Genomic DNA, 72089 nt, shown 5'->3' on the forward strand with positions numbered 1-72089 from the left:
GGATATTAGCTATGCACGAAGAGCTGAACCAATTTGAGAGAAAAAAAGTTTGGAAGCTGGTACCCAAGCCAAAGAACAAGAGTTCCATTGACACAAAATGGGTATTCAGAAACAAGATGGATGAAAATGGCATTGTCATAAGGAATAAAGCCAGATTGGTTGCTAAAGGCTATTCTCAACAAGAGGGAATAGATTTTGATGAAACATTTGCTCCAGTTGTAAGACTTGAAGCCATCAGAATCTTTCTAGCCTATGCAGCTAATGCCAATTTCAAAGTCTATCAGATGGATGTCAAGAGTGCATTTCTAAATGGGGAATTGGAGGAAGAAGTTTATGTAAGCCAACCTCCAGGTTTTGAAGATCAAAATTTTCCAGACCATGTGTATTATCTGTTGAAAGCACTCTATGGACTAAAGCAAGCACCTAGAGCCTGGTATGAGACTTTGTCAAAGTTCCTTCTAGATAATCATTTCACAAGAGGTACTGTTGACAAAACTCTCTTCTTTAGAAATGTTAATGGCTCTAAGATACTTGTACAAATTTATGTAGATGATATTATATTTGGATCTACAAATGATAAGCTTTGTAAAAAGTTTGCTAAATTAAGGCAAAGTAAATATGAAATGAGCATGATGGGAGAGCTAACTTACTTTCTTGGGTTACAAGTAAAACAAGTTAGTAGTGGAATTTTCATTAGTCAAACTAAATATATTTATGATCTTTTAAAGAAGTTTGACTTAATGGATTGTTCACCTACAAAAACTCCCATGGCCACTGCCACTAAGCTTGAATTAAACAAGGCTGAAAAGTCTGTGGATATTACAAGTTATAGAGGCATGGTTGGCTCACTTTTATATTTAACTGCTAGTAGACCTGATATAATGTTTTCTACATGTCTCTGTGCTAGATTTCAAGCTGACCCTAAAGAATCTCACTTAGTGGCCATTAAAAGAATTTTCAGATATCTCAAGGGGACTCCAAATCTAGGAATTTGGTACCCTAGAGAGTCTGGTTTTGATCTAATTGGCTACTCAGATGCAGATTATGCAGGTTGCAAAATAGACAGGAAAAGCACAACAGGCACCTGTCAATTTCTAGGGAACAAGCTTGTATCATGGTTCAGCAAGAAGCAGAATTCTGTTTCCACATCAACAGCTGAAGCTGAGTACTTGCAGCTGGTAGTTGCTGTGCACAAATACTATGGATGAGGAACCAGTTATTTGACTATGGTATGACTGTTGACAAACTTCCAATATTTTGTGACAACACAAGTGCCATTGCCATTACTGAAAATCCAGTGCAGCACTCAAGAACCAAGCACATTGATATCAAGTACCACTTCATTAGGGAACATGTGATGAAAGGTACAGTGGAACTTCATTTTGTTCCAAGTGAACAACAAATTGCAGACATATTTACCAAGCCACTTGATGAATCAACATTCACAAGATTGGTAAGTGAGCTAGGTATGCTTAATTACTCTTAAAATTCATGTCCTTATTGCAATTTGAATTGAAGCCTGAAATGTATTAGCTGCAAGAACAAATTTGATTTTTAACACAGATTATTCCATCAACGGATATTCCCTATCCGTTGAAAGTCAAAATTGTTCTGTCAACGGATGTTCATTATCCGTTGAAAGTCATATACATTTCTGGAATTTTTATCCGTCAACGGATAAAACTGAAGTGCTCTTCAACGGATGACAGTTTACCTTATCCGTTGAAATATCACATCAGTCGATTCAGGTGTTTCACAGCCGTTGATTCTATTGTCCTAACCGTTGATACTCATACGTACAGCTGTATGTATTTGTTTTAAAGGTAGTTTTTAGAATACTTACAGTTTATTCTTAAACGGCTGAAATTCACTTACATATATTTATTGTTTAATCTCTTATTTATGGTTTTTAATTTGAGAAAGTATATAAGCCCTTCTGATTTTTCATTTTTTACTTTACGCTTTCTTGAAATTTCAAAGCTTTTACCATTTTCTCTCTGCAAAACCTTCAAGTTATTCTCTGCAAATTCTACTCACAACAATGGCACCAATAGTAAAGATTATGTCTCAATCCGGATTCATCTATGAGAAGAACAATTTCATAGCTTTGGTAGAAAAGAATGAAGCCCACTCCGATTATCACAAAATGATGGACTTCATCAAAAACTGTAAACTTAGCTATGTAATGCTGGAAGCCCCAACGATTTACTGTGAAGTAGTTGAGGAGATTTGGACAACTGCTGAGTTCAACTCAATAGATATGACTATCTCCTTCACTCTCAAAGGTAAAAATCACTGTGTTAACTGTGATGATTTACTAGCATGTTTTAAATTACCTGAGAACAATGCCATGACACCACACACTGATAATGATGTATCCAGCATGTTAGATTCCATAGGTTATTCTCTTAACTCTGCTAGTTTAGGGAGTATTAAAAGAAAAGGCCTTAGGAAAGAATGGAGTTTTCTTGGGGATGCCTTTATCAAGGTTTTCTCTGGGAAAATTAGCAATTTTGATGCCATAACTTCATCTCTTGTTAATATGCTCTATATGCTTGTTTCTGATAGGTATTTTAATTTTAGCAACTATGTTATGCTAGAATTGGGTACTAGATTAGGTAACAAAGCTAATAGATCTAATAACATCTATTATGCTAGATTCTTTATATTATTGGCTAACCATGTTGCTGAAGATTTGGTCATAACCAATGAGAATAATAAACTCAAGTGCTGGGCACAAGAGAAAAGAGTTCTTGCAGATTTATTGAGAATGGATCTCAACAGCAGTGTGCCATTGGTATATTTACCAATCATGAATGCACCTCAGGTAAGTGAGGTAATTGCTTCTACAACTCCTACTTCTTCCAACCCCTCCATTTCTTTATCTTCTAGTGTGGCCATGGAATCTGTGACAATGCCCCAACAGATTCCTACCAAGGTCACCAAAACTAAACTTTCAAAATCAAAGACAAAGAAAACTACCTCTGTTGCTTCTCAAAAGACAACAGTTGTAACATCTACCATTAACCTTGAAGGGAGTGAACAGGGTGTGAGTGGTGAGGGGAGGGGTGAACATCAAAGAAACCCCCAGGATAAGGAAGGAGAGTTAAGTGCTTCCCAAGCTAGCCAAGCCACAGTTTCTCAAAAAGCTGTGGTGGTTGAAAGGGTTACTAGCATATCCCTAGCTGCATCCTCCCAAAAGGATGTAACTATTGAAAATAGTTCCCAACCAGGAACACGGAAAAAACGAGGGAGGGACACTAAATCCAAACACTCACCAACAAAAGCCTTTATTAGAAGAAAGAGAGCAAGAACCCAATCTTCTACACAGGGTGCACACACTGCACAGATACATCCATCTGTATCTATGCCTTCTCAAACTCAGTTTGATGTGGCTCCAACAAATATGGAGTCACAGCCCCATTCTCTCACAATTAACACACATCAATCACCACACACTTCTTCACCATCTCTAGATGTGGATATGTTATTCCCATCAATTCCTGATTCTCCCTCTTTACAACTCAGGGAGGAGCCCCACTCAAATACAGGTGATCATCATCTTTTAGATGATTTGTTGGATCACCCGCAAATTCTTTCAGATGTAATTGAAGGATCTGTGTCACCAAAACTCATATCAATCTACACAGATTCAACAGTTATATCACCTTCAATTTCTACTTCTTTTCCTTCTTCAACGGATATCACTCATCCGTTGACAAGTGGTTGTTCTTCAACGGATAAGCTTAACAGCAGTTATCCGTTGATACCATCAGTTTTACCTTCAACGGCTATTTCTCATCCGTTGATAGTCTCTACACACACAACTGAAACAATTCCAAGTATATAAGACTTGATTACTGTACAATCACTTCTAGGACTGAGGGAAGGGAGTGACAATTTGAGTGAGAGGCTGGGTTGCTCCCAGGAAAAAGGAGAGATTGAGAGCTCAAACATGCATGCTATTTTTTCCAGCATGGCAAAAGTAAGTGAGAGGAGTACCACCTTAGTAGGTGAAGGTGAGGGAGTGAGTTGTGTGAGCCAGGGGGAGCCCCTGATGCAAGAACATAGAGAAAATGAGAGAAAGGCAGGTACAACAGAAATAAGGATGGATCCAGCCATTGCTAGTGAGTCAATGATTGTGAATGATGCTGAAAAGGAAAGACAATTTCAGCAACATTACAAAGCTGTTATTGATAACATTTCCTTGGATGCTGACACTTTTACTCATCCTGTTTCAGCCTATCAATTATTGGCTGCACAGGGAAATGTGGAGGCAGAAAAGACACTACATCTAGTACATACAACAGCATCTCTTCAAAGGGACAAAGCTGCTATTAACAATATGCCTTCAACAGCTGGTGAGTCATTTGAAGAATTTGGAGTAAATTCTGATGATGATGACTTTGTTTCTTCTGATGGAAGCATGAACTTAGGGGGAGATGAAGGCCCTAGTTCTATTCCAAATCTACCTGAATGGGCCTTCACAAAAGAGTCTACAACAGGGCAATTCAATGTCTCCTTAGTCAAACAAATCAGTACTATCAAATAGGCCATTCAGAAAACTTCTCATGCTGGTACAAAGGCTATCCTTACAGCTCACTTGGACTCACTGCATCTCATGAAGTTGCAGCAAGTAAGACAGAATCTGAGTGTGGATGAACTTAGAAAGGATATTGCTGACTCGAAATCCTACAATTCTGAAAAATTGGATTCAGTCATGCCCTATGGTACAATGCAGGACATTTTGTTGAGATTGAAAAAGGAATCTCATACTGAAAAGAGGATGGCCAAATTGGAAGACAGAGTTCAAGTTATTGAAGATTCTGTGGCCACCATTCTTCACAACCAACAATCTCAAACAAATCTACTTATGCAGCTGGCAAAAGCACAGGGCTTGACCCCTCTCCTTGATGATAACAAAAAGGGGGAGAGTAAAAGGGAAGGGGAAGGAGAGCCATCTACAAAAATCCAAATATCTAAAGTGCTAGTTCCTGCCATCACTACTTCTCCAATCATTCAAATCAAAGGAAAGCCTGATGGAATTGATTTAATCCAGCTAGCAGCAGCTGAAATTCAAGTGAAAGAGCAAAGGAGGAGGATTGATGAAAGGATGCAACAATTGTTTGGCTCTACACAAGATAAATCAATATCTGTGAAACATAGCACAAAGGTTGAACCAATCAATATGGAGCACAAGCCAGAAAGGAGAAATAAGGTTGGAGAGACTTCTTTCAAGAATCTAAAACCTATGGTTCTCAAGCCCAACACTAGATCCAGCAAGGACTCCACAAAGAACCCTCTAGACTTTGCTCAGATGAAAGAAGTGGACTTTCCTCTTCCAAAGCCTGATGAAGACAAAGTTTTGGGTACTAGCATCATAAAACACAAGGAGACCATGGATGAGGCAGTAAGGAGAAACATGGCTATTATCTTTAGAGAGGGAAAGAGCATATGTGTGATGCAAGGACATCCTAAATTCTCAATAGCCAAGAGGGAAGAAACCAAAAGGTTAAAGAAAGAAGCTGAAAAACTCAAGGCTGACAAAAGAGCACAAGCAAAGCTTGAACAAAAGCTAAAGTCAAGTCTAGTTGAAAATGAGAAAGGAATTGAAGTCAGGGGTGAAGACAAGATTGCAAACTTAGATGAGGTTTTTGGGAGTATATTTGGTGAAAGTATGGAGGAAAAAGAGGAATGGCAGAAGGGAAACAGAAGAAAGGCCAAGGCACATAGAAGGAGTGAAGGCAACACTGAAGAAACTAAATCTCTACCTTCCATACCTGAACCCTTTGTTTCTGATCCCACTATAAACATCCATGGTGAACCAATCATCCCAAAAGAGGAACCTATTGATTGGGACACCATCAATTTGCCTACCTTTTTAACCACTCTTCCACTACCAAAGAAACAGAAAAGAAAATCCAAATCTACACCTCCCCTAAACTCTAAGAAATTCACTCAAAAACATAAACCTAACCCTAAGCCACCCATTTCTAAAGATGATTATGTTCACATCTATGACATAAAAGAAATTTCAAACATTGAACTCTATCTGGATGAGCTGGAGGATGTAAGGGGAATTGCTGCTTACAGACAGCTACCAGAGAGATTGGTGTTCAGATACAAAGGAGCTGGGGAAAGAACATGGCCTCTCTACAGGATTCTGAATGAAGGCTACTCTACCTTGATCAGAGTCTTTTCAGCCATACAAAAGGATTCTGGCTTTACCAGGACTGCCAAGACTGAAATTCTCAACAAGATTGCCAACATAAGGAAAACTTGGAGGGAGCTCAATGCCTTGCCCAGAACCTTACTCATTCAAGAAAGGGGAACTACAATTCACAAATCACCTCATTGGTTGATGGAATTCAGAGATGATAAAGGAGTCAGAAGATTTTTCAGACTTGAAGACCAACTCAAGATTGCCAGCAATGAAACTCTCAAAGAAATGCAATCTAAGTTGGATATCAGTGATGAAGATGAAGCTGAATTCTTCAGACAACTCCAACTCCAAATTGAGGAAAATGACAAAGGGCTAGGAAAGAAAACCAGGGATCAACGAAGAAAAAGATGATTTGCTCAGGCTAGAGGAGCATCCTTGGAAATACTGTAAATCTTCAATTACCTTCTAGTACATACACTTTTGCAGCACTTTTGAATTTCTACTTAGTTTCAGTTCATATATTTGTTAAGTGTTTTGTTATCATCAAGTTAACCTTGAATTTATGTCTACAATTCTTATAGACATAAATAGGGGGAGATTGTTAGGAATATATGTGCATTAGTTTGATGATATGTTTAACAAAACACTTAAGTAGAAATCTAGTGTTTGTAGCCTCAACGGATAAGACCATTTTGGCTATCCGTTGATGGTGTAGCTTTACTTAGAAATAAGTCTAGTGTTGTAGCACATTTCAGTCTCTGAATTTGAGATATAAATTCTTAAATGTTGAGGGAAATTATAAGTCATGTTGACTACTAGAGGATATGCAGATAGGAAGGCCAATTGTAAGTATTTCATGCCTTGTAATTTTGTATAAATGAAATGGTGTCAACGGATAACTTAAAGACCTTCAACGGATGAGAAACAAAGCTTCAACGGATGTCTCTAAAGCTTCAATGGATAACATCCTTCAACGGATGAGTGCATCAACGGATAGAGCTTCAACTGCTAACACATCAACGGATAAAGCCATCAACGGATGAAGGCTTCAACGGATGTTCTGTTAAATAGCAGTTGACAAGTGGTAGTTCTACCTACAAACAGAGGCACATGGGTTGACAGAGACAACTGAGATGTGGTAGCCTATTTCAGGAACATCAGAAAAAGCAGCCGTTCTACTCTAGTATAAAGAGGCAATAGTCAACAATGCACTGGAGTAAAATGGAGAAGAAACAAGTGGAGAACTTATTTTATTATTGTACTTTTTATCTTTGTCTTCACTTGTAAACTTGGTGTTATATAAACCAAGTAGCAGCTAGTAATTAGAAGAGAATTTTTCCAGAGCTGTTTAGAAAAATCTTGAGAGAAAAATTATCTAGTTTGTACTAGGACGCAGCTGTGATCAACTTCTTGAATCACAGATTTTCTGAAATACCATCTCTGGTGGAACAACAATCCACCAGAAAAGTTTTTAAGGTCTGTTGTGTTCTTTATATTAGTGTTTGAATATATATCTGTCAGTATTAGCTTAAAGCAATTCATACACTTGTTTATCTTAAACACATAGCCTTTGAAACTGCTCAAAACTTGAAAAAGTTTTGAGATTTACATACAACCCCCCTTCTGTAAATCTCATTGTTAGTTCATTAGGAATAATAGCCCAGTGTGTCGCCATGGGGAGCGTCAATAATATTCGTAAAGAAAAAGGACGGCAGCATGAGGTTATGTATAGACTATCGAGAGCTGAATAAACTGATTATTAAGAATAGGTACCCTCTTCCCAGAATTGATGACCTATTCGACCAACTCAAAGGAGCTGTACATTTTTCCAAAATAGATTTAAGAACAAGATATCACCAGTTGAAAATCAAACCAGAAGATATACCGAAGACTGTTTTCGCACTAGGTATGGACACTATGAGTTCTTAGTTATGTCGTTTGGGTTAACCAATGCACCCGCATCCTTTATAGATTTGATGAACAGAGTGTTCAAAAAGTACCTGGATATATGTGTGATAGTTTTTATAGATGATATTCTGATCTACTCAAATACATAGCAAGAACACGCAGAACATTTGAGAATAGTCTTAGAAATCTTGAGGAATGAGAAATTGTATGCCAAGTTCTCGAAGTGCGAATTTTGGTTGAGAGAAGTTAATTTTTAGGACATGTTATGAGTAGCAAAGGAGTTTTAGCTAACCCTGCCAAGATAGAGGCGGTATCCAATTGGGAAAGACCAACTACCCCAACAGAGGTTAGGAGTTTTGTGGGTTTAGCAGAATATTATCGAAGATTCATGCAAGACTTTGCTAAGATAGATGGTCCACTGACTAGACTCACCCGGAAGGCAGAAAAGTTTGTATGGAAAGAGAAATGTGAGGAGAGTTTTCAAGAACTGAAAGGAGGCTGGTGTCAGCACCAGTGCTCGCTCTTCCCGATGGAAAGGGATAGTTTGTGATATACAGCGACACATCGCTTAAAGGATTAGGATGTGTACTAATGCAGCACGACAAAGTTATAGCGTATGCCTCTCGGCAATTGAAGGAATATGAGAGCAGATACCCTACGCATGATCTAGAATTAGCAGCCATAGTATTTGCCCTAAAAATTTGGAGACACTACCTATACGGTGAGAAATGCGAGATCTACACTGACCATAAAAGTCTCAAATATATTTTTACTCAGAAGGAACTGAACATGAGACAGAGGAGATGGTTAGAGTTGATAAAACACTACGATTGTGAAATTTTGTATCACCCGGGTAAAGCCAATGTGGTGGCTGACGCCCTTAGTAGGAAGGAAAGACTCAAGATGATAATGACATCGGAGGAGTTGATTAAGGAATTTGAGAAGATGGAAATTGACGTGAGAGTGACCGGTAAGGGAACAGAAGGATTATTTGAGATTAAACTAGTACCATAACTGACTAAAAAGATACGAGTATGTCAGGAAAAGAAGATGAGCGAGGAAAAAGGGACATTGACCGGTGAAGAAGTGAGATGCGAGAAGGATGAGAAAGGGATCATGAGGTATGCGTCCCGGATTTGGATTCCGAATGTGCAAGAATTAAAGGACGAGCTGTTGCATGAAGGGCACAGCTCTAGATATTCAATCCACCTAGGAAGTACGAAAATGTACCGTGAACTTAAGGAATATTATTGGTGGCCTAACATGAAGAGAGAAGTAGCAGAGTGGGTCAGCAAGTGCTTGACATGCCAGAGAGTGAAGGCGGAACATCAGCGACCTAGTGGACTATTACGACCCCTAGAAATTCCGGAATGGAAATGGGAGCACATAGCCATGGATTTTGTGACAGGTTTACCAAGGACAAAGACTAATCACGATGCCATATGGGTTATTATTGATAGACTGACCAAGTCCGCACACTTCCTACCAATCAATGAAAGGTACACCGTAGACAAGTTGGTAGATATTTACTTGAAAGAAATTGTAGTAAGACACGGCGTTCCTGTAGCCATAGTGTCAGATAGAGACCCGAGGTTTAATTCCCGATTCTGGAGAAGCTTCCAGGAATGTGTAGGCACCAAACTAAACATGAGTACCGCTTACCACCCCCAGACTGATGGACAAAGCGAAAGGACTATACAGACTCTAGAAGATATGTTGCGAGTGTGTGCCATCGATTTCAAAGGAAATTGGGATGATCACTTACCCCTGATCAAATTTTCTTACAACAATAGCTATCACGCTAGCATAGGAATGCCCCCGTATGAAGCTCTCTACGGGAGAAGATGTCACTCTCCCCTGTATTGGGAGGAAGTCGGAGAACACAAGATATTAGGACCAGAGTTAGTCCAGCAGACCAGAGAAATGGTAGTACTCATCAGAAAAAGACTGGTAGCAGCCCAGGACAGACAAAAGAAGTACGCCGATCAGACCAGGAAGGATAAGGAATATGAAGTAGGAGATTCTGTGCTATTGAAGGTATCTCCGTGGAAAGGAGTGATGAGATTTGGAAAGAAAGGGAAGCTGAGTCCCAGATTCATAGGACCCTTGGAAATTTTGAGGAGAATAGGACCTCTAGCTTACGAGCTCGCCTTGCCTCCTAATTTGCAACAAGTACACAACGTGTTCCACGTGTCCATGTTGAGAAAGTACCATGCCGATGCACGACATATAATAGAATACGTGCAGGTAGATTTACAACCAGACCTGACCTACATCGAGCAGCCAGTAAGGGTAATGGACCAGAAAGAACAAGTGCTGAGGAACAAAACGGTGAAGCTAGTTAGGATCTTGTGGAGAAATCAAAATATTCAGGAATCAACTTGGGAACTTGAAGACGCAATGAGGAATAGATATCCCCGCTTATTTTCTAATTGATTCCGGGACGGAATCCTTGTTAGAGGGGAAGACTATAATAACTCGAATTTTTGAGACCTTGTAAAACGTTTAATGAATAGTAACCCTGACAGACGGGGAAAAACTTTTGAGCCCACACTATGTAGTGCATGGGAAAATGAGTTTCGGAATTGATATTACGACTATACGTACCAAATGAGTGTATGTAAACGTTATAAGTTTTCGAAGAAAACGAACTTTGAAAAACGACCGTATTTACGACTTATCAAGGATTACGGGAATCACAATATAATTGTGAGATTAAAATCCTATGAATTTATATTCTAGTAGGATAAATAAAATATAAGGAATAAATACGAAAGGAATTACATTGCGAACCATTTACGAGTTAGTATTACGGAGAACGTTAAGTAACCGAGCGAACGCGTAAGCGATTAATTAAACGTAATGCACTAACTAAACCATGGTAAGGAAGTAACCATGGTTAATTTATCAAATAGTGAGCTAACCATAGGATGACCAAGCTAGCTAACAAATAGTGAGCTAAGGAAGCTAACCTTGTAGTTTAGCTTGTAAGCTAGCAAGCTACAAAGATATGTCCATGGATTTGGCAACAAAGAATAAACCTAGAATGTTATCCTAGGAAGAATAAAATCAAGTTGCAAAGATATCAAGTCACCTTCCAAGAAGCAACCAAGTAGTATAAATACCCCCCCCCCCCCAATCCCCATTTTGTTCCATTCGGCCCCAAGGAAGAAAAAGGAGAAATTGGAATTCAAAACTCCAAGTTCAAGCTCTTGTAAAATCACCCGATTAATTCCCAAGCCTCCTAGAAACTAAACTAAGGTAAGAAAAATCTTTCATCTCTTTTTATCAAGGTTTGATGGGTGGAATAAATTCAAGAAACTCACTAGTGAATAGTGTGAATAGTAACCTCTCTTTGGTTTCTTGATTTCAATAGTGGTTTTAGGTTCTAAACATCATACCAAGCACTTCCAAGCCTCCACCATCCTCAAGAACACATCTCAAGCTTTCAAGAAAGGTAAAAATCTTTGGCCCAACTTTATTTAAGGTTCATTTTTAAGATCCATTTAGTATGTGGTAGTAAACCTAGCTTACTAAGTGTTATTGATGAAATCTTGATGATTAAGTTAGGTAGATTTAAGGTTGGTTGTTGTTGCCACAAGAACATGATGTTCTTGAGAGGAGTTTTGTGTGTTGATGATGATATGATGATTTTTGGTGGTTGTGTTGATAGTTAAGGCGTAAATGAAACCCCGATCGTAAACGTAACTTCGTTAAAACCAACAAACCGTAACTTTAAGTTTCTGCTGAAATTCCCGAAGTTGTAAACTGTAGATTCTTTAAAAAGAACCTTTGTTTAGGATACACAATGTTATAAGGATCATTTAGGCACTTGAATCTCTTGATTCCGATTTACGGATCAAAAGTTATGGTCGTTTTAGTAAAAGTGATTTACGCGACAAAAACTGCTACGAATCACGAACTTTGAAAATATAAAGGATAGACTTAAAAGTATTCATAAATCATGAAATTTTACAGAGAGTAACATATTGAGTTTCCTAACTGTCATAAAAATTTCAAGTGAAAATAATGATTTCTCAATTTTATAAAAATATCGGAGCCGAGACCGCGCGAATAGAATCCGAGAGAATCCTTAAGCGGAGCCGACGATGAGAATGAACTCAAGATACTTAGGAAAATGAATTGACCATAATGTGAATATGACTTAAAAGAAATATTAAGGGTAGTATGATTTGAGAGGGTGTATAATGAGTAGCGCATGAGTGCGAGTTACCGTAAATTAGAACGGAACCTAACAAAATGAAATGTGTTTATGGTTATAGATTTCCGAGCGGAACCTAGAGCATCCTCCACCTCGAGATACCCAGGAAAGTTTACAAACCTAACTCCATTTTTACTGTTGTGTTGTGAAAGGATTGTTTTACTATCATCGCTTAAATACCATGTTTTCCATGATACGTAATTGTTGAATTTTCGCATTACGTAGCGATGTTGTACGATAAGTATATATCATGAAATGTTATTTCAATTTAAGCGTGACATAATATATAAGACCGAGGATCGGTCGGGATTTAAGATAAAACCCGAGAGTCATTCTGGAGATATTATAGGACGGGTATAAGTCCATAATAGTACGTTTTAAAGGGACTCATCGTCCACTTATGAAACATTAAAACACCTCGGACTTTTATTAAAACGATTTCCCAACGATCATATTCCCTCAACTATATTTTATTGTTCGGATAACTCCAACATTTATTTATTTATTCCAACATTTATTAAATACTATATACTTATTCCTTTATTATGGGAGTAGTATACTCCAACATTTATTTATTTCAAACCCGTTTAATCATTATAGATTATTAATTACGTAGACACAAACTAGTTGGGGAATGTTATTTTAAATAAACCTTCTAAAGAGTAAACTCATTCGAGGTTTAATTATTTATTGACTATTATTTAATGAATTATTATTCTTAAAAAGGGTTTATTATTGATTTAAAAATCATAGATCCTAATTTAAAATATATTTCTGATTTCAGATTATCATTCGAATAATTTTAGATCGTCGGTGAATATTATCCCGACTTATTAATATATCGAATATAGTTTCGAGAAGAAACTTTTTCCCCCTTATTAATTATCTGTTGACAACGGTCAACTCACATCCGTAGTACTTCCTCTGAAATTCTCGGAAGTACGTATATACATATATAGACCCTTATATCTTAAAGAGATAAGCTATTTCTGTCAACAAGCAAAACGCTTGGGGAACTTTGATGTGGTTCGAGTTCTCGAGATTGATAGAATTCTTTTAAAAAGGACAAGGGAGGGGTAGACTCTGGTTCTATGTGTGCTAGATGGGCTACCAAAGGTACCGCAGGCAAAGGTACTCTGTGTACTCAGGAACTTGTGAAGTATGTGTATACCCGAAAATGGGACACGTAGCCTAAATATGGCAAGGGTGAAACCCGAGGGATGACGGTTTCGTCCTTCTACTAGTAGAAAAGGTTACTATTTCTGTAGTACGACTGATCATCGTATGTGGTGGCTCCAGTGCATGTCCAAACTCTTCCAATTAGAATTGAGATGCAATACCGTAACCCAAGCCTAGGTGCTGGGATTACTATTAAGGTATTCGCAGGTTATTAAAACTCCCTTAAAGAATTGTTTTCGTAATGTGACACCAAGGAAAACTATTTTTGAATAAAACACATATATAATAAATGATGTTATTATAAAGTCATTTCCATACTGTACATTATTATGTTGAGCATTATAGCTCACACTTGCTTTCTTAAATTGACACAACACAACAGTGAATCAACATGCCTGCCATGAGAACCACAGCCAGGAAACGGGTAGTAAATGGCCAGCTGTTCCATAGATTGTTTGGTGCTGTACCTCAGGTAGTCAGGATAAGCTGGATTAGTTTTCAGTTATTTATAGTTCGGCTTATTTATAAGTATGGTTTATGTAAAATAAGAAACAAGAAACGTATATTTGGTCGGCGGACTGACCTTACCTAAAGGTCACTCCCCGGTAAGACTAATTATATTTGGGTTGTAATAAAAATTACTCTAGTGATGATGGTTCGTTTCCAAGAAAATAACCTGTAAGTGTCTGTGTGATAAGTGTGGGGTCGTGTAGCATGAGTATTTACATATTGTAGTATGAGTTGTGTGAATTTAGATGGCGTGGCTTCCGAGACTCCTGACCCCGGGTTTTGGGGCGCCACACTTGGAGTTGAATAAATCTGTTTGGAGAAAAATACTCTAAGTCAAGATATCTATAAGTCACATATTTAATGTTATAGAGAAGTCATTCGATAACTCCAGAATGGCTGATCGAGAAGTCATTCAAGTTGCAGAGAGTATCGACGGATGAGGAACATCCATCGAGATAGTATTTTGGCTAGCCGACGGATGACTGTTGTTAGGCACATCCATCGGGATACAATCACTACTCGCGGATGAGCAATATCCACCGGGTTAGAAGAAATGAATGAATTCAGAGTGGAGAAGTCAGGAAAGCTACTAGAGAACTCAGGAAGATATCGATAAGAAAAATTGAAGAACTGAATATTGGAGATATCGACAAGTCATTCCATCACTAGAGAACTTAGAGTTATCGACAAGTCTACATTCAGTAGAGAACTATGAGTTATCGATAAGTCAAAGTGAAGATGTGAAGACTAGAGATTTCGACAAGCTGAAGACCTCTATAAGCCAAACTCAATATAGAGTGCTAGAGATCTTGATAAGCCTATGTACTTATCGAGATGTCAAGTGTTCTATTAATTCAAATTGGAGATCTCGAGGTACAGTCTCAAAGTACAGAATTGCAGATCACTTCAATATCCAAGATAAACAAATAACAAACAATCCAACAGTTGGATTGACAAGTCTACAAAAAGCAGCTTGATGAGTGTGCAAGATCAATGGCAAAGATTAACTGACAGAGGAAGATTAAAGTGAACACGGGATGCTAAAGATACGCTAAGCAAAAAATGGAAGATTTACTTTTCAATAAATAGAAATGACAAGTGACAGTTTAGAAAAGCTAATAGCATGTTTATTATCCAGTGTGTAAACCATCAATTAACTAAGTTATAAAGTTAACACTGGTCCTTTAGTCAGGAGTAACAATTTAGATCAAATATTTTGTATCACTCTCAAGAAGAAGATGAGCTCTTTAACATCGAAGAGCTTAGAAATTTTGTAGCAAAACTGTCTTAATTTTTAATATAAAATTAAGTGAGTTTTGAAGATCTGTGTTCTTTATATTCTGCAAGTCTATATTATGCATGAACATTTTTCTATACAAGATTTAATTTACTTTGTTCAACCATTAACTTTCAAGAAAAGCCTAAAATCAGAAAAACACATTCACCCCCCCCCTCTGTGTGATTCATTACCTAACAAGTGGTATCAGAGCAAAATCTGAAAATAAACAGATTCAAGATCTTGAAAGAAAGAATACACATAAAATTAGTAGCATCAAAATTCCTACCTCTGACAAAGCTAACTACACTCCTTGGAAAAAGAAAATGATGTTGTTTATCAAGATGACCAATCCACTCTATATTCAGATCCTCAAGAATGGACCCTTCATTCCTATGGTAAGAGTTAATGAATCTACAGATGGAGACATGGTCATACCAGCTCATTATGCTCCAAAAGACCCAGCTGAGTATTCTGACCCTGAAAAGGAGAAAGTCTCCCTGGATAGTAGCTTGCAATTGATATTGATTGAGTCACTTGACAATGTGATGTACAACAATATTGTCAACTGTGACACTGCCAAGCAAATATGGGAGAAGATTGAAATACTCTGTGAAGGAACTGAGGAGGTTAGATCTAATCAAAGAAGGATACTGATTTCACAGTATGAGGGTTTCATAGCTAAGCCTAAGGAAAGCATTACTGATGTGTTTGAAAGATTCAATAAGCTGATAACTGACTTGCAGCTTCATAACAAATACTATGAAGCTGAAGAGGTGAATCTAAAGTTCTTGCTTACTCTTCCTGATCATTTGGAACAGAAAATCTCAGCAATCAGGGAAGGGAGAGACTTGAGCAGAATAACTCTGGAAGTTCTATATGGAATTCTCAAAACATATGAACTAGATATGATTCAAAGGAAATCATTGAGATATGGCCAAGGACATGTTGTAGATGGCTCAAGTGCTTTAATAGTAAATGAAGGTCAAACATCTAATGATGAACCAAGGTCTCATTTCCAGTTGCCTCAACAAGTGAACAAAGAACAAATGATTCACAGGAGCAAGTCATACTAGAGTTGGAAAAGGATGAGTTCTACACTCTTAAAGAACTGGATGAGCTAGATCAGTCAATGGCCTATTTAGCTAGAAAATTCTCTAACATTGGAGTAAAGAAGCCAAGGTACCTCAGGAGTAAAGGACAATTCTTTAACAAAGACAACAGCTGGAAAGAGAAAAGGAAGTACACTTCTGATAGCAAGAGTGGTTACAAAACTGGATCTGTTGACAGATCTAATATAAGGTGCTTCAATTGTGATGAACTAGGTCACTTTGCTACAGAATGCAGGAAACCCAAGAAGGCAAAGAAAGACAAAGCTTATCTTGAACTGGAAGCAAAGTATGAAGCTCTTCTGAAAACGCAATAGAGCAAAGCTTACATTGCTGAGGGAAATAGTCGGGATGATTCAGATAATGATAAAGATGAGGAATTTGGAAACTATGCTCTAATGGCTTTGGAGCAAGGTGAATCATCCTCATAAAAAACACAGACACCAACTCTTACCACTATTGATTTAAACGTGAATCAATACAAGGAAAATGTTGAAAAGATGAGCACAGAAACGTTTCACATTCACACAGGCATGGTTGTTGTTAATAAAGAAGTTAGCAGATTAACAAAGATAAATAAGAAGCTCGAGAGTGAGAAGCAAGAAACTGAATTATTGTTGGTTGATCTTGAAGCTTTAAAACAAGAAAATGCTTATCTCAAGAACAAGCTCAAGTGTGCAAATGAAATTGAAGCAGTGTTAAGGGAGAATCTAGAAAAGAATGAAGTAAATATGAAATCTTTCAAAAATGCATCTAAACAGGTCGGACAGTATCATGAGAAGAATAAGCCATGTATAAACATTGCTATTGGCCTTGACTATGACGACATGAGTGACAAAAAGAAAACTGTAGGTGACAAAGGGAAAGCAAAGAAGACTGAGAGAATGCTCCAACCTTTTTGAAAGAGGTTAATGCACCTATATTCAAAGCATGTGTAGTCAACTTCAGTGAAGAAGAATTGATTATCAAGCAAGAAATTGCTGATGAAGATAAAAAGAAGAAAACTGAAGAATCAGTTCAGTCTTCCAATACTAAAGAGAAGCTCATGAACAAACAAAGTCCCAAGACTCCTGTTCAAGAAACCAAAACTGTAAATACAAGAAAGAGAAAGAAAAATAGAAATGGGAAAATAGGGATAAACAAAAGCAATAATTTTGTTTATGTTGCAAATGCTCCTCGAAAGAAGTGTGAAATATGTGGCTCTTCAAATCATCTAACTCACCTTTGTAAAAAGGTTGTTAGCAAGCCAGCTGAAGGAACTTGCAAATAAAATGAAGCAAATTCAAATGATCCCTATTCATTCTGTGACAAGTTTGACTGCATTCCTTACAACATGAAGGTAATAAAAAGTTGCCATAAACTGATAGTAGACCTTAAAAAATAAGAAATGAGTCCACATCAGAAGGAAAACATGCACAACAGTCACTGAATTCTATTTCTTCTAAAACAACTCATTCTACTTCTACTGAACAAGTTACCAAGAAGAAACTACCCAATACTGCTTGGGTTTCCAAACACACTTAAGACTCATTGTGTGCAGGGCAAGTGAAGAAAGTCATCTGGATCATAGACAGTGGATGTTCCAGGCATATGATTGGTGGTAAAGCCCTGTTATCATATTTTGAAAAGAAAGTTGTCCCATTGGTGACCTTTGGAGACAACAGCAAAGGATTCAAAATGGGATATGGCAAGATTGTTCTCAAAATGTTATCTTTAAATGATGTAGCACTGGTAGCTGATCTTGAAGTGAATCTTTTCGGAATTAGCATATTGTAGACAATGCTCTCAAGTCTTATTCAACAAGAAGAATGCACTGTTATCAGCAAGAAAACTGACGAAGTTGCTCTGAAAGGAGCAAGGAAAGGAAGCTTATTTATTGAAGATTTTGACTCAACAAAGAAGGATGGTATTTGTTGCTTCTACACCAAGGTATCAGGAGAAATAAACAAGCTCTGGCTTAAAAATTTGTTTCACTTGATTTTCAAGAAAATTAACACCTTGTCAAAAATGAGTTGGTAAGAGACATGCCTAAGATGGAGCTTGCTTAAGTTGAAGTTTGTGAAGTCTGTCAGACTAAGGAAATAAAAAAACTACTCAACAAGAGAACCATAGAAATGGAAGCTCATCACATATACCTGAGTTTGATTGCACAACCTCAGGGGGAGAAAGAGGATCTTCAGATAGTGGAAGGAAGCTCAACTTGGGATTATGGTATCCCAAGGGAATTGGTTTTGGAGCTGTTTGTCTCACATATACAGATTTTGCTGAATGGAAGGTTGATAAAAAGAGTTCTAGTGGAAGATGTCAATTTTGTCTTTCAAAAACCTGTATCCTGATATGGCATTAAACTCATTTTTGTACCAATAGAAGAACAACTAGCTGACATTTTTACTAAACCTTTGGATGAAGCAACTTTCACTAGATTTGTAAGTGAAATTGGATAGCTTAATTCTTCATCCTAGGGCAAGAACTCAGCTAATGTTTTGCAGCAGATTAATCTCCAGTAAATCAAAATTAATTTGATTAAATTGGAAACTAACTGAAATATGAATTATAAATATTCCAGAAATCTCTGTATATTTGTTTTTCAAATTCAATTAACTTGGAACTTTTGAAATATGAGGTAAACTTGACTTCTCGACAAGTCATTTTAGGACTTCTCGAGTGAGTCCTCAATAAGTCAACTCACTGACTTCTCGAGCGACTTCTCGATAGGCTTAAAATGACTTATCGATAAGTCCTTGTAGAGTTCTCTAGTAGTGTTCATTCACGGAACTGGGATAATTTAAATTGATAAATTATTTTGGTAAAATACTTTTAAAATTTTATTCTAATTTTATTTTGAATTTATTCAAATAAAAGTTAGATTCAATTCAGTCCACTTTTTGGACAAACTGGGTATTTATTTGACATTTCGATTAAGTCAAGTTTGAGTTCTCCATAAGAGTAATTTAAAATGACTTCTCGATAGACAAACTCCAAATGTCTATTTTAATTTCTTGACAAGTCATCTAATTTTACTATAAATACCCAGACTTCTCGATACGTACTCTTACTTACAACTTTCGAGATCTAAAGTGACCTAGCTTTCAATCCGAAACCATTTTTTCTCTCATTTTTCATCCTTTCTCAGAAATTTTTCTTACCCATTCATTCTCATCAATCAACAATGGCCCAAAATGTTGCTAGGTCATCTATCCCAGAGAAAGGAACCAATTATCTAGCTTTCACTTATGCAAACCAAGCTCCTGATTGTTTCAAGGGGTTTGTGAAGCTGATGTCTAAATCCTATCTTGCAGGTGCTTTGACTGCAAATCCAGTACTGTATCTAGATGTACTGCATGAATTCTGGACTACAGCTGTAGTGAGGACTGATGTTAACAACAACTCTCCTTCTATGGTGGTGCCATGCACAATTGGAGGCCAACGAATAGAATTCAATGACCAAGATGTGAATAGAGCTTTGGGGCTGCCAACTGAGAATCTGGTCGAGGTACCAACTCCTGATGAGCTGACTGAGTTCATGGACTTCATCAATTATGGTGGGAGAATCAACCTGTCAAGCTTAAACAGAACCAATCTAAGGAAGGAGTGATCATTCATCTTTGACTCTGTAGTAAGGGCCTTTACTTGCAGAAAAACAGGATATGACAATATCTCAAGTGTTGTGCAAAAGCTGGTGTATTCAATTTCCCACAACAGACACCTGAATGTTGGTCTGCTGATCTTGAAAGAACTTGCAACCAGGCTGATTATGCCTCTGATAGCTAGAGGTAAAGAAATTTTCTTTCCTAGATTTATTATGTCCACTTTAAATAATATAGTAGCTGACGTACACCTACTGAATGGTATAGATGGTACTAAAATAGGCAACTGTAAGCAAGTGTCCAAAATAATTTTTGGCTCACTTACTACAAAGAATAAGTTGAATGTAAGTCTAAAAATCACTCCATTTATGTTGGAGAGATTTAGGACTTATCCTTATCCTACGCCTGACATGAGATCTAATGCACAATCTAGTACATCTATGATTTCTGAACCTGTGGAAGTACAAACACAGGATCACCAATAGAGATCTTCCCAAGCTGTAACCATTCGTTCACAACCTTTAGAAGCTAGGAAACCAACTATCTCATCTTCTCAAAAAGGTGAGGTCAGTAAAAAGAAGAGAAAGAGGATAAACCTAGCTGTGATAACTGAGAGTGGTGAGGAGAGAGCTGAAAGAGAACCACCTCTAGTCAAAAGATCCAAAAGAAGTAAACAAACTGAGCTAACCACTCTATCCTCCTCTACATCCTCCCAACAGGATGCAGTTGTAAAAACAACCAGGAGTGAGTCTGCACAGCCTGCACAAGAAGCAATTCAATTGTATGGTAGAAGAAATAAGGAAGGCACACATCGTGAGAGCACATCCCTTGAAGCTCCCTCATCTATTCAGGGGGAGCTGCCAACACTCACAACTGAGTAACAATCTCTTCTATCTAATATTTCTTCTATTCCAATTCCACTTGAATCTATTTCTCAAGTGCACCAAAAATCAAGTGACTTAGCTCAAGAAGCTTTGCTCACCACCCAGACACCTCATTTAGATGGTGAGAGGCTACATGCTGGGGTAGACCTTGATGACACCATCACAAACATGGGGGGTTCATCAGTCTTTACTAAAGACCCCATGGATACCTCTTATGCACCTTCATGTGCAAAATAGTCTTCACAGACTAAAAGGTTTGAGGGTAGTACTCCTGAGGAGGAGCTATCTAAATCCTCTCCAATTCAATTGGAGGTTCCTTATGAAGGAACAACTCCCCTCACAACCCAAGCAGAAATTGCCTCTGCAGTTGAAGTTTGGAATACATTTGCCCATGATCCTGTCATAGGGGAGACAAGCATAGCACATTCAAGTGCCAGTGTGTTGGAAGACACACAAGGGTTTCAGGCTGGTGTACATGACAGTAACCCAGTCAAATCCCCTCCAATTCAATTGGAGGTTCCCACTACAAGTGGAGGACAACACACTATCAAAATCTCAGAGCAATCTATGAGTCAAACTGTGATCTCAGTCATAGGAGTTTCTGATGAACCATCCACCTCTCAACCTCAACAACATCACATACTCTCTCAATGGCTACAAGAATCTGCCTCTCAACCAACTTCTGTAGATGATCTACTAGTAGAGCAGATCTTTGGACTGGCCAACATCTCACAGCATCTTCTGACTTCATACATGAGCAACCAAGATTATCAAGCCATCATGCTTTCTTACAATGAAGAGGTTGAGGAGCAAAAGGAGAAAATTGTCAGTGATGCTGAGCCAGATAGAAATATGGATGCATGGTTGTCTGAGGACTTTGCCTTAGAGATGAATCAGGTTCTGGCCAGATTCAGAGAAGAGTATGTTACTATTCTGGGAAGCAATGCAAAAGACTTGTGTCCAGAAGCTGTCTATGTTGCCATTACAGATGTTTACAAAGCTCAGCTCAAAGCATTTCATCTGTTTGGTAAGGCTCTTGAAATCAAACTCAATGGCCATGAAGACGAAATCAGGAAACTGATGAATGAGAAAATGGACATGATCATACCATCTCAAGAGAAGATCTCTTCTAAATTTAACCATTTTTCTGAGCAAATGGATATGATGGATCTTGGCTCTATTGAGAAGGAAGTCAAAAACCTCAAACTATCCTTCACCAATCTCCATGAAGTGATCCAGAAACAAATTACTCACTCAAATGAGACCAAGATCCAGCTGGATCAACTTTACCAGAGCAGATATAAGCCCTCAGCTTTGCTAATGAAAGGGATCAAAGAGGCTATAAAAGAATACTTTGGCACATCTAGCAGCTCTTATCAGCCTGGATCCACTTTAACAAATCTGTAAATTCAGTCTCTACAGGGTCAAGTCACAATATTGCAAGACTCCAACTCCTCTCTCACTGCACAAGTTGAGGCTTTAACATCTCTTGTCAAGAGCCAACAAACAGATATCAAAACTCTAATGGATTCCTATAAGCATCTTCAAATGTAGAATTATATAGCTTTAGGAGCTATCATGGGTAAACTCAACATACCACTACCTTCTTTGCCTGAACAAGTAAGGCCTGAAATCCATACTCCCCTTCACATGCCTGCCAACAAGACTAGGGGGGAGATAGAGGCTAGGTTGGCACAATCAAGGTCATCTCAATATCAAGTTCAGGGTGCTGGAAAGAAAGCTAAAAAATTTGATCTTGACAAGGAGAGACTCATTAGGTCTGCTGAAGGACCTAGTTTGAGCAGAGAGTTTGAAGAACTACTTAATGCCTCAATAAAAGCTTCTCTCAACAACAATCACTTCACATATAAAAAGGCCCTGGATAAGACAATCAACTTCATAAGAGTGATCAAGGTCAACAAAGACAACTTTCTGGAAGATAGGATAATGGTTAATGCAAATGACTTAGGGACAGACAGATGTATGCAGGTGTCCCTCAATTGCCTTGTCTCAAGGAGGGCATCTGAGTTAGATATCTTTATCAACAAAGTTAGAGCTATAACTCATGAAGATACCAACCTATTAACTGCACTGAAAGATGCTCATATAGCTGCCTTTCCTGAAGCATATCTATAGCCAAGCAAGGGTATAGCATACATTTGTTCAACCACCAAACAATTCAGATTTTTCAATATCCCTAAACAATGTGTCAGGAGCAATGAGAAGCTTATCATGATCCTAGGAACTAGCTTAAAAGCTAAGAAAAATAAGAACCATGATTATATGGAAATGATAAAACAACTAAGGAGATATCTGGATAATGCATAAGTCAACTTTCCCAAAACTCAGTTTAACAATGATGACTTGGATGATGATGAGCACAAGAAGAGTGATCAAAATCCTTCAGGCTCAAATCCGAGTCAGTCTAGTAAGCCATCTGGTAGCAAGGGTGGAGAGAAGAAGAAGGAGGATGACAAGAATGATGAAGAAAAGAAGAGAAGAGGGGAGAGGAAGAGCAGAAAATCTCATGATGATTTAGGAACTCAAACAACCCTAAAAATCCAAATACAACCATCTCAAACTTTAGCTCAACTCACAACATCAACTATCTCTAACATCAAACCTTACCAAACATCTAAGCCAAAATTTCTTTACAGACAAACTGCCAACTCTTTCCTAAAAATTCCAATCACCTCAAGCTACATAAATCTCAAGAAAATGACAATCCTACCTTTAGCCAAACCTTCACTAAAATTCAAGATCAAATCTGTTGGGAGAAAGCCTAAGAAAGTCAAGCCTGCAAAGGAAGTGGAAGTAACTGAAAGGGCCATCTGTAATTGCTTTAAGGAATTTGAGTTTTTACCTCTAAATTGGTGCACCTTAGATGAAGACCATTTCCAACATCCAGCTGAGAAAATTGTTAAAATATGGATTGTATCTTTGAGAGATTTTAGAGTTTATTTTAAGGATGGTACATTCACTCTTCTAGACTAAAAGTTAATGGATTCTTTGACTCCTGCAGAAATTTAGAGAGTGTTAAGTTTGTTAAAAGGCAAGCACACTGTTACAAGGACTTGGAGATCATCTTTGGCTGAATGGTTGATTGAAAGGGAGGAAACAAAGAAAAGAGATAAGGCTGAAGTTGAAGAAAGAAGAAGGAGACATGATGAAGAAATAGATATGTTTATAAAAAGATTAGAATAGTTGAAAGCAAAAGGAATAAGCAGAATTTCTAAAGATGGTAGATTTCTAAACATCAAAGTTGGTGGATTCTCAAGATTCAGCTTAGAGTATATGGACCAGGGTTACCCTAAAGCAGCAAGGCAAAAACTTGTGGAAGCTCTAAGTGAAACACTCATCATTAAAGAACTTGAAATTCTTGATCACTTGAAGGATAAACTTAGAGAAGAAGCAGATGTAAAAACTGTCTTTACCTGATTCTTGTAATCATTGAACCTGGTGAATCTTATGTTGTACAAGCTGTAATTCTATCAAGCTTTATGTTTTAATTTTATCTTCCATCAGGTTTTAAACTTGGGTTTAGTCTTGTTAACAGGCATAAATTTATGTTAAGCAATCTTCTCATAAATTGGGGGAGATTGTTGTAAAAGACATGCATGTACTTTAACAAAACTAAGACAATCTGTCAACCCTAAATAAGTTGTATTGTTATCTTAATTTGTATTTTGTACTTGTAACACTTAAAGTCTGTAGGAATGCAAAGGAACATATTGGAGTCTTTTTCCTAAAACAGTATCAAGCCTAAGGATTCTATCTGGAAGAAGATCAAGAAGATCATGCCTCAGAAGAAGTTTGAAGAAGCTTGGAGTTGAATAAATCTGTTTGGAGAAAAATACTCTAAGTCAAGATCTCTACAAGTCACAGATTTAATGTTATAGAGAAGTCATTCGAGAACTCCAGAATGGCTTATCGAGAAGTCATTCAAGTTACAGAGAGTACCGACGGATAAGGAATATTTATCGAGATAGTAGTTTGGCTAGCCGACGGATGACAGTTGTTAGGCACATCCATCGGGATACAATCACTACTCGACGGATGAGCAATATCCACCGGGTTAGAAGAAATGAATGAATTTAGAGTGGAGAAGTTAGGAAAGCTACTAGAGAACTCAGGAAGATATCAAAAAGTAAAATTGAAGAACTGAAGATTGGAGATATCGACAAGTCATTCCTTCACTAGAGAACTTAGAGTTATCGACAAGTCTACATTTAGTAGAGAACTCTGAGTTATCGATAAGTCAAAGTGAAGATGTGAAGACTAGAGATTTTGACAAGCTGAAGACCTCTACAAGCCAAACTTAATAAGGAGTGCTAGAGATCTTGATAAGCCTATGTACTTATCGAGATGTCAAGTGTTCTATTAATTTAAACTGGAGATCTCGAGGTATAGTCTCAAAGTACAGAATTGCAGATCACTTCAATATCCAAGATAAACAATCAACAAACAATCCAACAGTTGGATTAACAAGTCTACAAAAAGCAGCTTGAAGAGTGTGCAAGATCAATGGCAAAGATTAACTGACAGAGGAAGATTAAAGTGAACACTGGATGCTAAAGATATGCTAATCCAGAAATGGAAGATTTCCTTTTTTACAAATAGAAATGACAAGTGACAGTTTAGAAAAGCTAATAGCATGTTTATTATCCACTGTGTAAACCAGCAGTTAACTAAGTTATAAAGTTAACACTGGTCTCTTAGTCAGGAGTAACAATTTGGATCAAATCTTTTGTATCACTCTCAAGAAGAAGCTGAGCTCTTTAACATCAAAGAGCTTAGAAATTTTGTAGCAAAATAGTCTTAATTTTTAATATAAAATTAAGTGAGTTTTGAAGATCTGTGTTTCATTATTTTCTGCAAGTTTAGATTCTGCATGAACACTTTTCTATACAAGATTTAATTTACTTTGTTCAACCATTTACTTTCAAGAAAAGCCTAAAATCAGAAAAAACACATTCACCCCCCTATGTGTGATTCATTACCTAACAATGTTAAAAACATATTATTGTAGATGGAAACCATTGATCGAAGTTGGATTGGTAATTAATTGCAAAGTGATAAAATTTTATTGACTCCAGAATATAAAATTGGTGTAGAATTTTTTTAAAATTTGCTCACGAAAATGGAATGGAAGAAGATGGTACAATGAAGTATCCTTGTAAATGTTGTAATATTTTGAATTGGTTAAATATTGATGATGTTAGATTTCATTTGCTTGCTAAAGGGATGCTTGAGGGTTATACTATTAGAAAATGGAAAGTTTGAGGCATATTTTATATATGTTCTTGATATGATTTTCGGAAGCTAACACTTGGAGGTTGTTCCTTGACATCAGGACTTAAACTTTCATATTTGGATCTAAGATATTTTCTTAGTGGAATCCATGAATATATTGAGACAGAGTTGCTTGTTTGAAATGGGTTATGGGGATTTTTTTCCCACATTGATATTGTAAAAGAAAGATATTGAGTTTATATAGCATCCTGTGTTAGTGTTGTAAAAAGTGGAATGCTTGTGTGGCCTAGTGCTAGTGGGAACTCTTATATTTTTCTTTTTTATTACAAGTTTTATTATTTATATTGATTATTTAATTATTAATATTAAATATATATTGAGTAAGGATTATTTTAATCATACTCTGAATATATTTTTTAATATTAATATTAATTAATTAGGATATAATATAAATAATAAGGAAAACCCATTTTGTTTACTTTTTCTGTTTTGTTACTTGAGATACCACATTGAGTAAAATAGAAGAAGAACAACTTGAGATGCCTATATATTGAGAGGTATACTTGAGGTAAATATAACACAAGTCTCGGTGCCTATCTCGCAAACATATATGAGTTGCATAGGTTTTTTATGGGCAAACCGAGGTGCGATCGCCGTTGATCATTGCTGGTTCTGTGGCCAGATTGATCTGTTGTTGTTTTATCCTGAAAGCAATATTGCTGCATTCCATCACAGCTTAAGTGGGGGGGCAATAATCTCTTCAAGAACAGTCAAGTCCTCTTGAAGGGTTTGGCGACTCAGCTGTTGTGTTCTTCTTCTTATCAGAGGGTTTGGAAATCGATAAGAGATAAGTTTTCTTTACTTTCTTTGTCAATTACAGTCTTTATAGTTTGTTATTGCCTTCGTATTTTGTTTCGTTAGTTGGTTATTTGGTTATTTGTCTTATTCTTGTTATTATATATATAACTGCCCATTGTTGCTGTGTAGTTAGAATTATATCCAACAATCTTAGAGAGATTATAATTATATATATAGTGAATTATCAAGATGTTAACGAAACTAGTGATGTTCCTAATACTGTTGAGGCTGGTCTTGGAAGTACTGCATCCATTGACTCGACCATGTATCATTTTCCCTAGCCAATTGATTTATCGGGTATGCCTGATAAATTCAGTGGTAGGGCTTCTTTTTCTCGTTGGCAGAAAAAGATGAAGCTCTGGTTAACGGATTAAGGGTCTTTGGCCAGTGGTGCAGTATGATCCTCCTGTGTTGGATCAAGTGAAAGCTAAGTCTGTTAAGGCTTATGCTTTATGGGCTGAGAAGGATGGGGTGGCTAGGGCATTATTTTTGGAAGCCTTGGAGAATATCTTGTTCGATGTTTATTCATCAGATGTCTATACTGCTAAAGTCTTTTGGGATAAGCTGGACCAAACCTATAATACTGATTCTCAAGGTCTTGAGAAGTATTCTGTGGCTAGGTTTCTTGATTTTAAGTTGGTTGATGGGAAATCCATGACTGAACAGGTTCATGAGTTTGAGATGTTGGTTCATGCTTTGGGTGAGTCCGATATGGTCTTGCCTGAGAAGTTTCGAGTGATGGATGTGATTGAAATGCTCCCTAAGTCTTAGGAAGAGTTTCCCTCACCCTGAAAAGAAAAATAAGGAGAGATCACATGGACTAACTTGATGTTGGACATCTCTGTACAGGAGCAACACAAGTCCAAACAGGGATATGTGTTGCCTGTGGAACATGGGAGCTCGAAGGTGAATGTAGTGACTGTAGGTCAGAAAAGAAAGGTAATCACTAAGAAGGCTAACACTAAACCTGACAAGAACAAGGCTAAGAAATCAAAGGCGAACAAATCATGTTGGTCGTATGGACAGGATGGTCACTGAAGCAAGAACTGCCCAAGTAAGAAAGTTAAGAAAGCTGGAGTGGTAGCTCAAGCAAATACTGTGCTTGGACTTGGAACCATAAGTGGGCCAGTAGCTAACATGGTCATTGGTGAGGTTGTTTCCTCTGGAACCGATGATGGGTATGTTACTTACAACCCTGTACTACTTTCCACTTATCTTTCTCATGAGTGGTTGATTGATACTTGAGCTAATGTACATATTTGTGCTGATATTAGCTTGTTTGTATCTTATCAACAGAGTCATAGAGTGACAGTGACGATGGGGAATGCTAGTGCTGCACAAGTGGTTGGAATAGGAAATGTGGTCCTGAAGTTTGCTTCTGGGTGGATTATATCTATCACTAGAGTGTATCATGTTCCCACTATTCGTAGAAATATTATAAGTGGAAGTTGTTTAGTTAAAAAACGGCTTTGAACTTTCTTTGAAGTGTAAAAAAGTAGTTATTACTCATACCGGTACACTCTTTGGCAAGGGTTACTTGTCTAATGGTTTGTTTTTTTAAAATGTTGAACCCATTTTGGGTGGTTTTATTAATGATAGTGTTGCACCTTCAATTAATTGTGTGGAATCATCTGATTTGTGGCACTTACGACTTGGTCATTTAAATTTTGGTGCTCTAAAGAATATGATAAATTTAGAGTTGATTCCAAAGTACGCCATTGTGAAAGGATATCTTTGATATATTATTTATTTTGGTATTTGTACGATTAAACATAAAATTAAGAACACGTAGATCCTCTCCATTAGGACATGAATTTAATTGATCCAAATCAAAGTCACAAAGTCAAACTAGCAAAATCATGTCTTTTAAACAGATAAAAGAGATATTCCATTTTTGCAAAATATCAAAACTATATCTTTATGGAATGTATTTCTAAAGGAAATATGATCAAAGAAAACATATCAAGATATGATATTTCTTAGATCTGTGTTGCAACAGGAATATGGTAGCAAGCTCGAATAAGGAATATATCGGAAATATTCTTTAGAGGTCTCGTGCTATATCAAAAATATTTAACTCTTCACTCCAAAATATATCTCTAAATATATCAAAAGAGTTTTTATTCAAATATTATTAATATTCATGATTGGAATATTAATATCCAGTTCTGCAACTCAAACCTGTATACTTACAGTAATTTTCTCTCATTTCGTAAAATCAGCATTTCTTGGAGAAAATTATTCAAATATACTCAAACACATTTGCTATCATCCAAATATATTTTATATATTAGGAAATATATTTTAAATATTTATACAAGTCAAAACTTTGGTCAAAAGATCCATCTCCTTCATTTCAAGACCAAAGATATTTTTATTCGGAAGAAAGGCTGACTGAACAGTTTCATTTTTAGATAAAATACTTCCACATGCTAGAATGACTTGAAATTTATTATGTATCATTTAAATGGTATTTTCTAAGCATGGTAAAAATTTCGTAGCATTCAGAGAATTTTTGTCCGGGCACAAAAACCAAGGCAGTTGGTCCCACAGTTAACCACGTTTGACCTAGTTACCATTGACTAAAGTTGACCAAAACTTTCAGGACATCATATAATAATATTTAGGTAATTATCATATTTTTTATGATATTTATTTAAGAGTTTTTGGGGTGGTCATAATTAATGGTGCTAAATCCTTAATTAAAGTAATTAAAGAATGATTAAAAGAAAAGGAAAATATATATCAGCTGATATTTGAATGGATACTAGCTTGTGCTTCCTTCCCACTTGCAAAGAAACACAACCTACTTGTTATGTCATAAATCCATGTGATACACTCCATCCACCATTCATCCTTCTCAAATCTCAACCATTTATTCCACCCAACTCCTCCTATAAATAAACCCCACCCCAACCCAATTTCTTCAAGCTAAAGAGCCACAAAGTTGCTGGGATTTTTTCAAGAAGTGCTTGTCTTCATCTCTTTCAAATTCTATACACACACTTCTTCTCAGAAACCTTCTCTCTCTTCTATATACTTACATATATACAAGGTTTTTGAAACCCAAGCTTAGCTTCACCCAACCAAGCTTTATCCCACCAAGTGAGCTCATCCACTACCACTTCTTGGACTCCCGAAGGGCTGCCCAAGTTCGACCAAAATGCCAAAATCCGGCCGAACCTCCGGCGAATTTTTTCGGCGAACTTTTCCGACCGTTTTCCAAAAGTGGTTAGTTTTAGCTTCTTATTTGAGTTCTTTGTATTTAAGCTTTGTACTTAACTTCTATACTTCATCTTAAGCTCTAATACAAGCTCTCTTATAAAGGAAGTTCTCGGGGAGAACTTAGATTCGAACTCGAAATTCGAATAAGTACTTGATCTTCACATAAATCATTCCAACGAGAAGATCTAAAAAAAAAGTACTTTATCTCCAAGGGGAGATTATATTTGACAGAAGTACGAGTTAGCCAATTATTTCTTGCACTTTAATTGGATCTTGGCTAACATTCTTTCGTACTCATAAAATAATTACGAAGTTTAAGTGTAATCCTTTCTAGCATCTTTAGTGCTCTCCTGGGATTTATTACTTGACTCATATAAACACTTCATAATTTGTCAAATCTTAAAACGGATCATACGAGTTAGACAATTACTTAACGCTCTTTAATTGGATCTTGTCTAACTAATAATGTACATATAAAATATTACGAAGTAAAAGTGTAATCCCTTCTAACATCTTTAGAGTTCCGGGGGATTATAGCTTGTTCCATATAAACTACTTCGTAATCATCCGTTAAAATTAAGGACGAATCAAATCCACGAGTTAGCCAATTAATTTACGCTATTTAATTGGATCTTCGATAACACATATCGTGTATATAAACAATTACGAGTCATATCGTATAAGCCCCTTCTAACATCTTTCAGTGTTCCGTGGGGTTATACTACAATATCTATAAAATACTCGTAATTATTCGTCCAAACTTCGAAAGCACAATCTTAAGCCAATTACTTGCACTTATTTAATTGGATCTTGGCTAAGACTCATAAATCTTATAAACGTGCTTGAAGTTAAGTGAGTATACTTTGACCTTATAATCGTCAATATACAAGTATACCTTAAAACCTTAAGTTGATATACTTAAAGGTAAAATTACAACTCCGAGGTTGTAATTAAAGTATTCTTCGATCTATAAATAATTATTCGAAAGAAGAAGAATACTAAAGAAGTCATAAGCCATAAGTGCTTAATATAAAAAGACTTCTTATATTACTCCACCTATCTATTTAATTTATAAAGGATTAATCATAAAAATACTTGGACTACTATTTATTATCTTAAGTCAAGTATTCTTATTTTGTTTAATATTCTTATTTGAATATTATACTATTTGTGGGCTAGTACAGTAACATACTAGTTCAAAACAAATCTTTTCCTACTTGTTCTGTTTCGTGGATTGTCTTATTAGTTTTGTAGTGAGGTGAAGTGAGGTGAGGTGATTCTCGTTCTAAGACCCAAGTCCTAGAAGTATTAACGGGGAGTTAGTAGTCTTCGCACCGTGAAGAAGAGAAGAGACCCAAGACCGGATCACTAAGATCCAAGACCGGCAAAAGCTAAGGAAGCCAAGTCCACACAAAGACTCTACAACAACTTTGAAGAAATAGCGGGGAGTTATTGTCTAAGATAAGTTGTGTAGGTATTACATTTATTTTGAGGTAGTGACCCTTGTGTTACGCACAAAGACAAATACTTGTAAAGGGTGTAAAGGCTTCTCCGCCTACTAAAGGAGCGAGTTTATTATAAGGGAAAATCCCGAGTCCGGGAGAGGAGCTCGGGGACTGGAGTAGGGGTGAGCGAATCTATTAGAGGTTGCGCCATCGCGAACCAGGATAAAATCACCGTGTGGTATTTTCTTTCCTTGCACTTTATTTTCCACACATATAAACTGCATAACCACTCGGTAAAGTTTTAAAAAGGGATAAAATATTTTTAAAACGCAACAAAAAATTTTAAATTGGTAATTAAGCTATTCAACCCCCCTTCTAGCTTAAAATAGCCCTCTTACGGGACCTTACAATTGGAATCAGAGCAGTGCTTTTTAACGTGTTTGTTAAGTGATTTGCAGATTTAAAGGCACAACAAAAAGTGATCCGGAATGGCATATATTAATCCCGTTGGATGTGGTGAAGGTCTATCTAGCTCACGACCTCCTCTATTTGATGGCACCAACTTTGCAACATGGAAAATGAGGTTTCGCATTTATGCTAGATCTCAAGGACTCAAAGTTTGGATGGCTATCGAAGATGGTGTTCGCATTCCTACCAAAACTATCGATGACATCATCGTCGAAAAGAAGGTTAGTGAATACAACTTGGAGGAAGAAGCCACAATGAATATAGCCGCAAAGGCGGAAATGGTTCTCACAAGTGCACTTGCAGAAAAATAATATAAAAGAGTAAATAATTGCAAGTCAGCACAAGAAATGTGGAACAAATTAGTGGTAACCTATGAAGGAACCACTGATATAAAAGATTCTCGGATGGATATATTGATCCAAGAATACGAGAACTTTAAACTCCAAGAAGGAGAAAATATCATCGATATGGAAATAAGATTTACTCGTATTATCGATGAGTTATCTCAACTTGGAAAGAATTATACTCAAAATGAAAAGAATAGAAGAGTGCTCAAATCTCTCCCTCCTAGTTGGAAGGTTAAAGTCACTACTACAAAAGAGATGCACAACTTAAATGAGTATAAGATTGATAACCTATTCGGAAATCTTCGTGCTTACGAAGAAGATAATGTTCCGGAAAAGGTTGCTCCAAAGGTGGAGGATAAAAAGAAAAATATGGCTCTAAAGGCCATATTAATTGATGAAGATGAAAATGACGAGGAGTTAAACGAGGAACTCCAAAATCTCGATGACAGTGAAATTGCTCTACTCATGAGACAACCTCGTCGTGTGCTTCAAAGCAAAGCTCAAAGATACGGAAAAGGCTTCCTAAAATCAAATAATCAACAAAGAGTTTTTAACTCTAATGGAAGGCCAAATTACTCTCAAAATTATTCTTCCAACTATAAGAGTAATTATTCGTCAACGAGCTACAATAAAGGCAAAGGCAATTAAAATATAAATACATATAGTAATGCCAATGCCTCCACAAACCATCCGGTTTACACTCCTCCAAAACCTAAAGATCCATCTACGGAGGAAACACAAGATGTGTGTTTCGAGTGTAAACAACCCGGTCATTATAAAAGAGAATGTCCTAAACTTTTAAAGGGACGAAGTCTCGTGGCCGAAAATGGTTGGGATCTAAGTGAAGATGAAGAAGCTCCGGAAGCTAGTGAAGAAGTGGTGAATCTATGCTTGATGGCTCTCGGAGAAGAAACTACATCTAGGGAAATCTCCTCTACAAATGAAGAGGTAACATCTAACTACATCTCAATTAAATCATTATTGGATGAATCTAATTTATCACTTATGGACATGAATAAGCATGATTTAATTGGACTTGTGGTAGAATATAAAAGTAAATACAAAGATATTGATCAAAGGCTTCACTTAGCATGGTCCGAGAAAATGAAAATAGAAGAAATACATCATACTCAAAATAAAGAGTATACTCAGATGATGGACTCAAGAGTCCAAGATGAAAAAGAGATTACATCTCTAAAAGATCAAAACCATCTCATCAAGGTTGAAGTAAATAAACTTCAAGAAAATATAATCAACCTTGAAACAGAGAATATATCATTAATTCTCAAAGACGAAGAGATGGAACGTGAAAAGATACAATTGAATGATAATATTTGTAAACTTCACGTCGATCTATTGAACTTAAAGATTCTAAATGAATCAAATGTTCAAGATATAGAAACATCTTATAAAAACAATCTTGATAAAGAAAATGAGCTATTAGAAACCAATGAGCTTAAAGGTGAAGCTCTAAGGCTAAAAGAAGAAAATTATAAACTCATAGCTCAAATTAAGGATCAAGAAAGAATCCTTAACAAGATTGATGCCTTAAAGAAAGAAAATAAAAATCTTGAAGAAGTCATTCAAAGATTTACAAAAGGCAATAAGATATTGGATCAAATGGTACATACAAAAACCTCATATAATCATGAAGGTTTGGGATATAATAAGAATTCTCCTCCTAAAGGAAATACTTGGAGATTTCTATCACCAATAAAGACTTCACCCAAATCACCATCTTATAAATGTTCTTATTGCAATAAAATGGGACATACCATTCAATATTGCAAATTCAAGAATGGTAAAATTAAGGGGAAGCATGTATGGATTCGCAAGGAATCATACAAGAAAGATGATAAATGTGTGCCTCATAAAAATATGGAATATAAGAATCCAAGGCAACAATGGTCTCATCAACCAACTATGTTTCAAAATAGAAACACACAATATCATGTAAATGGTAATGCATTTAGAAGACAACAACCTCTTAGTAGAAATGTTTATGCTACTTACCATGCTAATAATAGATATAATGTTTATCACGCTCCATCAAGATTTTATGATAGATCTAGGTATTATCAATCTCAAACTAGGCCTTATGCATCTAGAAATATTTATATGCCTAATGATTATTACACCATGCCTAGATTCCTTCATAAATCAAATGTTATATATGATGTACTAACCCCAGGACCCTCAAGACAAAGGGGTACCTGTAATAACCCCAATTTTTGAGAAATTTTGAAACCCTTATGAATAGTATTTTTGCTGAACGAGAAAACTTTTCATGCCACGCTATGTAGGGGTTCTGTTATTGATCTTATGGGATATTATTAGTACTCTATGTGGTATATAAGTGTATGTAAAGATCGTCAGAATCCAATTCCGAACACTTTGATTTTTCCCGGAAATCCACAAGATACGGAGAGAATTGAGTATAAGGTAACAGGATAAAAAGGATTGAAATTAAAGGATTATAGGAGAGGATCATAAAAGGAATATAATATATTGAGAAAGGTTAAGGGAACCTAAGTAATTAGATCCCGGGTATGATCCCTCAAACGATAAACGAGAACGAAAGATAAGCGAACCGTAAAACAAATAAGTGACCAAGAGACAAGCTTGTACAAGAAGCCAGGGATTGTGACATCATCAAACCACAAGGTGTGGACAAGTGGGAGCATAATGACATGTGCAAGGTGACACAAGCATGACATAGAAGGGAAGGAAGTGTGGTTGAATTATAACCACACAAAATCAAGGTTAATTAAGTCATTAACCAAAAAACAACACAAAAATCAACCAACCAAGCAAATCATTTCATTTTCATCAAACAAAACACAAAAATATCTTTCTTCCCAAGCTAGCTCTCGGCCCATTTCTTAAAATTTGAAGATCCAAGCTCCACCACTTACTATTTAGCAAGGTAATTATCTAAGCTTCCCCATGGATAGTTACATACTTCCTATAAGTTTAAGCTTCTAATTCCAAGCCAATCTTTTTCTATAAATCAAGGAAGAAGATGGTGAATAGTAACCTTCAAGAAATAATTTTAGTTTTCTTGAATTTTTATGAAAGATTAAGGTTATACAAGCAAGGATCAAGGTTCTTTTAGGCATTCAAAGCTCTTGGGTTGTGTTAGGAAGCTTCAAGGAGGTATAAACAACTTTCACCTTTAACTTATAGTTTGAACTTTGAGTTTTGATGAGTTTATGGATGGATTAATGTATATATAGAAATATCCATGTATGTATAGCAAGATCCATGTATGATAGATGGTTTGGTTGGATTTGTGGTGATTTTGGATATGAATCTTGGTTAATGGTTAATGAATCTTAAGTTATGGTTAGTAGATCATGTTTGTGGTTGAATAAGTTGGAAAACCTTGAGATTATGGACTGACTTTGCCTTGATATAAGTTGTGTTTGAGGTATTGATGATGGTTGGGTGGTTTGTAGTGAATTGGTAAAGAATTGGAGTGGTATAAATATTGGTAATCGCGTAAACATAGCCGTCGTAACGTCCGATTTTCTTTAGACTGTTTTGTGCATAACATTAGGACCCGAGGACCCCCTGCTAGATTGTGACCACTGCCATGTTTAGGTAGCTCATGTTACGAGCTTCGTTTTGATATGTAGTTCGTTCGATTCCGATGCACGGTTTAGGAGAAACGACCGTTTCAAGTAACGGCGTTTCGCGAACGAAACATTTCCCCTCGCCTTACTTTGAAACATAGGTTAAAGACCAAAAAGGACTAATTGAAGTATGAAACATTTATGGTAAGTATGTTAGGCAGTTGGTAAGACACTCGCGAAGGAATCGCCTTAAAACTCGTAAAGGTTAAATTATTAAAAATGGTGGAGCCGAGGGTACCCGAGTGACTTAAGCAAATCAGTGAGCGCAAAACGAGCATTAGAGTCTAAGTTAGTTAAAGTATAGATTTACAAGTGACTTTGGTTTAATTCCAACTTACTTGTTGCTTATAGGTTACCAGACTCGTCCCGAGCCATTCGTAACCCCCAGTCGCTCAGGCAAGTATTCTATCCGTTATACTGTTGTTGTGATGTATACACTTGTATATGCATTATCTTGCGATAGATGCATGTTGGTTATTTAGCAAATTCTTGCGATATATTGTAGCATGTGATATGGTATATATGCATGCCTGTTTCATATTCTTGAAATATATATCTGTTGGTTCAGTTGATAATACCTATGCTAGAGGATAGCGGTATCTTGCATATACCCTTAGTATAGGGACCCAAAGGTGAAAATATTTTCAAAAAAACCGGGAGTCGAGGATCCCGAGTAATCTTGTATATATGGATATGGATATATATATATATATATATTTTTATATATATATATATGGTTATAGTTTTCCAAACTATTAATCGAATAAGGTTTATTCGATAACTTTAAACTTTATTTTATTTAATGAATATTATTTCGAATATTATTCGAGGACTTATGACTCCTTTTATATTATTTATTGAATATTATTCGAATATTCATTCGAGGGCTTATGACTCTTTTATATTTATTTATTGAATATTATTTGAATATTCATTTGAGGATGTATGACTCCTTTATTTTATTTAATGAATATTATTTATAATATTCATTCGAGGTATTATGACTCAGCGTATTTTATTTATTGAATATTATTTGAATATTCATTTGAGGATCTATGACTCCGATTATTTGCTGAGGTATATTCTTTATTTTATTAAAGAATAAGGTGTTAATAATCAAACTTATTTTCGATTATTCAATTAAAGATAATACTTTCATATAAGTATATCTTTGGTTATTTAATACTCGTTTCAAGTATAAGTTTTAATACTTCTACTTCAATTATTTGTATAAAGACTATTCTTTATGGGAATATTATTTAAATAATAATATTCAGTCATTTTCTAAATATTCTGGGGACTGATTTACTTCATTAAATCAGCTTTACTCCAAACACTCTTTAAAGTGTTTTCGAGTCTTCAAAATGATTTTTAAAAAGTCAGAGCGGATCCCAAAACTCTTTTTTTTATATTTAAGATCTTCCTTTTAAGGGGATTTAAATACTCGCTCAAAACCTGGGGAATCCGGCTCTGTGGTGTATTTTATATTCGCAACGAGGTTGCTGTTTTGAGAAAACAATTTGATTACTTGCCCAATGTTCGGGAAGTAAGTCCATTTGATTGAGTCGGCATAAGCGACAGGCCGGGGTACGGTCTATTATTGTGTAAGTGGCTGGGTGGCAGTCCATCAACGCGTGAGGGGCCGGGGTACGGTCTAGCGCGAGGTCCTAATGCGGCCAGGGTGATGACCGGTGAGGAATTCATCCATCTACAGTAGAAAAGGTTACTTATTGGTATCTTTGCCTGATCAGCGAGATATCGGGTTTATGCCAAAATTCTTTTCCTTTCCAAAATACATTGGATGTTTCAAACTCTGTTCATACTTTACATAACAGAGGTTCCAGGAAATGTTTAAGAGATATATATATGTGGATATATATATCGGGACTAAATAAAGTATCTCGTAACTTTATTTCATTCAATAATATTTCAAAGATTGAATCTATTCAAATCTTGTCTTGTAGTCTCATCTATGTGATGAACTTTTGAAACTGATTATAACTTGAACGGTGGTAGTTCAAGTAGTATTGGGAAAGATATAAGTATATTGGGGTATTTGGTAACCTCATCTTTTAAACTTATATCTAGTTAATAATTGTCTTATGAATGACAAAGATTTTTAGAAAAATGTTGAGACAAGGTTAGATATATGAGATCACCTTGCAACGATATTTTTTATACAGTTATACACTGGGACTTTGTGTATATTACGCATGGAAGAGGACTTCCAATATTTTGAAAAGTATATATGTATATATACTGAATATTTTGCGACTTCATCGCATTAAGATATCAAACTTGGTTCATTTCTTTTGACCAAGACTTTCATGAGTATTATGAGTAGGCTCATATATTGTAAATCATTATACATATTATTTTGGTGGGCTTGCTGCTCACCCTTGCTTTATTTCTTCATCACACAACAACAGTTAGGAAAGATGGCCAGACTCCAGCAGACCCAGCGCAAGCGCGTGGGAAGCGTTCCGCGTCTTCCCGTTGATGTTGTAGCTGCTATAGCTGCAGAGGTAGATCTATTGTAGATCAGACCATCTACTTTTGAGAATCAATTATGTATAATTATAACTTGTGGCAGATAATGGCAATTAAACTGTAAATTTATCAAGTAATCATTTTGGGTTGTAATAACTTTTAAATTGTGGATTCAAAGACTTGTACTTATTTAAATTTCATCTCTGAGACTATAACGGGTTGTGGTGTGTGTTAGTGTGGGGTCACAGCATAAGGTTATTATTATTAATTAAGTGAAGTGATATTGTGGAAAGAAAGACCGTGACGACCCGGATCCCCGACCCCGGATCTGGGGGTGTTACAGTACCTATAAATTTAACTAAGCATGTATGTAGGTTTGTCTTGCCACGAAACAAGACATATGGTACCTTGATAGTGGATGTTCAAGATATATGACTGGTAATAAGTCACTCTTGAACAACATTAAAAAGGTTACCGCAGGGAGCGTAACATTTGGTGATAGTAGTAAAGGAAACATTGTCGGCATCAGAGATATCGGAAATGGCAAAGTTAAAATTTCCAACGTCCAATTGGTCACCGGGTTAAGGTACAATCTTCTCTCAATAAGTCAATTATGCGACAATGATTACAAGGTAATTTTCTACACTACTCATTGTTCTATATTAGATAAATTTGGAAAGTTGGTTCTCACTTGCCCTAGAAATAAAAATGTTTATACATGCGACATGAGCAAGCAAGTGAACGTGTGCCTAATCACTATAAATGATGATCCATGGCTATGACATCGAAGATTAGGACATGCCAACATGAAGTTGATAAAGAATATATCAACTAAAGACCATGTCCGAGGTATACCAAAACTAAACTATCATAAAGATCATACTTGTGAAGCTTGCGAAGTTGGTAAACAAATTAGACTTCTCACAAAGCAAAGTTTATGGTATCTACCTCGAGACCTCTCGAGCTACTACATATGGATCTTATTGGTCTGGTTCCAATACAAAGTCTCAGAGATTGCCCATATACGTTGGTAGTTGTGGATGACTATTCACGATTTACATGGACTGAATTTCTCAAAGCCAAAACTGATGCTTTTGAATCTTTCTCATCTTTATGTAAAAGGATTCAAAATCAATAAAATAAAACCATACTCTATATAAGGACTGATCATGGCAAAGAATTTGAGAATTAAAGTTTCACCAACTTTTATAATGAACATGGCATCACACATAATTTTTCCGCTCCATACACTCCTCAATCCAATGGAGTAGTTGAACGGAAAAATAGAACACTCCAAGAAATGGCTAGCACAATGCTAAATGAATATCGTCGACCTAAATATTTTTGGGCCGAGGCTATGTCAACCGCTTGCCATATTCTTAATTGGGTTTTGCTACGACCTATAAAACAAAAGACTCCTTACGAGTTATATTTTGGCAAAACTCCGAAGCTAAGCTACTTTCGAGTATTCGGAAGCAAGTGCTTCATATTAAATTCAAAAGAGTACCTTACGAAGTTTGATCCTAAATCAAACAAAGGTATATTTCTTTGATACTCGAACAATCGTAAAGCTTACCGAGTGTTTAACCTAAAATCGCTTATGGTGGAAGAATCTATGAATGTCGCTTTTGATGAAAGTAAACCACCGGCGAAATATAAAGATCTTGTTGACCAAGAAAATGTAGAACAAGATGATATTGAAAAGGTTATTAGACAATTCAAAAATATGGATCTCGGGACTCCCGTACATAAAAATCCATTAGAATTGGACGAAAAGGAAGATGAACTTCCTCAAGCAATTCCCACTATAAAAAGTCATCCATTAGATAATGTGCTTGGAGACTTAAGGAATGGAGTTCAAACGCGGTCACAAGTTCAAAATATTGTGAATCATCTTAGTTTTCTATCTCAAATAGAACCTAAGACCGCGAAAGAGGCTTTATTATATGGGGATTGGATTTTTACGATGCACGATGAATTGCTCCAATTTACTCGTAGTAAAGTGTGGGAACTTGTCCCTAAGCCTCATAAAACTTCCATAATTGGTACAAAATGGGTATTTCGAAATAAATTAGATGGGAATGGAACGGTAGTTTGAAATAAAGCAAGATTAGTTGCACAAGGATATACCCAAATGGAAGGAATAGACTTTGATGAAACATATGCACCGGTAGCAAGAATTGAATCAATTCGAATGCTATTGGCTTATGCTTGCCATAAAAATTTCAAAGTCTATCAAATGGATGTGAAATCTGCATTCTTAAACGGGATCTTGGAAGAGGAAGTATATGTGAAACAACCTCCCGGGTTTGAAGATGCAACACATCCCGAATATTTTTTATAAATTATATAAAGCTCTATATGGCTTAAAACAAGCCCCAAGAGCATGGTACGAAAGGTTGAGTAAGTTCCTACTAGACAATAAATTTAAGATGGGAACGGCCTATAAAACCTTATTTACGAGGCAAGAAAAAGATGATATATTGCTCGTACAAATATACGTAGATGACATCATTTTTGGATCAACAGATGATGCACTATGTAAAGAATTCTCTGAAAATAAGAGTAAAGAATTCGAGATGAGTATGATGGGAGAATTAAACTTCTTTTTGGGATTGCAAATAAGGCAATCTGATGAAGGCATCCATACCTCTCAATCCAAGTATTGTAATGAGATGTTGAAAAAATTCGAAATGGATAATGTCAAACCCATCTCTACTCCTATGTCTACATTCGATAAATTAACGGAAGATCCCAAAGGAATTCCCGTAGACACAAAGAAATATCGAGGAATGATCGGTAGCTTGCTTTATATAACTGCAAGTCGTCCCGATATTCAATATAGTATTTGTAAGTGTGCTAGGTTTCAAGTAGCACCTAAAGAATCTCATTTATCCGTGGTTAGAAGGATATTGAGATATCTTAAAGGAACCACCGATGTTGGTCTTTGGTATCCAAAAGGAATACCATTTGACTTAGTATGTTTTTCTGATTCGGATTATGCCGGGCATTTAATCGACAGAAAAAGTACTAGTGGTACTTATCAGTTTCTCGGTGGATGTTTAGTTTCTTGGTTTTTAAAGAAACAAAATTATGTATCCATCTCAACAACTGAGGCTGAGTATATAGTAGCTGCAAAGTGTTGTGCTCAAATACTGTAGATGAAGCAAACACTAGTTGACTATAATATAAAATTTGATGTGATCTCAATCTTATGTGATAATATGAGTGTTATTGATCTTAGCAAGAACCCGTATTACATTCTAGATCTATACATATAGATGTGAGACATCAGGTTTTACGTGATCATGTCAATAAAGGCGATATAAAAATGACTCATATTGATACTGAGATCAATCTCACTGACATATTCACAAAACCATTAAATTCCGAAAGATTCACTAAACTCCACTTGGATTTAGGAATGTTGGAATTTACGAAATAATTGTTTATATAAAGAACAGTTGAGAATTATAAAGAAGTCTCAACGATAAGGATATTCTCCCGATCAGGTTATTAAGTTTAACTGAAACTCAGATTTGTCAATAAAGAAATTTATTGATCAGGTTAAGATAACTTAAATAACCCAGATTTACCGGGAAAATAAACTTAATCGAGTGAATATTTATTATTCCATGAGATTTATAAATATTTAGAAGTCTTCCCTATATAGACTGATTATTATTTTCAGTTATTCAAATATATATATTTCTATGATACTTATATATATATATATTTAAAAAATTATATAATGATAAATATATGTAATAATCCAACTAAATTAATTGTTTTTCATATATATTTTCTGGATTGTTTTATCCGGCCCAATCAAATAAATCTGGCCCAAATACCTTTTAAAAGGGTTTTATCTATTTATTTTCAAAACAGCCCAGCCCATTTAATCAAAAACCCAAATTCTAAAAACACCTTCTAATCTCAACCGTCCATTTCTAAACTTGATTAATCTGGTTCGTTTATTCCATAAAATATATAAGCGAAACACTGTTTTGTACAGTGCACGCTCTCAGTTCAATTCTTAACCCTAATCTCTAAACCACTCTCTCGCCTCTCTTTTTCTCTCCGCCTCTTTCGAAGAACCCTAGATCAAATTCTTCGCTTTTCCTTCAAATCTTCGATGAATTTTTACAGATACTATGCTTATACATATAATCATTATATCTCTAAAAGATATAATGAAAACAGTTGATTGGGTTGGTAAATTAATTCGATTTTGATGATAAAAATCGACGATTTATGCATAAATCGAACGAGAATCATCAAATCGGACATTAAATCGATTGATTTATATATATATACATTTGTTTTGATTTTCAGTCTTTGATTCAACAAAAATCTAACTCAATTTCAAGTTATATGACAGGAGAAGACGGGTAAATGCAATATCTTCTCGGAAAAGAAGATTCGATGGCTGCATGCGACGGAGAAGAGTAAATCGGAAGTTGACTCAGTCCGCGACTGAGTCAACCAGGTAAGACCTATGAGTCAGGCCAGACTCTAGGCTCAGGTAAGAATTCTGTAATCCTTTCAATCTAATTTGATTGATTTTGTTTGTTAAGAGACTTGACTTGAGTTGAATCAAACTTTATCTGATTAATTTTTATATTTGTGAGAAGAAATGTTCTGTGATATTTGTTTAAAGAAACTGAGATTTGATTCTACTCTATGGCTGATCGAATTAGAAGTATGAAATTCGGATTATTGTTGTAGAGGTTGTTATATGTTGGATTTATGATTATCTGTTGGATAAATGTTTATCTGGTAGACTTGGGATTAACTTTGAATGTGTGATTATATGCTGGTTTGAAGATTACCTGGTAGCTGTGTTATTCAGTCAAGAAAGTTTGTTAATTAATCTGGATAGTATTTCAATAATTGCTTAAAATGATCACTTAGTTAAGTTAAGAACAATCTTTATCAGTCTTTGAAGTTTAAATGAAATATAAATATAAGTGTAAAATGTAAACTTGTTGAGTTAATCTGTTTGAATGAAGTTAAAAGCTGTGAATCTGTGTGCTTCAAAATATTTGTGAAATTGTTTCAAATAAGGTCTATTTGCTTGATAAATTATGAAGTTCTGGTATAAAATAACAGATTATTTATTGATGTTTTTTAAGTCTAGGAAAGTCAGTATCCTAGTTGTTTTGACTCTAAGTTCCTTGATAACTCAGCGTACTTCATAAATTCTTATTTACCTATTGGTGAAGTTACCTAGGTATAAATCCTGTTGAATTGAGTCTTTAACACCACTGTTTGTATTTATAATCTGATTACCTGATTAATCCTTGCAGAGCTATAAGTATATGTGATTATGATCTGTATGTTATTAAAAGTATATTACCTAAGTTGTTAACATAACTAATAAACAATATTGTTCAATAGTACTTCAACTATGATCTGTCTTGGTTAATAAATCACAGTTTTGTTTTAACAAGTTCTCTGCTAGCACTTTCCTTTAAAAAGAAAACAAACTCTTGTGTTCATTATCTGTCAAGAACAATGTATAATCAAGAATAACCTTAACACAAGTCTATTCTTTCTTTAGTAATCAAATCTGTGTAAACTGAACCCTGAATATGCTATCACTTATTTTCCTAGGTTACTTGGTTGAACTGAATTTTTACATGTTAACTGTAATTGTCTTTGATATTATTTTGGTTATTTAGCATTAGTATGTTCAAATTATACCAAATTGATCTAAGATTACTGAGATATTAAGTTTGTATAAGTGTGTGTCCAAATGTATTTGCAAGCTGTTTTGTTTGCTGTCTTAAGCTGAATACATTGAATCTGGATAAGAAATGTCTGGTTGACTGTAATCCCTACTTGTCTATTTGAACTATGTACTATTCTGTGCATCTTTTCTTTGCTTGTGGAGTTACAAGTAATCAGATGAGGTATTATCAAGAACTGGTTTGTGTAATCTCATATTAACAAAAATAAATAATACAATCACACACCAGCCCTCACAGTAAGACCTGGAATGGGAGCCTTGAGCATCCCTGTATCTGGATCACTGCTGTGATTAATGGCAACTTAGAACAATTAGGTGACTTTTTATAACTTACTGCATTTAAAATGTTATATCTGATATAAATGATCTGAGTATTGTATTGCCTTGAATGCTTAATGAATTAAATGAAAACTGATTGTGTATGCCCTGTTATGTGTTTAATGTGCATGACATTCCCTTGGTTGCATCTCATTAATAACATAATTTCTTGAGAAATAAATGTAACAGATTTTATTTGCATTAAAAATTAGTTCTTCTATCAAACTCACTTCACACGCAGCTCTTCCTTAAATGCTTCTGCACTAAAAGTACAGTTCCTGAGTAATAGAGTAAGCTAGGATATCAACTTTATGTCACACAGTTTCCAAAATTTGTACTTATGTACTGTGCTATTTTCTAAAGTAGACACAAAAATAAAGAAATTATACATTCTTTATTCTCTGTTGTACTATTCTATGCATCTGTATATATGTGCTGCATTATATTACTCATTCATATGAATCATCCTAGTATCTATTCATAAAAAACTTGGACTTTTATGTAACACAGCCATGCATGCATTAACTGTTTTCCACTGTTCATGAACAGTAAACAATTTTTAAAAATCTTAATTTTTAAAATCTTTTCTCTTTGAATCTGTGTTAAATGGTTATATATATGCATATCTTGTATGCTACATTCACTAGTTGCATAAACTCCACTTCACTTGTAACATGAACCCAAATGCTAACCCTTTTCACCCTAAACCAAGACCACTGATTGAAAACCCATATCTTCTTGAAGATATGTAGAAAAATCAGTTTCATCACCACAAAACCTCTTCTTTCAAAACTGTTCAATCTTCATATCCTAAACACTATCACAAAAGACATTTTCCACCTAAACAACTCAGAAAGGGATACAAAAATCACACCATTCCTTTCTACGAAAGTAGAAAGTTTCAGAACCCTCATTCCCCTAACCCTAAACCTCCTAAACCTTTGCAAACCAAAGTATACACCAGAAAGGCCAACCTAAGACAAACACCAAACACCTCTATGAACACACCAAAGCCCCCTCCACCAAAACTGTCAAACCCCTCCAACTCCAAAAAGTTTCTTAAACTTGTCAAAAATGTCCAACCTGGCACTTGTGTTGATGTGAAGGGTGAAGTAGAGTTCATAATTAGAAGGGCTAGGTGGGATGGTCTCATGTATAACTTAGGTAAGCACTATTGCACACACCTCATGGGAGAGTTCTATTATAACATGAATGTCATAAAAGGGGTAGATGACATATTGCATTTCACTACATCAGTCAACAAAAAGGTCATTTGTGTTGATAACAAAAGCATTAATAGGGCACTGCATTTACCTTTGCATTTGTGTGAGTTGTCTTGTGAGGATATCTTCTCTCTCTTTGTTTTTAACAAATCTGAATTTGAACTAATGCTTGGCACTTTTGGTAAATCAGACATTCCTGATGGATTATGTGATGTTAACTGTGGTATTCATTTCAAACACTTCACTAGCACTTTTCAGCATATTGCTCTAATCATTAGGGGCAAATGTTATGCCAAAACCAAATCAAAGTAAGTACTTTGATTTCTTTGATATGAAAATCATGTATCTTTTATGCACCAACAAAATCCATTTCAACATATCTTATGTTATTCTTCTAAACATGATCAATGCACATCTTGTAGATTATATGCCTTATGGTATGCTAATCTCATCTTTCATTGCATTTTACAAAATTAACATGCCTGAAGCATTTTCTAATCTTGTTGATTCTCAAATCACTAATGAACACATCAGGCCACAAGTGCCCCTGATGCACTGTGAGCCTCAAGAGGCAACTCCCACAGTTATTCCTTAATTCATTAGAGAGGAAGATGTGTTTCTGTCTAAGTTTGAGTCTCTCAAAACTATGTTTCATGAACTAAAACTTGAACTTAAGAGGGTTAAGGAAGAAAATAATGAGATTAAAGAAAAAGTAGGAGCACTAGAGAGTCTCACTGCCTCTTGCAAACATAGGATTGCATATTTAGAGCATTTGGATGCATCTACTCTAGGAACTCCCTGCATGAATGATCATGACATTGACTCTTCCTTTCAAGTCCCTATGCATGATAACACTGCTATGATTCATGAGTTAGAAGAGGTTAATGTGGGTGCTAAAGGTCAACTGATTGATAATTTGTCTGATTTGGTTCATATATGTCATGCTGCTGGAAATGTGATTGGTTAACTTACCTGATTCTGCTATGTGATGAAGTCTGCTATGTGATGTTGTGCTGGTACTTGCTATTATGTACCTATTTTGGTATTATCTGATGTATTTGTAACTTATCAGACTTTGTGTTGGTTGTTTTTTGTAATCTTGAATTGTTTAACTTTGTTTGGATTTGATGGAGTGTATGCACTCCTTAGGCTTTGTAATCTCTTAACACAGGTGCAGAACTTTGTTCTATTTAATCAGTGAACCACACTGATTGATATGAACACTTTTGTTCCATGTAATATACTCAGCATTCTGTTACTTCTGGTGTTGCATACTCAATCATTATTATACTACAAGTTCCCTCTTAACCTCACTAACCATTCTATGCAGGATCAAAGTCAAAATTGATTTTAAACATTTCTATGTTTTCTGGCATAAAAATATAAGTTTGTGAAATTTGTTTCTCGTGCAGGATTTAAGATTTGACATATAATCACTTGCATTCAAACAAAGCACAGTTTTGTTCTTGCAGATACCCCAGTACTTTATTCTGATACAGCTAACAGTTATGTAAATTGTTGGCAATTGCTTTCTATGTCAAACTAATTTTCAGGAAATATACTTCTCTGAGAATCTACCAATATATAGAATTTGATAAAGTCCAAAATAATGCATTTCAGGAAAGCTCATATTAAAGGTATAAAAGGTAAGAAGAACATTATCCGTTATATATTTTATCTATACTATTCACACTACTCAATGCACAAACCATCCCAGTTACCATGCTAAAGGTATGTGCACCTTGTTCTCAATTTCATTATTAGCCTGAAATGTTAAGTATAGTCTCTGGATAGTCAATCAGTCATACTAGATTGTATTAGTTGGTCAGCTGTGTAAAATCTGTGCTTAGCTACTGTTGTTAAATTGGATCCATTCAAAATAGAATTATAGTTTGTATTAGACCTTGTTAAATGTAATATCATCAACTAGTCTGTATTAGATCTCCAACGGTATAAACTGTTACTTAGACCTAGAAATAGACAAAGATTGTATTAGTATTAGATTTTGTACCAAAAGACTAGATTGTATTGGTGACAGTTCTTGTAATTTATGATTGCAGAATTATGTAGTCTAGATTGTAAAACACTAAGGCCTTGTTCTTATGCATCAATATATACTCCAGACTGAAATTGGCTTAGTACAAGTTGTCTAAAGTTACTTGCAATCTGTCAAAATGAAATGAACTTAATTAACTGATCTTTATATATAAGTTCAAACAGGCGGCTAAATCACACGATCATGAAATTATTCTTATAAAAATTGTTTTGACTACAATATTTGGTAATCAAATTGAAAAGGGATCAACTACTAATAGATATTGACTATTAAACAATACACCCTATCTTCTAAATCAAACCATGCATGTTTAAAACAGTTCTTCTATTTCTAATCTGCTAAACTAACTATATCTCAACAGTATTACATTAACTGTTTTCTTTCAATACAAGCAAAAATAGATCAACAATATCATGCATCTAATTCCTACATGATCAGAATTCATGTATTTGACTAGATCTATGATCAAATTGCCATGCTTACCTAGTCAATACTTTTAGATACAACTCTTCCTCATAAATATACACTCTTTTTGGCATATACCAAACAAAAGGGGAAGAGAAATTATGATCAGTTTGAACAAGTATAAGAGATTTGGACCCCTAATTTCCAATTTTTAGAAAATTGCTATCTTTTTTATACAAGGATCTATTTGTGCTTCTATTATTATATGATACATCTAACAAAGTATTTTGCAGGATCTCAAGAAAGAGATTTAATCTCTAAGTACATAAATGCTTTATGTGCAAAATATTTTTCAAAAAGAGAAATGCTACATAACCCAAAATAGTTCCCAAATTTTGTTACAAAATGACATGGCCTATGATGTGTCATCCAACTCATATATAATTAAATTTTTTTACAGTTTTTTATTAAAATAAAAAATGAATCACGCTAACTGTTGTGCCCGGTGTCTTTCTCAGTGTTCGTTTACTAACTAATTGTCTTCATTCACCAACATTAAGCCTTCTTATATCATTTCTTTTCATCTTCATTTAACTCATATGTATAATTATTTCCTTAACTTTATAATCTCACTCTGATAAAAATCAAATTTCTTGGTTTTGTTCATCACAATTTGGTGCTGTAATATGCCTATTTTTTGGACTCAATGATTTCTACTTGTATGATTAAATGTTCCAAAGAACTTCAATATCTATAGATAGCTCCATAGAAAACTCATGATCAACTCTTTTTTTCCTTTTTAACAAGACCATAAATCAGATAACAGACTCATGATCTTACATTCCTGTTTTAAATACAAGTCCAAAGAGATGTTAATTTTTTTTTAAAATTTGTTAGCAGAACCTAGTAGTGAAGGGAAGAAGTGCAATTCTCACAATATAGATCAAGTTTTCTGTACGATCATCTCTAAAAACCTCCCCCATATTTAAATGAATTAGAAGTCCAGGACTTGTCATCTTTGTTCTCAAAGAATATATTAATAAACATGTTCAATGTGTTAAGCGTCAAAGTTTGTTCATGATCTCTCCTATAGCATTTCTGGATGTATAGTTCCTTGTACAAAATTGGTTATACTTTAGATTTGTGCATATCATATTGCAGCAAGTCATATAACAGACACAAATTCAACTTAGAACTACTTCCAATATTTCACTGATTAGGTGATGTGCTAGTGTAACTTGTAATGAATGACTAGAGTCTACACTCAATTACTCAAAGAACTTTACACTTCTTCTTAATGGGACTAAATGACTGATAGAGCCCATCCAAGGCTTATAATTCTTGCAAACAAGCATAGCCTTTTACACTCCATATCCAAAACTTTTCTGCTATCAGCATTCAGATATATGTACCATTCATATTAAAAATCAGATATGTGGAATCAAATACATTTATAAAGCTTTGTAGCTAAATTCTTAAAATAATAAAATTCAATATCATCAAAAAACATTAACCAGGTAATGACCAGAAGATGCTCTTGGAACATTAAAAACATAATAAAATTCATCTCTTAACCTACATCAAATATAAAAAACTATAATCTCTTATTAAGAATTAAAAGTGAAAACACATCTTCACTGTCACTGCATTAACCAGGTACCAGGAGATGCTCTCAGAAAAGTAATTCATCGAGCACAACATTAAAATCAACACAACGACCACTATCCTCCAATCGCTGTATTACACTTGCAACCTGATCTCTCCTGTAACCCAATCTATTTATTTTTTCATATAGTTCATCATACGGAGGGTATAGATTTTGTTGTATATCACACGACACATGATTAGCATTCCAATATTGTTCTGGAGGCTGTTGATGAATTGCTAACATTTCTGTAAATGACATATTCATCAACATACAATTTGGAACACTAAATGGGGTAGAATTAGCTTGCAAAAGGGCTTGTTGTTCTGGTAAAACTTGTTGATATTGATGTTCTGACCACTGTTACGGCAGAGATGAATACTGTGAATCAAAATCATTGTTAGATTGCACATATTAAAAATAAACTTGAATATTAAACATGTAAAAAAACTGATTAGTTACATAAACCAGTTCTGACCTGAAACATCTGAACAGAGGCTTCTTCTGCCTTACTCGCGATGGTACCATCATCAACAATTTTTTTACGGTTTATATTTTTTTTATAGCCTTTTCAACTGCGGACTGTTTTCTCCTAGTCGGTGGACGTTTTTTAGCTCTCACAACCAACGGACTAGATATTTTGACATTTTCAGCAGAATTTTTGGCAGCTGGTTCATTAATTTGAACCTCATTCTCATTTGATAAAGGTCCGGATCCATGGAAAAAATCATTGTCGACACTTAGAACTCCCTTCAAATCATTTATCCATCTGATTACTCTTGTACATTTAGAATCATCTTCCCTTGCTAAGTCAGCCACCTCATGAAATGCATTGCACATTTTTTCAAATCGTTTTGCTTCAACATTAACTGACATAGCATTGTAACCTATATTGACCCGCGTATGAACTCTTTTGATATCTTTTCTCCATCGACGAGAAATACATCTAGTTGGTAGATGATAAATCTTCTTATGGATAAGTAATGAAATAGCATGCCTACACAGAATATTTCTAAACTCAAATAACTTACAGTTACATGCTACTTCTAAGTTTTTCTCATCAAATTCAACTTCAAAATGTACATACCTTCTGAAATCTCCAAACTTACAATCTTCAACAACAGTGTACTTTGAACCATCACTTGGAACTGGAGACAATTCACAATAAAGTTTCCCTTTTATTTCTTGCTGAAACTCCTTGAATTTTGAGTTCGTGTAAAAAGACTGAAGTTCTTTCTCCATCTCATAGTCAGTTATGCAAGGATACATCGAATTATAGGAATTAAAATCTTTTTGATTCTCCTTTGACACTTTACTCGCAAGTGCATTCTCATATTGCTCTACAAATTGCTTTAGTGTTGTCTTGGAGTTAACGTATCCATCAAAAAATGAGTTCATACTCTCACTTCATTGTGTTGTTGACATTCCAGCCCAAAAAATAGTCTTTTACATAAATTGGAACCCAACGATGCTTATCCTCGTATAAACCAAGTAACCAATCATTATTTTGCAGTTTATACTTTTTAATCATCTCATTCCAGCTATTTTCAAAATCATACATGGTTAGGGAATTATAAACTGCATTACTCAATGCAAATTTAATGGAATCATACTCTTTATGCGTCTTTAATTTTTCAGGAAGTTTTTTCATCATATGCCACAAACATCATCGGTGGCGAGTTAACGGAAACACTTTTTTGATTGCATTCCGCATGGCCATATCCTGATCAGTGATTATTGCACCAGGAGGCTTTCCTGACATACAAGTTAACCAAGAATTAAATAACCAAATAAAAGTATCAGTATTCTCATTCAAAATCAAACCACAACCAAGTAAGATTGATTGCCCATGATGATTAACTCCAACAAATGGGGCAAATGGCATGTCATATTTATTTGTTAAATATGTCGTGTCAAATGTAATGACATCACCAAACTCTTCGTATGCAGCTCTACTTCTCGCATCAGCCCAAAAAAAAATTTTAACCGGCCTTTTTCATCCAAGTCCATTGCATAAAAAAATTGGAATTATCAGCTTGCATTTTACGAAAATAGTCATTGACTGCATTTGCATCCCCTTCTCCAAGTCGTAAACGTCGTACTTTATCAAGAAAATTCCTACAATCTTTTTCCAAAAATGGCACATTTTCAGGTCCACCTGCTTCAACCACTATAGAATGATAACTTTTATGTGGTCGAATCCCAGCTATATCATTCATTTCAAGTTTTCACTTTATATGTGAGTTTATTACTCGATTCGACCGAAAAAATCGAGATTTGTTTGGACTCAATGAGTGGTTATGCTTCAAAATAAGGGAATTGATCAAGCATTTTTCATCTGACCCTATAATCACATTAAGCCTAGCCTTACAATTTGTTCCCGATGTTGGTTTCATGCGAAATTCATTTTTTAACCTTGACGCTCTTTGACCTTCTCTAGAACAAGTTAGTGTTCCATACCTTTTTTCTCCATCATCACTTATTGATGTTGATCTTTTGAAAACTACAAATCCTTCTTGCTTAGCATAACTTTCATAATATTGAACGAGTTCTTCGTATGAATTAAAAATCATTCCAGTTTTTGGCTCCCTGGCCTTATCCTTCAATAAATCGCCACCGTCCTCTGTTTCGTTATCATGTGAATGGGTATATAATTCATCTTCCAGGTTTTGTTTGTTCATATATGTACTGAGGTTATGTCTATACTTTTGACATTAAAATAAAAAATATATGGGTGTGTATATACTTATAACATGTATAATGAAGTATAATGAAGTTGGGTATATGCAGGAACGTGGGTAAACTCAGGGAATATGTACAAAAGCAAATAGAAAGACGGGGACGTATGGGTTAGCATGATTCATTTTTTATTTTAATAAAAAACTGTAAAAAAAATTAATTATATGTGAGTTGGATGACACATCATATGACCATGTCATTTTGTAACAAAATTTGGGAACTATTTTGGGTTATGTAGCATTTCTCTTTCAAAAATTCATGCATACACCAAGGGGAAGCACACACACTATTAATTTTATGTTTGTTTGGCAAATACCAAAAATGGGAAGATTGAAAGGATATCTTCGATATATTATTTATTTTGGTATTTTTACGATTAAACATAAAATTAAGAACACATAGATCATCTCCATTAGGACATGAATTTAATTGATCCAAATCAAAGTCAAAAAGTCAAACTAGCAAAATCATGTCTTTTAAACAAATAAAAGAGATATTCCATTTTTGCAAAATATCAAAACTATATCTTTATGGAATGTATCTCTAAAGGAAATATGATCAAAGAATAAATATCAAGATATGATATTTCTTAGATCTGTGTTGCAACAGGAATATGGCAGCAAGCTCGAATAAGAAATATATCGGAAATATTCTTTAGAGGTCTCGTGCTATATCAAAAATATTTAACTCTTCACTCCAAAATATATCTCTACATATATAAAAAGAGTTTTTATTCAAATATTATTAATATTCATGATTGGAATATTAATATCCAGTTCTGCAACTCATTCCTGTATATTTACAGTAATTTTCTCTTATTTCGTAAAATCAGCATTTCTCGGAGAAAATTGTTCAAAAATACTCAAACATATTTCCTATCATCCAAATATATTTTATATATTAGGAAATATATTTTAAGTATTTATACAAGTCAAAACTTTGGTCAAAAGATCCATCTCCTTCATTTCAAGACCAACGATATTTTTATTCGGAAGAAAGGCTGACAGAACAGTTTTATTTTTAGATAAAATACTTCCACATTCTAGAATGACTTTAAATTTGGTATGGATCATTTAAATGGTATTTTCTAAGTATGGTAAAAATTTCGTGGCATTCAAAGAATTTTTGTCCGGGCACAAAAATCGAGGCAGTTGGTCCCACAGTTAACCATGTTTGACCTAGTTACCATTGACTAAAGTTGACCAAAACTTGCAGGACATCATATTATAATATTTAGGTAATTATCATATTTTTTATGATATTTATTTAAGAGTTTTTGGGGTGGTCATAATTAATGGTGCTAAATCCTTAATTAAAGTAATTAAAGAATGAATAAAAGAAAAGGAAAATATATATTTAATATACATATATCAGCTGATATTTGAATGGATACTAGCTTGTGCTTCCTTCCCACTTGCAAAGAAACACAACCTACTTTCCATGTCATCAATCCATGTGATACACTCCATCCACCATTCATTCCTTCTCAAATCTCAACCATTCAATCCACCCAACTCCTCCTATAAATAAACCCCCACCCCAACCCATTTTCTTCAAGCTAAAGAGCCACAAAGTTGCTGCGATTTTTTCAAGAAGTGCTTCTCTTCATCTCTTTCAAATTCTATACACACTCTTCTTCTCAAAAGCCTTCTCTCTCTTCTATATACTTACATATATACAAGGTTTTTGAAACCCAAGCTTAGCTTCACCCAACCAAGCTTTATCCCACCAAGTGAGCTCTTCCACTACCACTTCCCGGGCTCTCGAAGGGCTGCCCAAGTTCGACCAAAGTGCCAAAATCTGGCCGAACATCCGGCGAATTTTTTCAGCGAACTTTTCCGACCGTTTTCCAAAAGTGGTTAGTTTTAACTTCTTATTTGAGTTCTTTGTATTTAAGCTTTGTACTTAACTTCTCTACTTCATCTTAAGCTCTAATACAAGCTCTCTTATAAAGGAAGTTCTCCGGGAGAACTTAGATTCGAACTCGGAATTCGAATAAGTACTTGATCTTCACATAAATCATTCCAACGAGAATATCTAAAAAGAAAAGTACTTTATCTCTAAGGGGAGATTATATTTGACACAAGTACGAGTTAGCCAATTATTTCTTGCACTTTAATTGGATCTTGGCTAACATTCTTCGTACTCATAAAATAATTACGAAGTTTAAGTGTAATCCTTTCTAGCATCTTTAGTGCTCTCCGGGGGATTATTACTTGACTCATATAAACACTTCGTAATTTGTCAAATCTTGAAACGGATCGTACGAGTTAGACAATTACTTAAAGCTTTTTAATTGGATCTTATCTAACTAATAACGTACATATAAAATATTACGAAGTAAAAGTGTAATCCCTTCTAACATTTTTAGTATTCCGGGGGATTATAGCTTGTTCCATATAAACTACTTCGTAATCATCCGTTAAAATTAAGGACGAATCAAATCCACGAGTTAGCCAATTAATTTATGCTATTTAATTGGATCTTGGCTAACACATATCGTGTATATAAACAATTACGAGTCATATCGTATAAGCCCCTTCTAAATCTTTCAGTGTTCCCTGGGGTTATACTACGATATCTATAAAATACTCGTAATTATTCGTCCAAACTTCGAAAGCACAATCTTAAGCCAATTACTGGCACTTATTTAATTGGATCTTGGCTAAGACTCATAAATCTTATAAACGTGCTTGAAGTTAAGAGAGTATAATTTGACCTTATAATCTTCAATATACAAGTATACCTTAAAACCTTAAGTTGATATACTTAAAGGTAAAATTACAACTCCGAGGTTGTAATTAAAGTATTCTTCGATCTATAAATAATTAATCGAAAGAAGAAGAATACTAAATAAGTCATAAGCCATAAGTGTTTAATATAAAAAGACTTCTTATATTACTCCACCTATCTATTTAATCTATAAAGGAGTAATCATAAAAATACTTGGACTACTATTTATTATCTTAAGTCAAATATTCTTATTTTGTTCAATATTCTTATTTGAATATTATACTATTTGTGGGCTAGTACAGTAACATACTAGTTCAAAACAAATATTTTCCTACTTGTTTTGTTTCGTGGATTGTCTTATTAGTTTTGTAGTGAGGTGAAGTGACGTGAGGTGATTCTCGTTCTAAGACCCAAGTCCTAGATGTACTAACGGGGAGTTAGTAGTTTTCGCACCGTGAAGAAGAGGAAAGACCCAAGACCGGATCACTAAGATCCAAGACCGGCAAAAGCTAAGGAAGCCAAGTCCACACAAAGGCTCTACAATAATTTTGAAGAAATAGCGGGCAGTTATTATCTAAGATAAGTTGTGTAGGTATTACATTTATTTTGAGGTGGTGACCCTTGTGTTATGTACCAAGACAAATACTTGTAAAGGGTGTAAAGGCTTCTCCGCCTACTAAAGGAGCGAGTTTATTATAAGGGAAAATCCCGAGTCCGGGAGAGGAGCTCGGGGACTGGAGTAGGGGTGAGCGAATCTATTAGATGTTGCACCATCGCGAACCAGGATAAAATCACCGTGTGGTATTTTCTTTCCTTGCACTTTATTTTCCGCACATATAAACTGCATAACCACTCGGTAAAGTTTTAAAAAGGGATAAATTATTTTTAAAACGCCACAATAATTTTTAAATTGGTAATTAAGCTATTCAACCCCCCTTCTGACTTAAAATAGCCCTCTTACGGGACCTTACACATTGATAAGAAATCTAAGTGTCAAGTGTGTGTAACTGCTAAACAAACAAGGAAACCTTTTCATAATATTGTTAGGGATTCAAACTTATTAGATTTAGTTCACTCGGATATATGTGAATTCGGTGGTGTGTTGACTAAGGATCACTGTAGATATTTTATTACCTTTATAAATGATTATAGTAGATATTGTTATGTTTATTTGCTTATACATAAGGATGAAGCACTAGATAAATTCATTATGTATAAAAATGAAGTTGAAACACAAACTGGCAAAGTACTTAAACGTTTGAGGTCTGATAGAGGTAGTGAGTATACGAGTACCTTGTTTATTGAATTTTGCACAAGCAATGGTATAATTCATGAAGTTACTCCATCATACACACCTGAGTCTAATGGGGTGGCAGAATAAAAGAACAAAACTTTTGAAGACATGATTAACAGTATGTTAATTAATTTCGGGTTGCCTAAGTACATGTGGGGAGAGGCTCTGAATACGGCTTGCCATATTCTGAACAGAGTCCCTCTGAAACATATGGATAAGACACTATATAAATTATGGAGAAAGCGTAAGACAAGTTTAAGTTATCTTGTGTGTGGGGGTGCCTTGCTAAGGTGCTTGTCCCTGAACACAAGAGAAAGAAACTGGGTCCGAAAGCTGTTGATTGTCTCTTTATGGGTTATCTTGAAACCACAACTGCTATGAGATTTTTAGTATTAAAATTTGACATAGATGGTATTGTGCCGAATACGATAGTTGAGTTTTATGGTGCAACTTTCTTTGAGGAAGTATTCCCTATGAAGACCGGTATACATTTGGGTAGTTCTGAGGATGATCTCATTCACACATCGAGTTCCATTCCTGATCATGTGGAAAAGATGACAAATGTGGGGGTGGATTCTGGTAGTAGCTCTACTCCTAACGAAGTAGAGGAACCTAGAAGAAGTAAGTGTGCAAAGGTATTCAAGGACTTTGGAAGTGATTTTATCACTTACAATATCGAGGATGAGCCTTTAACTTTCCATCAAGCCATGGAGTCTTCGGAGTCAAGGCATTGGAAAGGCGCTGTAAAGAGTGAAATTGACTCAATTATTTCAAACGAAACATGGGAGTTAGTTGATCTCCCTCCTGAGTGTTCTACTATTAGATGTAAATGGATCTTCAAGAGGAAGCTAAACCATGATGGCTCAATAGATAAGTACAAGGCTAGGCTAGTTGCTAAGGGCTTTAGGAAAATGGAAGGCATTGATTATTTTGATACATATTTTCTAGTTGCCCGAATGACAACAATCAGAATGCTTATTGCATTGGCTTCTGTACCAGGTCTTATCATCCATCAAATGGATGAAAAGATAGCTTTTCTTCATGGTGACCTTGAAGAAAAGATTTATATGGATCAGCCTAAGGTATTTGTTGCTTCTGGTAATGAGAGGAAAGTATGTAGACTAGTCAAGTCCATTTATGGCCTTAAACAAGCACCTATGGACTGGCATAAAAATTTTGATGAAACTATTTTAGACTTCAAGTTTTTAGTTAATGAAAGTGACAAGTGTGTCTACTATAAGGTTAGAGGTAATGATTGCGTGATCGTGTGCTTGTATTTAGATGATATCTTGTTTTTTGGAACCAATGTTGAGATTATTAACGAGACAAAGAGTTTATTGAAGAGGCACTTTAAGATGAAGGATATGGGTGAAAGTGTGTTGTGTATATGTTGTGTACTTGATGATTTCATGAATAAAACACCTTAGTAGATCTTACTTAGTGAAATAATGTAGCACTCGACGGATAAGATTTTTAGTCCCAACGGATGACTCATTATAGTCCCGACGGATGATGATTTATTATCCATCGAGTGAGTAGCTTATGTAACAATAAGTCTATAGCACATTTTTGCATTCACCGTTGTATAGATTCTGTAAGTAGTATTCAAGTCATGTTGACTTTAACTAGATATGCAGAATAGGTTGATTAATTATACATAAATGATGTCTTGTAATTCTACATAAATAAAATGAAGTCAAGTGCCAGTTTGCTACCCGACGGATAACCTATAATGAAGTCGACGGATGATCAAATAGACAACCCGACGGATGATCAATAACTCGACGGATGATCATGAACCCGACGGATAAAGAATTCAAATATATGTTGACAGTGACAACACAGTCACATGCGTCGAGTGGATGCAAATGGAGTGTGGTAGCCTATTCAACTGGGTTTTCAAGAACAAAGAAGCATTGTCATTTCCATGCTATTATGAAGATATTCAAAGATGCTGGAATAGAGTAATGAAGTAGCATTGTAATAGACTAGATAGTTTTTATTTTATTATCTTGTCTTATTACTTTGTAATCTTGGTGATATATATAAACCAAGTAGTAGCAACTAAGACATTATCGATCTAATCAAGAAAGCAGAGAAACATTTGTAAGCAGGATTCTTAGCATTTCTCTGTAGTCTTAGAAGTTCAATTGTTGTAAGCAGCTGTGAGCACTTTTGCACACAGGGTTCTCTCGATATATAATATATATCTCTGGTGGAATCATTCAAATCCACCAGAAAGTTTTTAAAGACTCTTGTTTTTAATTACTTGTGTTTTGATTCACTTAAGTTTTTATTCCGCATTGTTCTAATCAATACACTTATATTTATATTTGAGTTAGAACATTTTATTTCAAGAAAAAGTTTCAAGAATTCCATTCAACCCCCCCTTCTGTAATTCTTGTCATATTGTTAAGGGACTAATATAGTGTGATTCTTGGGATCAAGTTGACTTAGTCAACTAATGGAATAACATTGTCACAGTCTCATTATATAGAGAAATCTATACTTGAGAAGTACGGTTATTCAAATTGTAGAATCGCTAGTACACCATATGATTCAAAAGTTGTCTTAGTCAAGAATAGTTTAGGAGTACTTGTGTCTCAGTTAAGGTATTCTCAGATTATTGGAAGTTTGCAATATCTTGCTAATGTGACTAGGCCAGATATTTCTTATTCTGTCTAAATTGGCTAGATATACAAGTCCAAACAAGACTCATTGGGAGGCACTGGATAGAGTTCTTAGATATCTGAAGGGAACTATTTCCCTAAGATTGCATTACCAGAGATTTCTGGGGGTACTCAAGGGGTACAGTGATGCAAGTTGGATAGCTAAGAAATATGGTTCCAATGGAATGAGTGGATATGTGTTTACCCTTGCGGGTGGAGCAGTGTCCTGGAAGTCTTATAGACAGACTTTGATTACTCGGTCTACTTTTGAGGCTGAGTTTTGTGCACTTGATGCCACGGGGATGGAGGCTGAATGGTTACATGGACTCATGTCAATGTTACCTGTAGTAAGCAAGACGCTTCATGATATTTCTGTTTATTGTGATAGACGTACAACTATCGACAAGATCAGAAGTGTAAAGTATAATGCTAAAACAAAGAGACACATCCAAGTTAGACTGAAGTCTATAAGGGTTCTTGTGTCTAATAGGATTATTGTTATAGAGTTTATAGGAACTCAGGATAATGTAGCTGATTCGATGACTAAGGGGCTTGAGCATGTTGTAGTCCTTAAGTCGAGGTTGGGGATGGGACTGGTAATCCATCATAATTCATCAACAACGGTAACCCAATACGCCTGAGAGGAGATCTCTCGAAGTGTATTCAATATGGTAATAACAAGTTGTAAGGATGAATTGGTAGTACATCTACCATATACATTTAGATACTTATATATCTGAGTCTATCCCCTGTAAACCTTAAGAGGTACTTGAACTGCTAGTTAGCAAGAGTTATTTAAACTCTGAGTGGGGTCAAGTCATTTGATGAGATGATAACAGTACATCTATGGAGATGCCCGGCTAAGCGAATGTAATTGTGTGGTCACAAGTAGAGGAAAGGATTATTCCTCGAAACATTCGACAAATAGGAACGAGACATGACCATAAACATCTCAAAGCCGTAGATTGGCACCATAGCCTTTAACTTGTCGTCATCTATGGAGTGTGGTTACACCAACAGATGAAGATTCAAGGTGAAACATTTCATCTGTATCTGGTAGCCATTGAAGTAGAGGACTTAGGAGGGTTCAAACCCGGAAGGGTACCGACTCTGAAAAACATGTCATGTATAAAATCTGGTATGCAATTTAATTATGGATTTGTGGGGGATTGTTAGAAAATGAAAAGTTTGAGGCATATTTTATATAAGTTCTTGATATGATATCCAGAAGCTAACACTTCGAGGTTGTTCCTTGACATCGGGACTTAAACTTTCATATTTGGATCTAAGACATTTTCTTAGTAGAATCCATGAATATATTGAGACCAAGTTGCTTGTTTGAAATGGGTTATGGGTATTTTGTCCCACATTGATATTGTAAAAGAAAGATATTGAGTTTATATAGCATCTTGTGTTAGTGTTGTTTACAACTACTAGCATAAGTGGAATGCTTGTGTGGCCTAGTGCTAGTGGGAACTCTTTATATTTTTCTTTTCTGTTACAAGTTTAATTATTTATATTGATTATTTAATTATTAATATTAAATATATTGAGCAAAGATTATTTTAATCATACTCCGAATATATTTTGTAATATTAATATTAATTAATCAGGAGATAATATAAATAATAAGGAAAACCCATTTTATTTACTTTTTCTGTTTTGTTACTTGAGATACCACATCGAGTAAAATAGAAGAAGAGCAACTTGAGATGCATATATATTGAAAGGTATACTTGAGATAAATATAACACAAGTATTGGTGCCTACCTCGCAAATATATATGAGTTACATAGGTTTTTTATGGGCAAACTGAAGTGCGAGTCACCGTTGATCATTGCTGGTTCTGTGGCCAGATTGATCTATATATATAACTGCCCATTGTTGCTGTGTAGTTAAAATTATACCCAACATATACTATATGGATGTCGCACGGTGAAAAGATAGGAAGAAAACATAGTCGAACATCACATCATCGTTATTGTGTTCGGGAACCTCCGAGAGTAGAAGAACCGATAGATTTGAATGTGATGTTACATGATTTTGTCGGTGAAAATTATGAATGTTATGAAACCACGGATACGGGAACTATGAAGGTAGAAGAAGCTCCAAATGATAGTGCCAAAAAATTGTACGAGGTTATTGTTAAAAATGGAGCACCTATTTATCCCGGCAATACAAAGTACACAAGATTAAGCTTTACCACAAAATTATTGGAATTCAAAAATAACTCATACTGTAGTAATAAAACTTTTGATAGTTTGCTTAAACTTCTTATGGATGTGTTACCAAAAAAGCATACATTACCCAAAACTTATTATGCAATGAAAAAAATATGAAGGATTTGAGGGTTGAATATGAAAAAATTAATTTATATGAGAATGATTGTATGTTATTTTATGGATTTGACAAGGATAAAGTTGTGTGTGATATATGTGGTGAAAATCGTTATCGGGAAGTTTCTAGGAAAGATGGTAAAAAAATACCAAGAAAATCTTAAGACACTTTCCTTTGATTCCTTGACTACAAGGCTTATATATGTCGGCACATACATCTGATCATATGAGATGGTACAAAAATAGAGATGTGAAAGATGGAAAAATAAGTTATCCCGCGGATGGAGAAGAGTGGAAAATGCTTGACCGTCGATATCAATCATTTGCTCAAGAGATTCGTAACATAAGGCTTGGTCTTGTGATCGATGGCTTCAACCCTTTTCACCCTACCAGAAAAAAGATATATAGTGTATGGCTCGTGGTAGTAGTTGTATACAATCTTCCACTATCGATGTGTATAAAAAAGCCTTATATGTTCATGACCGATATAGTGTCGGGTCCAAATAGAATTGGAAAAGATAATAACGTTTGTCTAAGACCTCTTATTGATGAATTGAAGATATTCTGGAATACCGGAGTGGAAACATATGACCAATCTTTGAAACAAAGTTTTACAATGAGAGCAGCTCTTGTGTGGACAATTAGTGAACAACCCTCTATGAGTATGATAAGTGGGTGGTCGGGCAAAGGAAAGATGGGATGTCAAGTGTGTCTTGGAAGTGTGCAAGGGTTTCAATTAAAATATTATGGAAAATGTAGTTTTTATGGCACGAACCAAATATTCCTTGAACCAAATAATCCACTCCATCAAAAAAGTAATTTGTTTGATAATGAAGAAAGAAAATTATTTTGTGGTCATTTTTCCGGGGAGGGTGTTAGGGAGTTGCTTGACGCTTTAGTTTTTCCACCACTCGGAAAGACTAATTCGAAAGCAAGGAGTGTCGTATACGGGCAAGAGCATCATTGGACTCATGTCCCAATCTTTTACGAACTCCCTTATTGGTCATCACATAGTTTACGATATTCAATTGATATCATGCATATGGAAAAAAATGTTTTTGAAAGCATTTATTGTGGATGTGGCAAAGTCAAAAGATCATAAAAACCAAGATCGGATTGCAAATATTTTGGGGTGTTACCTCATTTGTGGATCGATGAAAAATGAAGTCACATAAAGCACCTTATTACCTTATTAGAAAACAACGTAAACTTTTGTATGAATGGATTAGTTCACTAAAACTTCCAGATGGTTATTCCTTAAATATATTACGTTGTTGCAATGTTGAGGAGTGTACATTTTATGGATTAAATCACACGATTGTCATATTTTTCTTCAAGAGTTATTGCCTCTTGTAATTCGTGAACTTCTAACGGCGCCTATTGCGGATGCCATCACGGAAATTTCTAACTTTTTCCAAGATTTATGCTCATGCGTGGTTACAAAAACCGATTTAGAAATAATGGAAAAATCAATTATCAAAGCGTTGTGTTTGTTGGAAATGATTTTTCCTCAAAGTTGGTTTGATTCGATGGAACACTTGGTTGTATATATAGCCGAAGAAATTAGACTTGCTGGACCTGCTTATTGGCATTGGATGTATCCGATTGAGCATTTATTGGGGAAATTAAAATAAAAAGTCGGTAATAAATCAAGAGTTGAGGGTTCAATTGCCGAACGATATATGGAGGATGAGATTCTTAATATTTGTTCCTTTTATTTTACCTCTGACATGATTCATAATAAAGTACGTCGTAACGAGGTTTTGTTTGATGTGCAAAATTCCGAGAATTTAAAAGTTTTCAATTATCCAGTTCAATCTCTTGGAAAAGAAGGAACTCGATACATGAATGATGTTGAACGAGAGCTAGCGGAAGAATATGTTCTTTTAAACTCTCCTGAAGTTCAACCTTATCTAAGGTACTAAAATCTTACTTTAAAAAATAATTTTTAGTTGAGGAATAATTTTTGATAGTGACACTTACATGCATGATTTTATATTTTTGAAATTACCAAGATCGTGTTATGAGACAACTCCCGAAAACAACACCTCAAGATTTAGATCGTATTGTCAAGGGTCGATTTAAAAACTTAGTTTAAACAAAAGGTATTTATCTATTTAGCAACCTTCATTATATATTTTATTTTTAATTCTTATAATTACAACGCCTCATCACATGTTTTATTTTTAATTATTTTAATCATTAGGTTGATAAAGATGAGGTGGAAGGACCTCGTTTTAAGGACTTGCTTGAAGGACCGGTATTTAAAGTCATGACTTTTGAGACTTGTCAAGTTAATGGATATAAATTTTTAACAAAATCTGCATCCGGTTCTGGTATTATTATTAAAGGAAATTTGTACAAAAATAATCTTGATTATTATGGTCAACTACAGTAAATTATTAGACCTATTTATCAGGGATGCAATCATGTATATTTATTCAAATGTATATGGTTTGATAGTGTCGGTAATGGTGTGAGGATTTATAAGAATCGTGTGGTTACAATTGATATGATTTCAAGATTAAAGTCAAATGAGATTTTTATTTTAGTTAGTCAAGCCTCACAAGTATATTATGCCCCTAGTGTATTGAATTCAAAAGTGAAAATATATACGGTGGTCAAATCTAAAAGCCGCCCAATTGATGAATCTGTCATTGCACAAAATGATATAGAGGACGCTTTTCAGAAAGATAGATCTAATGCATCGACCTCGTTTTCGCTCTTTTTCGATTTCGCACAACATGGACAAATACCATTTATTCAGCATGAAGAAGAAGAAGAAGAAGAAGAAGAAGAAGAAGATGATGATGATGATGATGATGATGATGATGATGATGATGATGATGATGATGATGATGATGATGATGATGATGATGATGATGATGATGATGATGATGATGATGTAGAAGATAAGGACGACGAAGATGAAAATGAGAGAGAATAAGAACACAATGAAAATGATGATGATGATAAAGATAATGATAATGATGGTTTTGACGATATTGAATAACGTTGTTTATAAATTTAATGATTATTTTAAATTCAAAACAATATTTTAGTAATGTTTGTAATGATTACGGTGCTCTGTTATAAGTAATATTGGTTTTTAATGGGTTTTATGAAATTTATATCGTAATGATAATTTTTTAATGGGTTTTAAGACAGCTTAAGACCAATTTTAACCGTAATATTCCCTAAAAAACCGATTGTCTCCTCTTTAAAACCGACCATATTCTTCATAAAACCGACCGTCTCCTTAAAAGAATGGTCGGTTATGAGACGGTCGGTTAAATAGAATTGATGTGCATTCTGAAGTAAAACCGACCAAAGTGCATGTTTGACTTCGGTCGGTTTTAACCGTGTTGGTCAATATTGAATTTTAAATTTTATTTAAAACGATCCAACCATACGGATGTTAACTTCATGTCAAAATATGTTTATACACAATAAATTAGATTATTTTAGTGAGTACAAGTACTTGTTATAAGTAAATTAGCAAATATCCTAAAAAATGTAAAATTAATAAGAATAAATTTAAAATTATAAAATACACATGATCTAACCGTATGGATGGACAAACTCAATGAAAACGAACAAATGTACCAAAAATTAGTCTATTTAAATAATATTATAATTATAATAGCGTGAACCATAATCACTTCAAAGTATCTATGCCGTCATTCTGTAGACATAATAAGTTAAACTTAACATCCGATGTACATAGCATAAAAACAAATTTTATTTAAAACAATCCAACCGTACGGATGTTAACTTCATGTCAAAATATGTTTATACACAAAAAAATAGATTATTTTAACGAGTACAAATACGTTTTATAAGTAAATTAGCAAATATCCTAAAAATGTGAAATAAATAAGTATAAATTTAAAATTATAAAATACACATGATCTAACCGTATGGATGGACAAACTCAATGAAAACAAACAAATGTACCAAAAATTAGGCTATTTAAATAATATTATAATTATAATAGCATGAATCATAATCACTTTAAAGTATATATGTCGTCATTTTGTAGACAAAATAAGTTGAACTTAACATCTGATGTACACAGCATAAAAAAAAATTTAAAATGATCCAACCATACGGATGTTAACTTCATGTCAAAATAGGTTCATACACAAAAAAAAATAGATTATTTAACGAGTACATATATGTTTTTATAAGTAAATTAGCAAATATCCTAAAAAATGTGAAATAAATAAGTATAAATTTAAAATTATAAAATACACATGATCTAACCGTATGGATGAACAAACTCAATGAAAACTAACAAATGTACCAAAAATTAGGCTATTTAAATAATATTATAATTATAATAGTGTGAACCATAATCACTTCAAAGTATATATGTCGTAATTCTGTAGACAAAATAAGTTGAACTTAACATCTGATGTACATAGCAAAAAAACAAATTTTATTTAAAATGATCCAACTGTACGGATATTAACTTCATGTCAAAATATGTTTATACACAAAAAATTAGATTATTTTAACAAGTACAAATACGTTTTTATAAGTAAATTAGCAAATATCCTAAAAAATGTGAAATAAATTAGTATAAATTTAAAATTATAAAATACACATGATCTAACCGTATGGATGGACAAAATCAATGAAAACTAACAAATGTACCAAAAATTAGGCTATTTAAATAATATTAATCATGTTTTTATAAGATTTTTTTTGAATTTAGGGGTTTCTAGGGTTAGATAAAACCGACCATTAGGGTTTATAGGGTTAGCATTTAACCGACCATCTTAACCTAAAACCGACCGACGTATATTTAGGCGGGTTTTTTTATGAAAAATTAAAATGCCGCCTTTAACAGCAACGATGTCATTTTGCATGTTGCACAGTTTCCAACCTCAAAACTGACCACCTTGCCGGACAATTTTAACCCTGGTATATATAAAAAAATCATTTCATTTTCTCCTATCTGTTTCTTATCTTCTCTCTTTTTCTCTTATTTTCTTACCGAACTCAAAATTACCGAAATATGGCGTACAATCAACGAAGAACCGCCTTAAAATATCCACTCTATTCCTCACGTTTCTCTGTCAATGTAAGATTTTTCACTCGATTATATTTTTCACTCGATTGTGTGTGTGTATGTTTTGTGTGTGTAAATATATGATTCGAAGTTATATATATATATATTGTGTGTGTAAATTATGAATTTAAGTTCAAATTGAATTTTTCACTTCAAAACGAAGTTTAAATCGTATTTTACAGTTTTGATGAGTTTTTTGCGTGAAAAATATTTGTCGATTTTGGTCGGTTTGTTGAATATAAGTATAAGTACAAATCTTGGGTTTTTCATCGATTTGTTGAATATAAGTATAAGTATAAATCTATTTTAGGGTTAATTTTTAGGGGTTTTCTCTTTACGATCCCGTAATTTCGTACTCGAAATTTATAATTTCACCTTATATGTGAGTTTTGTAGCTTTAATTTGTTGAATATATATATATATGTGTGTATGGTTTTTATGTGTAAATCTATGAATGTAAGTTTGTATATATGTTTACGCTCTCGTAATTTCATTTCGTGATCGAGGTTTGTAATCGAAGTTAATGTATGAGTTTTGAAGCTTTAATTTATTGATATATAGTGAAATTAAGTTTATTTGATGGTTTAATTTATGTAATTATAGGATAAATTGTGAAATTGTTGGATAATTTCATAACCAAAGATTATTTATGTATTGAGTTTTATCTTCGATTTGGTGCAATCATTTTATATGCATTTTTATGTGATGTGATTTTATATGCATTTTTATTTATGTGTTGTTGATGTAAGTCAATTTATTTGATTTAGTGCATACACTTTATATGCATTTTTTTCGTCGATTTGGTGCAATTTGTATGTTCGTATATTTGTGCTAATGTATTCTTATATTTTTCATTTTTAGGATCTTTTTGCTTGGATACTACCTATGATTCTGATTACGATGGGAAGGAAAGGGAAGGGGAAGAAAGTTGAAAAAGAAAAAGGAAAGGGAAAGGGAAAAGGTGCTAGCAAGGGCAATGGAAAAGGTACTAGTAGGGGCAATGGAAAAGGTGGTAAGGGCAATGGTAAAGGGGGTAAGGGCAATGGTAAAGGGAAGAAATTGCGTGATGAGCCCATAGATTCAGATTCGGACCCGAATGATCCGACTAGACACATGACACCTGCTCAGGAACGAGAGTGGCGAGGAAGTAGACCTCGATCACATTCAAGTGGAATCTATGGAGAAAAACCGCCATTGAAGACATGCTACATTGATATCTTCGATGGAAAGTAAGTTAAATAAGTTTTTAAATTGCATTCTTCCTATATATTATTGTACTTACAACTTTCCATATTATATTATGTTCATTGTTTTGTTTATATATAGTATTGAAAATGATACCACTAAAAAGACTTTGTTAAGCATGATTCAGGAGAAGTGGCCTATTGGGCATTATACTTTTACTGACATTGAAGAACATAATCCCGGTTGGTTAAATGCAAGAGTTTTAAAAGTTTCAAGTAAGTTAAAAATCCCATTTTTTGTTTGTATTTATTTCTTGATTTTATGATGCATTTATCCTTAATTTATTTTTTTTTGCAATTTTAGAAATATTATAGAAATCTTAAGGGGCAAAGCCGTTCAAAAGCAAGAAAAATTGTTGAAGATCACATCAAGGTGACAATCAAAAGGACGATGAATGATCTTAAAGCGAGCGTTGAGAACAAAGCAAAAGAAGAGGGCATTTCAAAGTTTTCTTTAAAGCCACCTTATTGGTTCGTTCCTTTTTGGAAAGATCTTTTAGAGTATTGGGAGATAAATGAAGGGCACTTGTATAGGTCATCGGTTGGATCCGCTAACCGCCAACAAGTTGAAAGATTGCATAGTGCCGGTGCTCGGTCATTTAACAAAGTGTGAGAGGTAATGCTATTTTATTCTTTCACGCACACACACATACACGTTTATTTCATTTAATAATATCAACTAAGGACGTGCTAATATAACTTATTTAATATTTTGAAAGGTAATGACGAACAAAAATAAGAAAAAAACCGACTAGACTAGACGTGTGGGATAAATGTCATAGAAAAGTTGGATCCAACCCGGAAAATCCCGTCTACACTACTCCTACTGCCATGCGTATTATGGTAATTTTAATTATTTTAGTCTATGTGTGCATTCTCATTTTTATTCTATGTTTTTATAGATTTAATTGTTCCAACGAAACATGAAAATTTTGTAGGTTCGATATCTCGCTATTCTTGAGCGTATGCCCATGGAGGTGACACAAATGGGTGATAGAGATGATCCATGGGATTGGTGGATGGAAGCATTGGGGGTCCCCGAAGGTACAAAGCCGAAGAAAAATTATGTTGTTGGATTCCCCAATGCTCGAGCCACCGATCTCTTGCCTACATTAGATACCCGCTACCGAGATTCCACACAGAATGAAGCCGGATCATCTTTATCCGCTCCTAGACAACCTGAAGCCATCCCTGGCAATGTCTATCTTGCCATCGCGAGAAATGTGCTTACAGAGATTCGTGCTAATCCAAATCGGTTCACTCGCCAACTATCCAATGAGGAGATAGCTATATTTGCACGTACCGCTCTTGAGTCCTCGGATCCATCCTCCGATCCAAGTCAAAGGTTGCAATGGAATAGCCTAACTGGTGGTGAGATTGTTCATATTGTTGGGTGTTTGGTTGAAGATATTGTCCAAAAAATCGAAGCTTGTGTTGTAGAGGAAAATAATCGGCATGCTTTGGAAGATGATAAGGATTATACATCTGAGGATGAGGTCTCGGATGATGAGGACATTGATGATGGCGGTGGGGATGGTGGGCAAAAGGATGAAGAGGGTGAATCATCCGAAGTTTCCTTGTCTGATTAATTAATATTTGTCATTTATGATGGTTGTAATTTAAAACTTTGACGTGTTTATGGGATGTAATGATACGTTGTCATTTAATGTTTTGGTTTGTGATACTTTGCGATTTGATGCTCCGGTTATCGGAATTTACATTTTGTTTCATCGGAATTATGGTTTAATTATGACATTTTAGTAGTTTTCGCGAATGATTTGGAGTAGTTTATGAATTTTATTGATTGGTGTTATTGGTTGATTGAATTAGAGTGGTTCTGTATTGAATTGGAATGGTTGTGATTGAATTGGAATGGTATGGAATGACACTGCAGAGAACCTGTAATTTTTTTAAAATTTAGCCTCAAAATTGACCGAAAGTTCCCATAACCGACTATTTTTTACCATAAGAATTCCAAAAAACCGACCGTCATGACATATAACCGACCATATTCTTCATAAAACCGACCATCTCCTTCAAAGGGTGGTCGGTTACATACCGGTCGGTTATGTGTTCTTCAATTGGCTTCTGATTTTAAACCGATCATTGTGCACATTTTGACCACGGTCGGTTTTAATGTTCAGTCAATGGACAGAATTACAGTTATAATCAGCCGCACGTGGTCAGTTTTAATCTGATGACATGGCACCACATATGCCCACGTGGTGACACGTGTCTAAATTGGACCCACCTATTTGGCTTGGGCAAAGAAACATAACTGACCGTATAACTGGTCGGTTATAATGGTTTAACCCGACCACAATTCAAAACCGACCAGACTAGGTTTGGCTTAAAACCGTCCACTTTTATCGGTCGGTTTTGTCCAATTTTCTTGTAGTGAAACGGGTAAAAATAATACATATAGAATTATAAATCATATAGGATTAAAAAAGGATAAATATTATACATTTAGAGTTATAATAAATTTTATTACTCGGCTATTGTATTTAGGTATAATTTTAATATACGAATGTATAGGCCTTACAAAAAAATAACAATAATTTTTTTGAAACGCCCCATATATTAATATTAATCCAAAGGATTACAAAAGAAGTCATTTAGGGTTAAGGCTGAGGCTTAAACACATAGATATAAAGGCTAAGTAGGCCATCATATTGGAAAAGCTAAAGCTATAATAAATGAACCAAGAAAAGCAACTAGAACATTAAACTACTACCAACTGGAAACATGCAACATTCAGACCATCTTACATCTTACATTATAATAAAACCTCAACAAACAAAACGTTTTTTGGCTTCAATACAATACTGAAATCTTAATTTAATATATAAGTGTAACGACCGAGGAATTACGCTTGTACTATATTATGATAATGATAAATTATGTGTATTATTATGTGATTAAATGTGTTAAGTTGTTAAACCATAACTGCTATGTGTTATGTGTTGACTGTTTTGATCCAAACGTGTTTTGGATATTTATTGAGCGTTTTATCGTCAGTTATATATATTATATTAAAACCTGTACAGCTCAAAACTATGTTTTAAAAGCCCATAGTTCAAACAAAATCATTGGCTCTATTTTATTAAAAATGCCCTATACCATATCGTTATTCTGAACCCCTAGACGTTTTACAAATTGACCTTTTTCGCGAAAAACGACTTTTCCGGACCCCTTCGGGTATCAAAAACCCCACAAAAATTATATTTTTATTTTTATATGATCATGAGATTATCATATATCATTTTTCTTTGTATTTTTGTAATTTTCACAATTTTTGGGAATTTTTAGTATTTATTTAGTATTTATTGGATATTTAAAAATTCAATATTAATATCCAAAAATTATAAAAATTGGGGCCAAATATTTTTATTAGGAGTGTAATTAGACCCTTAATTTTACTTAGGGGTATTATTTTCATAAATATAAATACCTGATTTATTAGTAATTAAATCAGTTAATTATACAGAAAAATTAGAAAATAAAAAGAAAAAGGAATTAGGGTTAGGGTTTCTGTGAAGAACAGGGCAGGAGGATCAATCGTGAATTTGAAGGTGATTCCTGAGTCCAAATCGTTCATGTAAGTAGTCAAATTGAAGCTGGTGATTCGTAGTTTCTGATTATGTACATGATTTTGATGTTGGATTACTTGAATTTAATTTTGTATTTTCGGATTTATTTCATGAATTCGGGTTTTGTTTTTGATTGATTATTTGATGATTTCGTTGCTACGAGCGTTTAGATCGTCGATTATGGAGTCGTTTGGCACCGGTTTCACTCGATTTGGTGTCCGTTTCGAGCTCGCCGGAGTTTCGCCGCCGCCGCCGTGTTTATCGCGTTTCCGGCCGTTGTGGTCGACGAGGACGAAGGAGAAAGGAAGGGAGAGCATCGTTTTGTTGCTGGGTTCGAAAACACAGAAGAATCGAGCCTGGAATCAAGCGTTTCGTGCTCACCGGAATCAAACGCCGGCGTCGGGTTCTGGGTTTTTGGTCGGTGTTCTTCCCGACCCGTTTGGGTT

This window comes from Apium graveolens, chromosome 6 (assembly GCF_009905375.1).
Source record: "Apium graveolens cultivar Ventura chromosome 6, ASM990537v1, whole genome shotgun sequence".
NCBI lineage: Eukaryota > Viridiplantae > Streptophyta > Magnoliopsida > Apiales > Apiaceae > Apium > Apium graveolens.